The sequence below is a fragment of the Pyrgilauda ruficollis genome, unplaced genomic scaffold (assembly GCF_017590135.1).
Source record: "Pyrgilauda ruficollis isolate IOZ18807 unplaced genomic scaffold, ASM1759013v1 scaffold30, whole genome shotgun sequence".
NCBI lineage: Eukaryota > Metazoa > Chordata > Aves > Passeriformes > Passeridae > Pyrgilauda > Pyrgilauda ruficollis.
Genome location: NW_024524378.1, coordinates 1,605,192 through 1,677,280, shown reverse-complemented (window position 1 = coordinate 1,677,280; position 72,089 = coordinate 1,605,192). Strand labels below are relative to the sequence as shown.

General features: G+C 38.8%; 2 protein-coding genes and 1 long non-coding RNA gene across 4 annotated transcripts; 1 reads left to right on the top strand and 2 right to left on the bottom strand.

Moving 5' to 3' along the window:
* Positions 1–27,312: 27,312 nt before the first annotated feature.
* GGH (gamma-glutamyl hydrolase) lies at positions 27,313–41,991 on the bottom strand. Its single transcript, XM_041473760.1, has 9 exons — positions 41,715–41,991; positions 40,801–40,915; positions 39,343–39,393; positions 36,188–36,272; positions 33,720–33,858; positions 32,774–32,880; positions 32,563–32,653; positions 31,197–31,334; positions 27,313–29,115 (listed from the first exon to the last, which is right to left on the bottom strand). The coding sequence occupies exons 1-9, from the start codon at positions 41,842–41,844 to the stop codon at positions 28,994–28,996; spliced, it is 978 nt and encodes a 325-aa protein (XP_041329694.1). The 5' UTR covers positions 41,845–41,991; the 3' UTR covers positions 27,313–28,993.
* A 134-nt stretch (positions 41,992–42,125) lies between these two features.
* On the bottom strand, positions 42,126–59,340 carry TTPA (alpha tocopherol transfer protein). Its single transcript, XM_041473761.1, has 5 exons — positions 58,196–59,340; positions 50,708–50,861; positions 49,249–49,442; positions 46,027–46,137; positions 42,126–44,595 (listed from the first exon to the last, which is right to left on the bottom strand). The coding sequence occupies exons 1-5, from the start codon at positions 58,388–58,390 to the stop codon at positions 44,425–44,427; spliced, it is 825 nt and encodes a 274-aa protein (XP_041329695.1). The 5' UTR covers positions 58,391–59,340; the 3' UTR covers positions 42,126–44,424.
* LOC121356885 lies at positions 45,074–58,051 on the top strand. Of its 2 annotated transcripts, XR_005955647.1 has the most exons (6): positions 45,074–45,216; positions 46,047–47,792; positions 50,757–50,890; positions 53,639–53,803; positions 57,396–57,443; positions 57,886–58,051. It is a non-coding gene; the product is annotated as an uncharacterized LOC121356885 (long non-coding RNA). The 2 variants fall into 2 exon arrangements; XR_005955646.1 differs by having other exon boundaries at positions 57,396–58,051.
* Positions 59,341–72,089: the final 12,749 nt, after the last annotated feature.

Genomic DNA, 72,089 nt, shown 5'->3' with positions numbered 1-72,089 from the left:
CATCTGCCAGTATTTTATAGAGACAGAGCAGCAATCAGAGTGCCACAAATGATAAGGGATGTCTCTTCTTCTCACTTTCTTAATTGTCCTGCACACATTTTCCTTCCTTTAATCCTCTACATAAGTGAAAAGCCATTCCTGTGATCCTGCAATGGAATGTGTGGTTCTTTTGCTACATGGCTTGAGACTTAGGTGCTCAGGCTTAGTATGAAGAGGGGAAAATGGGTAGTATTGGCTCCAGACAGATAGCTGGGTCAGTCTGGCTTGTGCAGTGAAGGGTGTAAGGACAGTGGATCTCTTGAGGAGGGAAGGTAACTGAAAAGGCAGTTTTTTCAGGAAAAAAACATGCTTATCTGGAAAGTTTATGTAACTACAAGCGCAAACATTGGAAAGTCTGAAGTTTGGACTTCATGCATGTAGCACTGACTTATCATCAATCCCCCAGTTTTGGTTCCTAATTGATTTTTGTTCTTTTCTGCTGGTTACACCCTCCTCAGTTGCATGCCTTTTCTTAATGCATGTAATTGCATTGATATATTGCCATTCAATAAAAAATCTCAGTACAAGGAAATACTTCAGTGCAAAATAGTATTTGGAACCCCAGAGGTTAAGAAAATCTTCTGTCCATGAAAACACAAGTTTGAACACCTGCTAGTCTGCCTCTCTCTTGGAAAGGGGACAGCTGGAGGTGCCAATTATTCGAGCCATCAGCTTTGGGGCTTACTCCCATTTATAAAATGGGGAGGCAAGCATGAATAGAATATAAGGTATTCCAGGCTGAGAGACTGCAGGATCTCCTAAGAATTGTCCTATTGCCATATTGCTGCTCAGTTCATGCCCTGCACCTCCAGACATGCTTAGAATTTTCCAACTTTGAAATAAGAAATTAGTAATATACCAATGAGCTGACATGCTCTGGCAGCTGTATGCACAGGACCTGCCAGCAGGTCAACGGGATATTGCCAGAGAAGCTGAATTCCAGATGAGAGGGTAGAAAAGGAGAAAGGATTGTTTTTTTCTGAGCTCTGATTCTTTTACGCTAACTTCAAAGGAAAGCAAATTTAAACTTGCATATGGGTGAATGCACTGGATAAATAGCAGTAAGGCAACCCGAAATGTCATCTGTCTAGAAAAGAATAACCCTCAAAATTACTGATGACAGTGGATGCACTTTCTTCAGCCAGCAGCATACTGCACTTTTCTCACTCAGGCAGATTATGACAAGCGCTGCTCTGATACGGGCAGTGAATGAATGAACATCACTTTAATGGACTGCCTGCGGTGGGCAGCCAGCACAGATTTGCACTTCCAAGCACAGCAGGTAGTGAACTCTAAAGGAACATTTCACACTGGCCATTAAGCATCCAGCATGACCACAAAACTGAGGTGACACAAGGAGAGAGCAGTTCCCTGGGAATAGGGATCATGTTTTGCAGCCAGCTGCAGCTAAAATAACCAGCTTCTGCTGTAACCTGCTCTTATCTCTGGGATGCTAAAAAATCCTCTCCCTAGGATTTTAAGTTTCTCTCTGTATGACTGTAGTTAATGACTGCACTACATGGGGTGTTTGTTATTTAGTGACTGAATATCTCTACTGCTGACAAGTTGTGGTTGTTTGTTTGGTTTGGGTTTGTTTTTTTTTTTAAATTTAAAGCATAGTACTATAGAACTGTATAGAACACATTTTTTAATTGAACTTTCTCCCAGGCTTATGCAACTTTCTGAAGCTATTTAATGTAGCCCTGTGAATCTATGGCAGAAATCATCCATAATCCATTAACCAGGCAGAAACAAACCTAATTATTTTATATCATCCCTAAACCAATATTTTCCTCTTGGAAAATCTACATAATTGTTGCTGCTATTTACTGTTAAACAGAGGTATGTATGCATCCAAAAGTTCATTCAGGATAAAGTTTTAAGATATTTGATCCCTGCTTACACTGAAATGTACATCATAATGTCTTTGCCTCCAATGAAAATAAAAATTCAATTTTCTATGTTTAATGGTCACTTGTGGTCTTAGTCCTGGAAGACTGCTAATTATAAGGGATGAAAATACCAGGTAAAATCAAAATTAATTTTTAAAATTAGAAGTAACTTATAATTCAAATAATTGATGACGACTCTTCATATTAAAGAGCTATAAGCCATAAAATAGAGTGCATAATGAAAAATGGCACTTTCCATTTCCTTGTGTGATGGAACAGCTTCTTGCCTTGAGAATGAACTTCACATGAATTTTAAGATGAACTTCAGCTTTAATACTGCAAAAGAGAAAGCCTCGGCTAAACAGGTTTGAGCAGCTCATCTCAACAATTGCTGGATGGTGCTATTAAATATGTTCTCCTTTTCAGAACAAAGACATATCTATATTATCAATCATTAATACATCTCAACTTCACTTCTTGCTCGAAAAGATTTGTTGGTAGAAAGGCTAGTTACTTTAAATTCTCTCCCTGCTTACAATTGCAGATAATGCTTGTGATTGCTGAGATGAATGATGTGTGGCTCTGAAGTGGTGAATTGCCACAAAAACATTTTTTAGCTCCTTGTGTTAACATGTGCTCAATTAAAAAAAAAAAAAAAAAAAAAACCAAAAAGAAACAAAAAAAAAAATAAAAAGAAAGAAACAAACAAACAAAAAAAACAAACAAAAAAAATCACTGTCGACGTGATTTATTTTAAAAAATTATTCAGTAAATATGTAATGTATTAGACATCTAACATTCACCTCTGAAGTTCCCACCAAACGAAGGAGATGGAGCTGTTAAAGTACATCCGGAGGAGGGATACCAAGTTGATTAGAGGGACGGAGCACCTCTCCTATAATGAAAGGCTGAGAGAATTGGGATTGTTCAGCCTGAACAAGGCTTCAGAGTGACCAAATTGTGGCCTCCCAGTACCTGAAGGGACCCTAAAAGAAAGACGGAGAGGAACTTTTTATAAGAGCATGTAGTGACAGGATGAGGAGGAATGGCTTCAGCCTGTAAGACAGCAGGTTTAGATTAGATTTTAGGAAGAAATTCATTATTGTGAAACTGAAAAGACACTGAAGCAGATTGCCCAGACAAGTTGGATGCCTCATCCCTGGAAGTGTTCATGGCCAGGTTGGATGAGTAGCCTGCTCTAGTGGAAGGTATCCATGTCTGTGGCAGGGGGATTGGAACTAGATGATCTTTAAGGTCTTTTCCAACCCAAACCATTCTGTGATTATGTGGTTTAAAAATCAACTTTTACAGCAGTTCCTCTGCAGCTATTTCCTCTGTCAGGATTTGATCCCACTAGTGCTGAAGTAAATTTTGATGCATGTTACAGTGTACAGCGACAACATTATGAAGGAGAGCTGCAACATGAAAGAAATACAGTGGAAAGAGGAGGTACAGATAGGCTGGGGCAAGCACTCGGGCTGGGCAAGCTCTTCAGAACATTATGTCCCACTCAGACAGTTTTAAGAGAACAGTCTTGGGGAAGCAGTGATGCTCTATGACTGAAGTTCAGTTCAGTATGATCAAGTTCAGTTTTCAGCCGTTTCTGGACTCAGGAGGAGAAGCAGACTGAAATCAACAGGAACATTTCCACAGATTTCAGTGGGTATTTCATTAGTCTGTCAATCTCTAAGCTTCATTTTCCCATCACCTCACCCTGGGTAAACACTCTGTTCATCTACCTAGTGCACACATTGACTGGGAAAGGACTGCTTTGTCATTCATTGCTCATTCAGCAATTAGCATGAGGAGTATCAAAATTCTGCTTAGGATTTTCATGCATGTGCCTATATATAACAAGTGAAGGAGGTTGTTTTCCATGTGACCAAAGAAATCTACTGTACTGTGGATTTGTCAGATCTAGACATGTCTGCAAAAAGCCCTTTGAAATCAATAGAATAGTCTTTTCCACAAACCTGCTTTTAAAGTTTCTAGGATAACATGAAATTGTGGCCTCTTGGAGCTGCTTAAAATCTTAACAAAATAACAAATACAAGACTCAGACTAAAATGTCTTTTTTTTAAATTCATTATCACCATAGAAGGAACTAAAACTTCTCAAGAGCACATTATTTCTGACATAAAAAATAGAAGGATTCTGAAAAGGTGTCCTGACCCCACAAGCTTATCCAGAGAAGATGCTGCTGCATTTTCATATTTAGTGATCACTTGTTTATTCTTAACTCAGCTCTCATGCCATTGGTATTTATTTGTGCTTTTCTACACAGTCCATTGAGCCTGAAGAGTTTAGGTGAAATTAGGTTCACAAGCTAAACTGTTTCCATTGCCTAAATTTCTAAACACTTATAAAGGAGTTTTAAGGGAATTATTAATTTTTAAATATACATATATACACACATATATATGTGTGTGTATATATATATATATATACGCACTGATATTTCCCTAAAGAGAATCTGCTATCTTTCCAGGCATGGGGCTAAACAGACCCCAAGGAAGACAGAGCATGGAACCTTCTGTAAGCAGTTTCCACAGCATCTTTATCTACTTGGTTTATTTCTTGTATGCAAACCTGTGCATGAACTTTTTTTTTTGGTTATTTTTTAAACATAATTTGTCCACATTTCTTTTTCAGTTGACTTATTTTCATTTCCATTTGTTCATTTCTGGAACTGTTGTATTTTCAGTTGATTTCATAGGTGGACTTGACACATACTCCTACCGACAGCCCCCCCAGGAACATGTTGAGTTAAAGCCTGTAAAGCCTGTAGGTAAGGTTCTGGTCCCACGGACCACATTAATCCTTCTAACTGAACTGAACTGAAAGCTAACCTTCTCCTAAAATAATTTGGGCATCAGATTACTGATAATTTAATTATATTTTAATTAGATCTTAATTAAAAATTAATCCACCTAACACATTTGAGTAAGGACACTTTGTCATTGATGGCATATCCGCTAAAGCGAGGATTAGGAGCTATCACCACGTCTGCCACGTCGTGCCTCATCTTAACACAAGGAGAGGCTCTTACTGAAGGATGGAATTGCTTCCTTGCTGAATTTTTCACAAGAAAAGAGCTGGTTTAGTGATTCTGTGGCTGCAGAAACCTTAATGAGATTAACCCGTTTATAGAAAAGCAGTAGTTTTTACATTTGTCACCTACTTAAAGAAAAAGTTTTGCTGAAAAACCACTTGTCAGCTTAAAATCTGTCTGTAGAAATTCACTGGAAGTTAATTATCTTTTTGTCATCACTTATTTGCTTGAACTATAAAAATCATTTTCACAGATTCTTCCTGCTTTGCTACCTTATGAATAAGGTTGAATGCATATCTATTCTTTTTATCTGGAAAATATTAGGATATGGGGTAACATTACTAGTACATGTATTTTGGCAGAAGCTCATATAACTTCAAGTAGATGGTGTTTCAAAGTATTATTGGTAAACCAGAAGTTGTTAATTTGGAAATTCTTTATGGGTGGAATTTGTTGTGATGTTGGTCTCTGTCTTTAAATTTACCTTTGGGCCTTTCATGCCTCTTAAATGCAGCATGAAATGCACACAGAGCTAATTGACTGAAACTGATTTAATGACTCTATTTTACTTATCAGTTAACAGAAGTAGAATGGGTTGAAGGTTTTTCCTGGTGTATACACATGTGTGCAAGTGCTAGGAGTTTTAATTTAAAATGGACAATTGCTAAAAATTGTTTGGGGTTGGAACTTGACACCTGAACTTCCTGACTTTATTAATTTTTGCAGGTTTTTATAATATATTTTATTCATGATGCAACTTTCAATATGTAGAAATAAACAGAGGCAAAAATTTACTAAAAATTTATCTAAATATTATAGAATATGAAGGCCCAAAATTATGGTGTATACTAGAACAGGAGCAAATAACACATCAAGAAAACTAAACAAAGTTATGAACCTTCTGACTTTTGACTAAGTACATGCTCTACATTGAAGTCTACATTTCTTTAGTAATATTTCATTAAATGTCTATTTTGCTGCATTTTCTGTGAGAAAGATGACTGCAAAATGGGGGTTTGAACCTTCTGAATAAGCTGCTAGACTGAAAAGTTAAATTGATGTTCAGGAGCAAGAAGGCCACACCTGCAACATTTACACCTCTCCATAAAAGATTTTAATCTCTAAACCTGCATTCAGACTAGCTTTAAGCATCTAGTGCATAAATGTTTAGTACTTTCTTAGCAAACCTACTATAATTAAAGAAGAGAATAAAAGAAATATCCATTAAATACTTACAAATACCTTCCTGCAAAATATATGCATTTGTTTTGCAGTAGAAGAGTCACAGCATCTCATAATTTGTTCTTGATAGGAGATTTTCAATAAATAGCTCAGGGGATTTGGAGGTTGTTGGTGATCTTACAATACTGGAGAATAACAGTTATCATTCCATTTCCTATGAATATGTATCTTTGTACTGCTGGGAGGGCCTCTCTGGCCTCTTTATTGCTTCAAGGAGTATAAAACTGGGACAGAAATTATATTGGGTTTCCTTTCTAATTGATGTTTTCATTGTATGTACTGAAAGATATAGGGACCTTTATCTAAGCTGGGAGGGAAATTATGTCAGTGATCAATGTCTGAGTTAAAAACCAAATTGCTGGAAATAATGTGATCAGGGGATTGTGCCAGAACTTTGTAGATGCTTATCTCTCTGCAGCACATTAGCCTTCTTGACTTTTTTTGATAAGTTAATTGCTATATGTATCAATTATATACAGTCTGAAAATTCTTACTATCTCTAAAAAGTGACTTCTGGTGTCTAGGCTGTGCAAAACTCCATTTCGGAGAGTTAGAATTCTCTTAGAAGTGAACATGAATAAGGCTTGCAAAAATACAAAAAAGCCTTTATAAATCTTACTTTATAGATGAAAGCTTGTCTGTATTTCCCTTTTTCTCATCCCTTTTATTTCCCTTATTTCATTCAAAAATTAACTAAACATAGCCCACTGAAAATACAGAGCTCTGTGGCCTCATCCAAGCTATGCAGAAGACAGTCTGCTTTTATCAAGTGCTCACATTCAGTATAATGCCTGCTTGGTGCTACCATAATTATTAATGATTAGCAAGACTAAGATTAGTTTTCCTTCTCACCTCTGAGAAGAAGTTAAATTTGAACTTGTTCTCATGGGGAACAATTTTTAATCCAAATACAAATGATCATGGCTTGCCCGTTTGCTCTTTGTTCTGCCTGTAACTCCATTAGGCTCTGGGACAAGGAGAAGCAGGATCTTTGCCCTCAGCCATGCAGTTTCAGTTAAGATGTGTGTAAGGCAGGAGACAACAGGGGGAGTGGAAAAAAATATCATGGTGTTGTGTCATTTGGGACTAAGCATATGGACTGTAAAGAAGACTGCTGTGCCTGTTTGAATCACGGTATCGACAGCCAGGTCGCTCAGTAATATTTAGAAATGCTTTGTGTACTGATATGTGGAAAAGAGAGGAGCATGGTGGCTAGCAGGAAAAAATAAGAAGCTACATTTTGGCTTGCATTAGAGATTATTATTATTAATAATAATTATATTATAATAGAGGTCAATAAGATTATATCATAAACATGCTGCAATAAGAACAACGTATTAATATAGTAACGAAACTTTTAATTATAATTGTAATAGTGGTAATAATAATAAAATAAAACTACTACAGCTTTGAGCAACTCTATCTGGACAGACACTGAATCCCTAATTCCTGTTAGAGATGTCCCTAGCCTTTTTAAGAACTATACTAATTTGTGCTTGTGGAGTTGATCCACTGTATGAGAAACTATGCCAGTGGAGAGGTCAGCACTCCATGATACATGTGTGTGATCCTGTCGTGTTTGTATCTTCTCCTGAGAGTTTATCCACCTTCAAATTGCTCCAAAAGATCAACATAGATTTTCCAAGATTACACAAGTGAAAATGGTTACAGGGAGTCATGTGAGAATACATAGATTCAGCAGGTATGTCACTGTGGTGAGGACTATAAAATAGTGTGAGTTCAGCTCAAATGCTCATGTTTGTGATCAGATCACATCAGAATTTTATAACTGGGTGCAAATATATCTCATGCTGTTGAAATATATTATGCTAAAATGAATAAGTGTGTATATATAGTATTATATGATATATATATCATGTATAATAGATATCAATATAATATCATCTATTGTATGAGCCTCAGATATGCTTTACCAGCTATGGGACTTATCCCAAATGTTTATTGCTTTTGTGGTATGCATAGTACAAAGCTACTGCTTTGTACCCAGCCATTCATTCTTGACCATATAGGTGAGTCTCACAGCTGATGAAATTATTGACCATGTGAAATTTATCCACTTGTTCACTAGTCGCTAACCTCTCAACTTGTATGAATTTACAGCTTATAAATTAGAAGTTAAACAAAATAAATTTTCATTTGTGAGTAATTCTTATATCCTGCTTTTTAGGTCGAAGTAAGTAATGAACATGGACTCAAGACTTCTGCTGCTGTAGCTGAAGAAACAGATTTTAGGAAAAAAAAAACCAACCTTGCGAATCATCGTTCTGGAAGAAACCCACCACATCTGTTCCTCACGGCATGTGGATTGTTCTTCCCACAGGCTCAGTGTCATTATCAACGTTGTTATTTCGTAGGTCCTTGTAGATGATCTTGAATTTTTAAATAATTTACTTATATGGACACTTGTAAATTGTAAATTTTTTTCTTTTTTATTTTCAGTATTTTTACAATGTTTAGTGTTGAGGCATGAAAACAAAACAATCTGTGAAAACTAGGAGGAGGGTGCGTCTTTCTCAAAAGTTCAGTATTTTTTGACTGAGAGTATCATACTGTGCCTGGTCAAGATTGTGTCAGTAAACAGTAATTTTGACTCCAAAATACACAGCAGGAGTCAATCCCTAACAGTGATCAAGAGATCATTTTGATGCTGTCTTTAGAATTCACAATGTCCACTCCTTGCATTTTTTGAGCTGCTGAATGCAGTAGGGATTGATGTATGACTCTTCTTACCCAGATGTTCAAGCACTAATGTACTCACCTGATTATTGCAGTTCATATATGACTTCTCCTTTCCTAATCTCTTTTGCTCCAAGTCCATCTCGAGTAGCTGTCTCTGATTTGAAGAGAAGTAGGATGACTGCTCAATGGATGTCCGACTCTAGGAACCCTTACACCCAGGGCTGTTTAGATGTCTGTGATTTGCACATTTTTAAACTCCTTTCCTCCCTTCTCCCAGGAACAAGCCAAGCATGAATGTACAGTACAAGGCACCAACCGAAGCCTTAGAAGCCTCCGGGGACTAATTTTTCTCTTAATTTAAAAGTAAACAAGCAAAACTGAAAAATGTGTGTAAAAATTTGTAAAGTTATTTGTAAATACTTCTAGACAAAGAACATGTATGTAACTGTGGTATTTTGTTTTCTATTCTGTCACCACTAGCATAAAGTGATACACAAAGCTGTATTCTCTGGAGAGCTGGCAGTCTTTTTAACAGAACACTTTGTTTCTTCCATCTTAATTACAGTATGAAGTGCTGTGTAGATTTGTATGCCCCAGAGAGCCTCATCTCTCTGCAGAGCCTTTGTGCCTCAACATTGAGCAGAAACATCATGAGGGTTTTGAGTCTGTGGTTTTGCACTTTCCTCACTTAAACATTTCATTGGTGGGACAGCCAGGAGGGCTGTTCCTTCTGATATGTATTTCTCTATCTCTGCACCAGAGGATGAACAGATGCCCACGAAGTTCCTCCATAGGTATCCTAAGAAATCTTCAACTCATCTAAACAACATTCAGGTCCTGAATTTTCAGTCTTCTCTTCTATCATGTATTTTCAAGTCTAAGCAGGTGAGAACTAGAAGAGAGCTTGTCTTGATTCTTTCCCTCCTAACATCTGTGTAATTTACCAATATGAACATATTGGGGACGCTAATAAATACAGTGGAAGTAGTCTAATATTTTCAGGTGACAAGGGTCTTGTGGTACATCCACCTGCTTTCCAGCTGGTTAACTTAAAGACCTCACTGACTTTGGAGAAAACACAACCTAAACTTTGGTTAACCTTCCCTGAAACTGGGTATGAACTAAGTATTAAGACAACGTCAACAAGAAATGGCAACTGGAGAAAAACCCTTCTTTAGTGTTTCTGGGGCTGGATATAGCTCAAATAAAAGCCTTCAGCTGAACCCAGTGCTGCCCTCAGAACCAGGTGGGAAGAGCAGGAATGAGTGCTACACCTCCATTGATGGCACAGGCTCAACACACAGTTCTGGCAGGGGTTTGGAAGCGTGTGTTTGATTTTCTGCCAAGGCATGTCTGCTGGACCATGCTTTACAGATTTGTCTGAATGTGTCTAAAACCTGTCTTTCTGTAGGTCCTTCAGAACTGTGTACATGTCACAAAAATTCTGCAAAGACAGGACCTGAGTTCTTTTCCACTTGAAATATCTATCATGTTTTAGCCAGGGAACACAAGCCAGTATATCCCAAATATACTTAAAATCTCAGAATCATTACCAATACAGTGAGTGTGCCATCTGTCTCACTTAACAAACAGAACAATCCTGATTGAGAAGAATTTGTCTTCATTAGGACCAGCCAAAATGCAGACTGAAATGCCAAAGGAAACTGTCATTCTTTTCTAAACGGAGACACCCAAAATAGTATCAATCAACCTGAACATGTTGGGGTAAAAAAATCTTGAGAATAATAAATGCATTTGACTGTTAATTGCTGCATCCTGTAATATAGTAGCACATATTGGTAAACATTTTTGTAGGAAGCCTTGAGTAGTTCCTTTATTTTTGTAAAACATGCTTTCAGTAAGGTGTTAGGTGAGTCCCAGATCAGCCAGCTATGTAGGAAATAAATGTTGACTCTCTAAAGAAACTTGGATAGTTTTCTTAAGCTTAACTGAACCATGCAATTTCAGGAAATTACTAGGTTTGTACTGCAAAACAGAATTTGCTGACAGTCTTAAAACCTCCGAGATTATCAGTTGCTACAAACTGTTCTGGTGGCATTAATAAGTCATACTGTTACACTTTAGGCAGCTGAAGATCTGTCCTTCAAACTTTTAGACTTTTTTTCCTTTTCCCAAGTTTCTGTTTAATTCCAGTTTTTTAGAGAAACAGATTTGCCACTGTGCTTTAGCTGACAGTAAAAGTGGATATGAGACCACAGAAATATGGCACTACATGTTCACTAAGGACGGAGCCAGGAAACTGAACCAGTTTCTTAAAAGAGTGGCTGATGTCTTGAGGATCTGAAAACAAAAACTGTAGCAAGAAATTAACAGAATTTTTGCCTGGTGCAGTGACAGACATACCATGATTATATATTACAAATTGTGAAATTATTGGTTGGACTCTTTCATATCCATAGAGAATTTTCTACATAAAATTTGAAGCTTTTTGAAATTCAATTTTGATGTGAAGGAACTCTCTAAAATGAAAGACTTTACTGCTTGGACTGACTTGAAGGGTGTTTTTTAGTGCTAAGGCATGATATTATAGAATATTTATATTATTATAAGATACAATAGTAACTATCATAGTAATTGTCAATAGAGCTCTCTCAATTAAACCCATGGGAATTGATGCCTGGTTTTATCCAATAACTGCTTTCAGTAGTGCAGGTGATATTGTCCAGAGAAGAGCAACAAAGCTGGTGAAGGGTCTGGAGCACAAGTCTTTGAGGGGCATCTGAGGGAGCTGGGGTTGTTTATGTTGAAGAAAAGGAGTCTCAGGGGTGATCTTCTGACCCTCTACAAGTCCCTGAAAGGAGGCTGTAGCCACATGGGGTTCAGCCTCTTCTTCCAGGCAGCCAGTGATAGGATGAAAGGATATTGTCTTAAACTGCACCAGAGAAGGTTTAGGCTGGACATTAGGAAAAATTTCTTTACAGAAAGAGGGATAAGGCATTGGAATGGGCTGCCCAGGGAGGTTGTGGAGTCACCATCCCTGGAAGTGTTTGAGGAAGGGCTGAATGTGGCAGTCAATGCCCTGCTCTAGTTCATGTGGTGGTGTTTGGTCACAGGTGGGACTCAATGATCTTGGAGGTCTGTTCCAATCTATTCTGTCATTCTATGATTAAGACAATGTTGTTTACTGTATATTATTAATTGGAATTTGAAGCTGGGGTATCTGGTTGCTGGTTAGCACAAGACAGTACTAACTTTTCTTATTTTATGACAACACATAGTTGGGTCACTAAAAAGCCTATAGTTCTGCACCAAAAAAATGGCAGATTTTAGCCCAAACAACTTCAAGTGCAGGCTTCTTCATTCACAGCTGCCATGCAGGACTCTTCTACATGTTTGGATCCTGAATTTCACCTCTTCCTCCAGCTGGCCACATTTTAGGCATTGCAACAGCATTGTCACCTCCAAGCACCATGTTGGCAGATGCAACCTTTTCCTCAACACGGACTGCAACGTGTTTCTCTGCACCCAGCTGCCTGCCTGTCATTCATGTGGGGAGTAGCAGGTTGAAAAGGCCAACACAGCAATCTATCAAGGTCCATTAACAAACTTTGACAGTGGAAAACAAAAATTTACATCCCAAACTAATTGGCTTGCCTCCTTCCAGTATCAGTCTCATCTGGTTTAATTATAACTAATTACAACCTGGCAGCTTTTAAACAAAAAAATTTCAGGTTGGGAAAATGTTCCTTCCATGTTAAAGCTTCAACATCAGCAGGAGGTTTTTTCACAAATCAGTTCATCTCCTGCCTGCTATGCTGGGCGTTTGGACAGAAACCTTCTTAGTGCCCAGCACAGCGATGGGGTTATATCGTTGCATGCCACAATAGCACTTTTACAGCAGAGTGGCCAGGTTGCATCCTGAGATCATACCAGATGGGTTAGGGTTGCACAAGGTGGAGGGTGCCCTCATCAATGCAGCCCTAAAGTGGTCTCTCTCCTAACTCTGCCCAGGGAGCTGACTATCCCTGAAGCCATAACTGGGGATCAGCCTGAAAGGTTTGTTAGTTTGCAGAGGCTTCTTGAGCAAACTAATACATGTGTTATAGATAATGGGGAATTCAGGTCGGTGAAATTTTTCCTGTAAAGAAGATATTTTATATCAAGACTACTGCTGCAGTGTTTGCCCCTTAGAGATTTGTCTGCATTGCATGCTGGCAGTGTGTTCCCAGCATGTCAGCTCTGATCACCCAGCATTACCAGCAGCACCCTGCTTCACTGTAAGGGGACACAAGGCAGTTCAGGACCCTAAATAATTATTTAGCAGCTAAGGACACAGATCTAGCCGGTACTGCTTGCTATTTGACAGCTACATATAAGTTGTGCCGTCTTCCCCAGGCTGACAAACATCTTTATTTATCTGCTGATAAATGATGGTTTCTTGACATAATTTCCACTTCCTTCATGGAAGTCACAGTTTGAATGATTCTCTTTGATTTTAAACAAATTAAACATCTGGATTTAATTCCTGCTTCCACATGAGTACCTGCTCATCAGTCACACAGCACAGTCCTGGATGTGACAGCTTTGTGGAATAGCTGCCCTTGCATGGCCTGTTGCCTCTCAGAACCAGCAACAGACTCTGAAGATAGTCTCACTAAGCAGCAGCCATGCATAAATAATCCCAGGAATGCAAGGAACATTCTCCTTGTTTTGCTTATTCCCCTAGGACACAATATCACTTCTTCAAGCTTTCTGTCCCAGTTTCCTATTTATTTCACACCACCCAAATGCAACCATGTTTTCAAAACACTCCTGTAAGTCAGTGCCAGGCAGACTTGCTAAAGCTTGAAGTTTAAGTTGGCTGCCTGTGATTCATGAGTAATCTAATTTCTCATTTTCCACAACATTGCGTACCTGCCCAATTAGTAAAGCATCATACACAAGGAGGGGTTGCATCCCCTAGGACGTGATGTGTTTGGAATGAGAGCTGTGCTACACATGAGCAAAGAAATCAGCTTCCTGTGTTGGACCATGCTACTCATAAAATGTCACTGGTATGTTCTTATACTGCTTTATCTGCATAGCCAGAACCAGGGTGACAAGCAGGCTGAGTCCCAAGTGCTGGGGCAAATGCAAGCCAACAGCATGTTTAAACAACCTTCATCTCTTATTTATAATCCACACTGCAATTTCTGGGTTTTCTCTTGGCAAGTAAAGCTGCCTGACTTGTAAACTGCAGCCAGACCTTGAGGTGTGTCTCACACACACACACACACACATACATATATTTTAATAGTCATGGTTTTGTTTCTAAACATTTCATAATTCAAATAAAACTTTTTTTCCTGAAGTTTAGAGGAGGATATGTCTGGGCTGCTGCAGGAAGTCCAAGCATTTGGAGGTTTGGAGAATAACACCAGTGGAGATCATTGCCCACCCATGGAAGCACCCCCAGGACCCATCCTGGTGCCACTGGCTGGCATCTCTGGGGAGACCCAAGTTGTGACTGTCACAGCAGGTCTCTGCACTCTGCAGCAGCCTCTTGAGGAATATCCCTGGGAAACCTCATGGGACACTTCTCCTGCTGTGCTCTGGGGCTGCATTTACCTGCCTTTAAGCCTTGGTCCTGGGCTGTGGTGCCCACTGATGCTGTGCTGTGGTTGTGTCTGTGCCTGGCCAGCGTCCCCACTGACCCAACAAAATACAAAAAGCTGATCTCAAGAAATGAGTCCTGATGTGCTTTTGATGATGAAATATTAAATTCATGCACTCTGACAAAGATATTATCTAAATTAGGACTTCATTTAGGGTAATCTGTGTGCTTGGGGAAATACTAAACCCAGGTATATATCTAACAGATGTATAATATGTGTCTGATTTAAAAGCCACTTCTATTAATCTGCCTAGCTAGTAAGAAATGAGGCTAGTGGCTAGTTTAATCTCATCAAACCTATTTCACATCACAATAATCTGAAAAGAAAAATCAAGCCTGGACAGGCAAGCACTGAAAAAGAGATTTGGGAAAAGAAAGAAAACAAACTTAGAAAAGGCAGCACACTAAAAACAGAACTCTGTAGTTGAAAGCAAACAAAACAAAACAAAACAAAAATTTAAAAAAAGTGAAAAGAACAGTGATCTTTATTTTTAACATCATCCTGTAGCAGAATGTTCAAAATTATTATTTATTAGAATGAAAAGCATCACAAAATACACGCACACAAATACATATCTCTGTCATTGCTTTTCTAATAGAGTACGGTTTATGAAAGCTCAACTAATTTTACAGCCTGCCTTTCCCCATTAAAACCTAATATGCCAGGCAATATGATGTACAAAGGAATATTAAAAGGAAGGTTTGGCTGCTGTTCTGCTGAGCACCTTGTGCCACCTCATGGTTACTGGAGGAAACACCACCACACTCAGTGCTGTGTCAGAAATACAGCAGAAGAAAAAAAGTAGCACATCTGAGTTATTGGTATATATTGCTGAAATGTCAGAAGTCCCACTGGGATCAATCATTGCAGAGTGCTAAATCAATCTTTAAATTATATATAAAGACAAAGCGCTGTAAAACACATCTCCTTTTAACAGTTGAATTTGTACCTTTACTGCAAATATACTGCTAACATAACATATAATTCAATATTGACCTGGTACCAGCCCATAAATGCCACCTCCTGTGGGTTTCTGTGTTTAGCTTGTTTCAGAAGGTTGCTGTTATCTGGAAGAACACACTGTTATCCACTCCAGGAAGTATCTCTTTGCCTCTTTAACAACAAGACATAATGTTTAGTTACAACTGGATAGCTAACATGAAATTGCAGTCTTGGATGTATATAGCATACATTTAATTACTGAATTTGGATTTTACCATGACCTTAAAGTGCTAAGATAAAAAACACCCAGAACCTCAGTAGAATATGATTTTCACTTGAGTCAAGAGTTCACATGCAAAGACCAGATTACATTTTTCCATTAGAATAAATTATACAAAATAGAAATGGAAGCTGAATTGATGTGACCTGGAGTGCACAGTCAGTTAGGTGATGGCCAGACTCTTAGTTACATTAAAGTTACTTTGGAGAAAATGTTTGTTAAAATCAATGTGTTAGACTCAGATAGCTCATGCATGAACAGAAATAATCCTACTTAAGCTTGGGCATTTCTTTCTACAAAATATTGAAGTTTAGCAGTCCAGGGGCCTAACATTAGCAAAGGAGCAGGAGGAAAGTAGCTGTGTCTCTCTTGCTCTCGTATGAGGTTTGTGATAATCAAGCTCTTAATTTGGGCATCTCAGTCCAACCCAAAGTCAGAGGAATGAGAAATAAATGTACTTCCCAATCCTCTGATTTAACTTCCTGATCTTTCAATGAAGAATGCTTGGCTGCAGAAAATTCAGAATACGGTCATTTTCTGAGCATCTCAGGAAATGGAGATAAAGTAAAAACATATTTTAAAAAAAATTTATTGATTAGGCACACACACATGGCATCATGAGAAGTGGAAATGAGGCATGAAAAGATAAGGTCTTCAGAGTTTTTTCTATGACTTGGTTAACTCACAAACAAGATGACCTATCCTGGACCCATGAGAAATGTCTGCACAGCTTAAAACTCCTCTTCAAGAGAGAACCACAGTCTTTCACCCCGACATGTGATAGAGAAACCTTACCTGGGTTATCTGTCAGCAAGAGATTTATAGGTTAAATTTCTGTAAAAGTTAATGTGAAAGTCTAGCACTGTTTGCATTTTTAATATTCAGATTCTCTTATTAATGTAACTGAAGACAGGTCTGTGCCCTGTTTTTGATGCACATTCAGAGATAATAAAATACTTTTGATTTATATGTCTAGAAAGACTATGGATGGATTCTATCCCTCTTGTCCAGGGAATGCACTTCTTGGAGCAGTATTCTGCAGCACAAAATTACTGATACATTTTGGGATTGTCCTCATTACTCTGTCTTGCCAGAAAGTCTGTATTCTTAAAGGATGACTTACTATGCAAATAAATTAAAATGCCAGCCTCATCAGAAAAAATACTAGTTATTTCCTGCTCACAAGCAATTGATAGCTACAGCAAAACAAAATACTTTGGTTTAATAACGTTTTTGAAGTAATAGAAATGTTTTTATTCAAAAATATTATAAACTTTTAAATGCAGAAATATCTAATCACCCTGAAACTTCTTTCCAGAAGTTGCTTAAGCAAGGAGATCATGCACAAAGCAAATGCGACACTGGAGTCAGAATTTTCGGATAGTAAAGAAAGCTATGAATATAATATATATAATATAAATTTTAAAAGCTATAATAAATAAATAAAAAGAAAGCTATAAATATAATATATATAAAATACAAATTTTAAAAAGCTAAAAGTCCCTTTTTCCCTTACTTGCAGCTTCTGGAGCTGATTTGGCCAGCCATGAATAATGTATTGTAGGACAGGTAGACCTACCTTTTGAGGTCTGTTCTGTTCATCTAATGTAGCTATTATGACTCTCAATCTGCTCTGCATGACACATAATTTTGCATAACATTAGGTAGCATGCAGGAAGTGGGGACTCCTTAATAAATACAATTTCTGCTTCCAAATTACATACAGATGATATCCTGGAGATGACTGGAATACACACTCCAAAAGCGATCTTCTGAAAGCACTCACATCCCCTATAATGACATTTAAAACAAATGATGAAAACTTACTTGGGCCATTGCATCAGTAATTAATGGTATGTACATCTGTCTTTGTCCTTCTGCAGAAGAATGAAGATTCAACTTCCTCTGTAGATGTGGCTATTTATTTGAACACAGCTATTACTCTGTGTTACCAGTTAGTCCAAGACTAACTGGAAAACCAAGAAGAAAATGCAGGCCTTTTCTCTTTGTGCTAGGAAAATGCAAGGTGTTCTGCTTGCCCATATCTGCCACAGACACTTTAAGGGAACAGCAGACACTGGGACTTCTCTGAAGCAGCGCCACTGCTGCTGAGACCTCAACCCCATGGCCCTCGTTGTATTGTGGCTGTGACGCCGTGGGACTTGCACTGTCATGTTTAATCACTTGGTATCACACACTGTGGAAAGAGAATAATAATAGCTATGTTGCACTTGCTCACAGAAACAGAATGTTACTGGAATTTGGCTTATTTCATTTAGCAGAGCTGCTGACTACCAAGCATGGAAGCCTCAGTAGTAGTTCCCAGGCCACCTTCTGGATTCAATTTCCATTGACTCCAGATGCTCATGTTGCTGCAAAGACAAAGGACCAAGGCTGTACCTCAATCCAAGAGCAAACTTGTGCTGTCATCAAATTCCTTCATTTTTTGTCTTTCCCCCCAAATCTAGTCTGGAGAGCGGTCCAGGGTCTGTCCACGGCTGTGCTTGGCAAAGATGAGGGCACAACAGCTGCTCAGGCTCTGCATCACCCAGAGCAGCGATGCAGGACAGGGCTTCAGGCACCAGCCCTCGCCCACCATGGCTGTGGCATTGCCACTGTCTCCTCAGAATGGTTTTCAGTCAGGCTGGCTCTGAGTCCTGGCAAGGCTGGCACAGGCCAGGGACAAGAATTTTGAAAAACGTTGGAGAAAAAGGCATAAGAAAGACATTCTATCTTCAGATGAAAGAGGCAGTTGAGAAAAAATATGCCAGTGCAGGCTGACAGTGAAGCTGCCTACTTACATAAAAAATATTTGTACTTTTTTGAGTGTGAGGATTATATGCAACAGATTGTGCTGTTTTCTCCACACAGAACTCTAATAGGTATTCTTTAGAGACAAATGAAGGGATTTAAGATATTAGGTGCTATACATGAGCACATATAGCTGTAGGGCATGGGGTTTTCTTTTTCATTTTCAGCTGCATAAACTAATTAAGCATAAACGAGTTCAGGAACTAAAAATAACTTGTCATTTACAGGACTAGGTTTTACCTATGTCTCTTTTTCCCTCAGGGGAAAAGTAAGAGATGTTAAAAATAAATCCAAACAAAAAGAAAAGAAAAACCACCAAAACAAACAAACAAACAAACAAAAACCACTACAAGTCACAAAACCACCCATGGAATAGGTTAAAAGATTCAAGTAGAAACATACTAGTCTTCATTGTAGTTAAGAGTGCTTTCAAACCCTTAAAGAAGATTGAAAACACTATAAGGAAATCTGACACAGTCCTCAGGCTCCCCAGCTTTGCATCCACTTCAGTGCTTAGACAAAAAAATGAGCACTAGTACTCCGTGTGCCTGCTGCAGTTACACCTCATGACGTCCTATTGCCCTCCCCAAAACTCAGTGCTATGTAGGTTTGCTGTTATTTTTGCAACATCAAACAAAACCCAGATGAATGTATTAAATGATTTTACAAAGCAGACAAAAAGACGTTGCCAAAAACCACACTGCAAATAAAAGGTGTAGGGGAAAAATGCAGTGTAAAGAGTATAGTATAGCGAAACTGAATTTAAATTATGGAGATCCTTTGTGTATGGCTACTTCATGGTCATTTCCCCCTGCCCAGAAATTGCACCTGCCTGGCACCACTTGGGTTCATTATTAATATTAATGCATTAGCTTCAATCCAGCTGAAAACAAACCCTTGATCAGTTCAGTATGAATATGCAGACTATTGGTGCAGTAAAATTAAGTCTGGTGCTACAATGCACCTGTACCTTGGACACAGCATGATTAATGCATGTGCTTATTTGGGCAACCCTGGACAGCTATAGGAAATTGTCTTTGAAACCAGCCCTAGTGACAGTAATAAAAATCAAGACCTGGACCCAGCAAGACATTTGGATAATCTCCACAGCTTTACACCTGTCAGCTTCTGTAACTCTCATCTGCCTCTTCAGATGAGTCTAGCTCACTCGGGCCCACACATCTGCATCAGGTCCTGGCTACTCCTGCAAGGTGAGTGGGAAGCCCTGGAGCAGCTGTCGGTAAAGACAAGCCAAAGTCATACAGGGTTTGATGTGAAAATTGATTTCATACTTCACAAATGAGAAGTTACATGCTCCAGTCTGACCTTTTTTTTTAGTGAAATAACATCTTTGCCGTGTGGCACCAATGACTTCCCCTCCATGGGCTAAGGGGGTTGACTGACGGAGCGGGGAAGCTGACCAGTGCACAGGAAGAGGGCCAATGCCTCAGAGAAAGACATTTCTGTGATGTGATGGGGTCTGGTATGGTGGAATTACTCATCAGAGTGGTACCTCCTCACCACCACTTTTTCCCTTATGGAGGCTTGAAGAACCCCACAGCATTGCTGCTACACAGCAGGCTCACTGCTGCAGAGTTAAGGAATTCTCCTGGAATTTTACTGGTGGAAGGAGATTTCTAACACTGAAGGTCAAATGATGAATAACTATTCCATCCCCATCCTCATCCACAAGGCTGGGATTTCCATCTTTCAGACACTGGCAGGCAGGCAGATGACTGAAAGCCACAGGTACATGTCCAAATCAACAACAAGGGTCAGCTGGAAAGTCCAGCACCTGAAGTAACGCAGTGTTCACCAGCTGCAGCTGCCATGTCTTGCTTCAGCTTCCATCCAGGAGCTAAGGGCCAGCTTCTTTCATGGTCCTGATGTATTCTTTCTCATTTCCATGTGTTTGCTGCATTACAGCAGCTGTCCCAGCGAAGCTCAGCATGCTCATGACTGTAGAAATGCACAGCAGCTTTCAGCAGGCAGAAGGCAAACGCAGTCAGGGGAGGGTGGCAGCTCACTGCCAGCTGCGTGGCAGGTCTGGATGAAGCTGACCCAGGCTGGGCTTCCTCCCACACCTGTGTGCAAGGATGCTTGTGCCCAGGAAGGGTTGTGGGCTTTCCTTGCCCTTGCAAGAGGGGAAGGGGCAGGGCTAAGGCATGGTTCAATTTACTGTAGTTGTGATAGGGGGTGTGTAGCTGGGAGCCAGCTGGGATGCTCACCTGAGTGATCCCTCCCTGGGCTGTTGTCAGACACCAACACCAGCAGACAGAGCATCCTCCTCCATCTGAAACTCCTCACAGGCTGACATGCTGTCCTGCCCATCCTGGCACTGTTAGACCATGATGCTCAACACACCATGATCCAGATTCCAGGCTGCTCTGCAGTCCTGTGGCTGAGCCAGGGCCCCATCTCCAGGTGGAAGATTCCACATTGAGCTGAGGAAATAACCAGGATAAGTAGCCCAAGGATGTTGGGAATGACCCAGTCTGGCTGCTGTTACTTTGCCAGTGTCATTCATCGCACCAAAGCAGCCTGCAGCTTAGCTGTAATGATCAGAATAAAGCTGTTGGGGACAAAAGAGGAAAGATTGGGCCATAATCAGAAATGTCTAGAAAGCATCAGCTTTTTCTACTGGAAATTTTCATTCTCAAATTTCTGTAGTTAATGGCATCAAATGAAAATGCTTTGCAGATGCATAATATACCAAGGCTCAGAGAATCTGAGAACAGCAGATGGCTTATACACATCTGAGGAGCTTTTTAATAATAAACAAATAAATAAAGATTGGAGAGGAGTGTCAGTCATGCATCTTGTTAGATGTTTAATCAGGCAGCTGAGACATCCCAATTTTTAATTGCCTTTATTTTTCAGAGCCACGGTCTAATTTCAAATTGCACAAATGAAGCTCTTTAATTTTTCTTGTCTGGTTTGAAGTCTTAGTATCTAGATGATAATTTATCAGGAAGTTCTGCAGGACACAGAGAACAAGATAAATACCAAAAATTCTGCTCCACATAAAAGTATGAGATCATGTTTCATTTTAATTACTTCTTGTACAATTAATCATCCATCTGTCTGCATTATATTCTTCAATATTATGGCCCTGAGTTAAAAAAAAAAAACTTTCACTGAAGTCATGGCAAGCTTAGCAGGAGATAGACTGTGCCAAAGAAATAAAAATGATGTGTGGTAGTGATTTAGGGGCTGAAGCAAAGTTGATAAGAAAAGCGTCAGTCTAGACCTTGATTTATCATATGGGGTCAATCTGTCTTGTAACTGAAAACTGAGCAGGACAATCAAGCTCTGCTCTGAAGACAGTTTTGTTTTGGTTTGTTTTTGTTTTATTTTGTTTTGTTTTTTTAACAGGATTTTTTTTCTTCCCACAGTAAACCCTAGCCCTAATGGCACTGTATAAACATGCTCCCACTCCCTAACCTGGGGACAACTGATCCCAGCAGACATCTGCTTCATGTCATCCAGAAACCTAATAGGTTGGGAATTCAAAATATACACAGGCTTTCTTAGCAATGACACTGCATGGAGGAGTATTCAGTTTCAGACAGTGCCCACGAGGTTTATCGTGGTCACCACCATCCTCCTTCAATACGATTTCTACATAGGAGTAATGTCATTGTGTTACATAGGTATTAATTTTGTCTTATGAAGAATGAATTTAAAAAGAGCATTATTTGACACCTAACAACCTTTCTGATTGTCACTTTAAGTCCTTTTGAACAGCAAAGACACATGGCATGGTTTGTGCACATGTCTGCACTCACTGGTGTGGCAGTGCAGGATATGAGCCTCAGGCTTGCTCTTCTCTTGAGAAATCGAAAGTCTCCCAATTTGTCTAAACATGAGTGAGACATGACAGAAATGTTGTTTAGTGAAACCCTGACTTGTCAAACCTCACCTGGCATGTGACTTGTATTCCTGTCCCACGCAGTTCTGTGGCCTGACTGCCACAGACAGCCAAGCCTCAGCGGGAGACTGAGTTTAGCACCGAAGTCCTAGAGTGACCATCACTATCCATGCTGAGTACTTGCAGGAATGGCTGACAAAAGGATAGTATATTATACAGTATCCTGGACCCTGCAGTCAAAATGTGCAAGTGTGAAATTTGGGAAAACAAGAGATGCCCAGCAAGCCCTGCTGTTCAAACAGATGTTAATTGTCTGGACTGGTATTCCGCATCCTGATGTTATGCAATACAGCTTCTCTTAAAATAAAATTAAGGCATAAAGATACATGCTTCATCTCAACTATAACTTTTCCCTACTCATTTTTAAGCATAGCTTAAAAGCTACAGTATATTGTCATCTCAAGTTTTACTTTCTGTTAAAAGAGGTGGAGATTAATCCAGAGGAATTCACTTCATGTGCCTGACTCCCTGGGTGTGGAAAACAAAGAGAAAACAGCTGACAGATTCTAAACAGATTTCTTAGGGAAACCTTGCAAACACAACTAAGGGAAGGCAAGAGTCTTGACAGTTAAGAATAAAAGGAAATGAAAGACATTTATGTTGAAGTATTATCTTGGGCTGTGATGGCTTGAGCTTCAGCTGACACAAATTGGCCAGGGAGCTACTGGGCTTGCTCAAACATCTAGTGTGTTCATGGAGCCAGTTCCCCCATTTGCAGGCATCTGAAGAAGAAGAGCCAGTAATTTGGGAAGACTATGGTAGCTGTTGCTGGAAGAAGTAGTAACTGCAGCCTCGACATTCTGGTACAGTAATTAAACTCCCTAAGGAGCCACAAGGTAGCACAGTCTGCAAGAACCTAAGTGGGAAAATTACAGGGATGGGAATAAACTCATCCTGAGTTTGATGAGAAACCCAAGTAAAGTTTAAGAGCCTCGGGACGAACAGTGAACTAACTTCTGTTTCTAGAAATAGGAAAATTTTGTTGTGTTCAGCTTAGTGGTATAAATAACACAGAAAACTGTTTTGGTTTTAAGTCCAGAAACAAAAGAATTATTGGTACTTTTTGTTGAAGTGGTAGACTGAGAGGCTTGTTGCAAATATTAATGAGAAACAATTAGTACAAATACCTCAAATTAAAGCAAAGCAGATAATAGATCCCTCAGGTTTCTCTCTTTCACTCAGGAAGCCCAAGACATTGTTTAGATCTGCTATTAGATCCTGCAAATGTCCTCCATCAGTGCTACTGTTGTAGTGTGTTTTGTATGCTCTAGCATTGTCAAATTGTAAATTGGTTTGTTCCATGTACCCCTTTGTTTGCAGTGGTTCTGCCATGGTTCTCTCTTCCCTCGCATGGTACAACAGTTTAAATTAATGAATTTAGAAATCTACAAAAATTGAAAGAATTAACTTCATCCAGGGTGAGAATGGGTTTGGCCAAAAACTTTGGAGTACTTCCACTCTGACATGGCTCCTTTGGACAAATCTCAGAAATTGTCTGTAGCCTCTTTACTTTACTTTGTGTCTCCTCCATAATGCTACCAACATTATTATTAATTAAATCTAATACTATATTAAAAATTGGTAATTAATACAATAATAATGGAGTAATTAATCAAAGCTGTATGTTCCATTGTCTTTTGAAAAAGCAGGTCCTTAGGCATTATTAGTACAAGACCTGCTGAGTAAATCCCGGTCAGGTACAGTAATATGAAGTTCAAACTTCCTCTTCTGCAGTTGAATTAAGGTCATTATAACCAGTTTATGTTGGTGCCTCAAGAAGTCACACAGAGCAACTAATTTCCTAATATGTTTCTAGTTAGAAAATTGCTGGTTTAGTCTTTCTGATCTTGCTGATCTATTCTTCAGAAAAATTGTAAGAAACTACACACATATAACATCAGGTCTTAAACCTGCATACACAGAGTGAAAGAGATCATCAAAGGCAGCTTGGGAGCTACACAGTCACAAGCTGCTGTGATTTAACCCCAAAACCCCACACAGCCACTCACTCCTCCCACAGAGGGGTGGGGGGGAGAATCAGAGGAGGAAAACTAAGAAAATTCATAGTTTGAGATAAAGACAGTAAAGCATCCCTGAATTATCAACCCTGTGTTCAGCACAAATACAAAAACAAGGTCCCATCCAAACTATGTGAAGAGAATTAACTCTACACCAAAAAGTAGCCCACAGTATTCAACCCAGTTATTTTGATGCTCAGAAGCAGCAACTGCTAGAATTTACCCGTTTTAACCTTTTGGGTTTTCTGCTTTTTCTGCTTTTCATCTACAGAAAGCTTAGTTGGGAGGGATGTTTGTTCACTACATCTCTGAAAATCAGATAATTGCAAGGTTTTTGCTTAAGTCTGGAGTGAATGCTTTGTGCAAGTGCTCCTCCAAATAGTGACAACTATTTTTAAATGGTCTAGGCTTTTTTTTGGATGAAATTGTCTTGGAAATTTTTTTGGTTATATAAGAACTAAAAGAAGAAGCTGACTCTTAAAGCATACTGCCTACTTTATGAAACAGATATAAACATAATGAGGAAGTGATGAAAGCTGGAACAGTTTCCTTATCAACAGGTGGCTCAGGGCAGGATAAACTGCACTATTTGCCCTATAAATAAGCAGTGGATTAGAGAAGAGGCCTGCCTTGGGGGAAGACACAAGGCTAACAAGGAAAGGTAATCAGTCACTTCACACTATCTGTCAATCTGTCTTCCACATAAGTACTCAAACCATAATAATTTGAAAAGGCACTTAGAAACCTTAGTGGACTTGGACCCTAGCCAATTGCCATAGCTTTTCTGGTAACACCATCACCAGGTACATTAATGGGAATTCCACAGTAGAAAAAAAAAAACCCAAAAGAACCCACACAACCCCAGATAAAACGTTATTTACTGCAATAAAAATGACAGAAACCTTGTGTACATCTTCCCACCTCAAAGCCAAACATTCTTGATTGAGCCCTGGCATGCAGACTTCAGCCACCTGACTACACACACGGCTATTCCTCTTTCAGGGCTCCTGGCTCATAAGGGAAATGCAGGATTAACACATAAATGGGAAATTATTCCTTATTGTTCTTCCTCATTGTTCAAGCCGTCCCCGTACTTTCCTCACTGTTCCAAGGACAGAACCATCATGCTCCTAAGAGGCCATTAATTTCTATAGAAATCTCCCCAGTACAGTCCAGCTTTCAAGATTGTTTTGCTGAGCAGCATCCACAGCAATGAGTATGGTGGCACTGATGCTAAAGGGGAAAAGGTTAAAAGTGAACCTAAAACTATGGTATTCAACATAAAAGTGCTTGGAAGTAATCTCTGCTTTGGATTCACTACCTTGCCAGGGAATTTTGCATATTTTGTCAGCCCAAAATTGGTGGGGGTTTGGGCGAGTCATTTACTAATTTGTTTTTCCCCACAATGAAGCTTGTGGGTCAAGTTCTTCCTCTTACTCTTTAACTCCATACTTACAGCACTTACTCAGGATGTTTCTTCCATTTAATTTCTTCCTTACCTGAAGGAATTCAAACTGGTCTTTCCTGCCTCCCAGGCAAAGGTTTTCTGAGAACAAGTTCTCATTTCTTCCCATCTAAGCTTTCTGTCCTGTTCTGCATGAGCTAGTTTCACATTTATAGAAAATAGAACCAAGACAGATTCTACAGCTAAAGGGGAGGAACAACCACCTGGAAAGACAGATGTAATTCCAGCCACCTCCAGCTAATGCTTGAATGCTTTAAATATTCACTGGAAACAAGATTTAATCCCAGCTGAATTAATTGAATGCTCACAGACTCTCTCATGGAATCCTGCCAATATGCTCAGTTCTGACAGTAAGATTCCAGTCCTATTGTCTCCTCCCTTCTTCTTCCCCCACATCCCAAACACCCCACTACATACCATAGTACAGTAAATATCTTACTCAACTTTAGAGACACACAACCACACCCAATTACAAAATAGCAGAAAATACTGGTTCTTGGAGGCCATCTAGTGGGAAGAGCAGAATACTCCAAGGAGGAAACTATTTCAAACTTTTCTTTCTTAGAGATGATTTAATATGGTCTGCAAGACACACATTAGGGTTACCTTGCTGATCAGTGGATGTTCTTCCCACACAGCAACCAGCAAGTTAGTTAGGCTCATACACCAGGCTCAATAAGCTGTGAGTATGGTCCCAGGCTCTTCTTCTCTCCCCAGCATTTCTAAAAACCGCGTTAGGATTTCTGTCTGTACAATGAAAAACCATATTGCACAACACAGAGCAGAGGGGAGGGCTTCCTAAAAACCAAGTTTTAAACTCGCTGTTAGGTGATGGCTAGAAAATTCTGGGTTTCTCCAGTTTGTTTCTGGCTGGAGAACATGATGGAAGATCTTGGGTATTGTAAGGAATAGACAGAAATTTCTTTGCCTACAGCTTTCAGAGTCCTGAGAGTGCTGCAGCCCCTTCCCACTTTCGTGGGGGTTTGGTTGCCTGTGTTGAGCACCTGGGGTGAGCCTGCTCTGTGAGAATGGGCTGTGGAAAGGCTCTGTGAGAACGATCTGTGGGCAGCCTTCTTGAAAGCTCCTGCCCCTGTCTCAGGAGCCACATTAAAGTGCACTCAAGCTCAAGCCCTGCAAGAACCTGCAGTCTGGGCATGGCTGTGCCATGGACCTCACTCATCCTGACCCTGACTTGCTGGCATGACCACAGAAGGTAGATACAGGTTGTAACCTCCTGATTCATGACTATCACAGATGGAAACAAGAAAACAATGACTGTGGTCAGTGCTTCATCAGTGGTATCTAAAAGATGACAAAAATACAAGTCTGCTTGAAAGGAAGTTTATTCCATGTATCATGGAAAAACCATGCATATCATCAAATAAGGCTTTACAAGAGAAAGGGTATAAAGGAAAGACACATACAAATTCATAATATATAAACTTCTCTCATCATATTACACATAATACTCTTTATAGTTACACATTTAGGAACTAATTACTATCATTGTAGACATTTCCCTTGTAAGAAAAGATAACCATTTACTAAGTTGGCTGATATGACAAATGTAAAAATATCTCATATTTAAGCTTGTAATTACCTAGAAGTGTTTTTCTGCTAGTCACAGTTAATGTATCTTCATAGTTTTGGGGTTTTTTAACTGATGCATTTCACATTCTGTTATGCAGTTGTTTCATGATAAAGAACAAGTTAGAGAGTGTTTTATTTGAAAAACCTGAGAAACTTACCAGACTTATTCAGATATGGTACCTGAGAGTATGAAGTTCTACAAAACACAGCTGAAGTTTATAAACCTGAATTCTTCATAAACTCCAAATCCTTGTTAATGCTAACAAGAGTTTGGAAGCTATGCTGGAGAGGATAATTACATTTGATTGTCTAATCTTAGTTCCTTTTTGGACAACACACAAAACCACTGAACAAAATTTTCACCAGGTCTGGAGCAAAGCAGAGAGAAAACAGTGTCAGTGTATTGCATGCAACTGCTATTATCACATTGTGTCACCTTTAACAGGTTTCTCATATACATTCATCTGCTGTTTAAATTCTAGCTGCACAGAACTATTAAACAAGACAGAAAGAAACTACCTTGTTTATTAATACAGTGGCAAACTACCTCTTGACTTCAAGTGAAAATTCTGCCCAGCTATGGGAAAAGTCAGACACTTTAGAGAAAAAATTAAGCTTACATTCTTTTAAATACAAAGGAATGACTGTCTGCATCTCATATCTGGCTGCTGACTCCAGTTACTCCAAGACAAATTCTTGGAGGATGTATAAAACTTGAACTGAAAATTGAAAAGAACTGAAAGTGGAATCAGCACTGAACTATGCCCTCCAAACTTACTTATTTTATGTGCTATTTGTGATACGAAAGGCTCACAAGGTATAAAGACTCTAAATAATGCTCAATGTACAAGAGAAACAGTTTCACAAATGGGACATAATGCGCTTCTTAGGCAAAAAAAAATCTGTTTGCTATCATGCCTTACTATTTTGGTCAGTTTTTGAAATGACAAAGGAGTCCCTGTCAAGAACTTGGCTGCATACACATATCTATGACAAATCCAAGAGTCTCTTTCGCTAAATCATTTGAAAAGGACAGGATTTTACTACACAATGTATCTAAGACTCTAGGGCTATCATAGTCCACAACATTTTACAAAGGTCTCATATTTTAAAATATATGAAAACTTTTCCTTGTACTAAAGGTGATTACTTAGAAGTTTATAAGCACAGTCAAGTCCTCTTTCCTGGAAGAAAAATACATTTTTCTGTAGTTTGCCTTAAAGTATGATCCACGATGATTATTATGTTATTGAATGTAAATTTATATATTAATGTTTCAATAGTCCAGAAGATACACAGAATAAATCACTGTAAAGGAAAACTGTTCTAGCTTTCTGTCACTGTACCAGCTTAATTACACAATGCTGGCAAATAATTCCATTTATAAATAACAACACTGCACCTTTGACAAGATACTCAATCAAAAAAATAGGTTTGCTGAAATGCAGAAAATGTTCCTGTATAAACTGGATTATAATTATAGATCAATTCTTTTGTTTCCTCTTCTTCACTGGAGAAATGGTGCATGCTCTTCCTGGCTGTAAAACATTGTAAAAGTACAGATCATTTTAATGTTATCCTCCTCAACAATATTTATCTTGGTAAAGTTATTTTGTGTAGCACAACAACAAATGGAATTACAGCAGCTTGTACATGAAGAACTGTGAAGATGCATCTTCAGAAAGCTGGTTACAGCATATTTTATAACTGGAGAGGGACAATTTAAAGCCAAGATGTAAAAGATAGTTATCCATGAGACACTGGCAAAAAAAAACCTTTAACTCTGAAAGAAATGCATCAGAGTATCAGCCTACTGAAAGCTGCATGGACTGTGCTGATGAGGACAATAAAATTGAATTCTCACCTGGTTTATCAAGTTGGCAACTCTACAGAAGTTAAAATTAATGATGGATGGATACAAAAATGGTATTTCAGTAGAATGGTTTAGTTACTAAGTGATCACACATGAGTATATTTTTACCAGCTGAAAACAATTTACATTTTTCATCTTGTGGTTTATTTTCAAAGTTAGGGAAGATATTCTGCCTTATATTAGCTAAAAATGTCAATTACTCATTGCAAAGTTATGATATGAAGTACTCAGTAGGAGCAGCTAATGATTCAGTACCTCCCAAAAGACTGGGGAGGCCATGAAGAGTAATTTAGGATTTGGTAGAAGAGATGGGGGTGGACAAATCTGGCTGAAGAAAGTTTGCTTTACTGGAATCTTAGTATCCAAAAGCTAGTGTCACATCAGTGTGGCACTCTGCACCAGCTCCTTGGATGTGCACACATGTGTAACAGAACTTACATGCAGTGTGCCTCAACTGCATTTACAAGCAGAGCTGGCACGTGTTTTGCCCCACTTAACCTGGATAATGGCCTGAGCAAGCTTACTTCTGTTGGGAGTACAGTCTGCAGACAGACACTTGAGAAAGTAGCAAACAAAGCCAGAGAACACACCACATTCTAGTATTAGACTACAAAGTTAAACCAGACTTATACTGTATTTTCTCCTATTCCCCCCCTTGTTGTTATCATAGTCTGCCATCTCATAAAATGGCCTGGGTTGGAAGGGACCTTAAAGATCCCCTTGTTCCAATCCCCCTGCCATGGACAGGGACACATTCCACTAGACCAGGCTGCTCAGAGGCCCAGTTCTGCCTGGCCCTAAGTTCCCTATGAAAATGGTTTTGTACATTTTCACAAAGAGGAACAGGACTACTTCATGCAAAAAAGCACCTTGAATTTGTAAGAAATGCAAATTTTATTTCTACACTCTCACTGACCAGGTCACCACAAATTGCATTTTTTTACATCACTGTCTAGTTTCTTCATTAAACTGACTCTTTTGATTTGAGACCAAGTCTAGAGACCAAACCCAACCAGCTTAATTATTATGTTCTTCACAGTCCCCATCAAGGAGGTAAGACAATTTCATAAAATAGTCCAGCAGAATGATTTAGTAGGGATAAATTAAGGAATGAAGTTTGATTACTTCAAATACACCTCTATTTATATCCTGCTTATTTATAACAAACAGATGGGAAGTGTCATAAACTATCAAAATTTTATGCAATAGTTACTTCCAGATTCTTAAGACTATAAACAAAAAAAAAAAAATTAGCAGCTCTGTAAAATTCAAAAGCTCCTTGTGCTGTCTATAATATATAACCATCGGGCACATATTGCACCCCTCTGACACATCCATACTGCCCAAGCCCGATTTATAGTCCTGGTGTATGCATTTTGCAAGCAAAACTGAGAACATATTGAATGACTGCAAGCCACTTTGGAACTGAAGAAGCCCCTGGAATTATGAATGGAGTACTTTTTTGTTTTATTGCCTTTGTGCAAGAGAGGCCAAAATGTTACAGGGATATTTTGAAATGGTAGAAAGTCATAGAACAATGTTTTAGAGCCAGCCTAGTGAAAAGAGTTTGTGGAATGCTTGGCCTTTGGATGTTACTTTCACTAAGCCATTCTATTTCTAGTATCATTTGGTGTTTTGGTACGAGGAACTGAACTTTGACAGCTGAAAAAGAAGTCCGTCGTCTTCAAAGTTTTTCAGTAATGCTTCGCTCTAACCCCCAAAGTTTATAGATAATAAGCTTTTTACCTTCATTAACAAAGAAATCAGCCATGTAATATGCTGCTCTTACAGCAGATGGTGAATGTGGAATGCCTGGAGAATCCTTCCACTCAAAAGGGTTTTTCTCTGGATGCCACTGCATGCCATAAATTGGATATTTGTATGCTACAACAAAACACAGAGCGTGTAAAGGTGTGTGCCTTAAGAATCATGTAATTAATCTTACTGCAAAGCAAACTTAGAGGATAAGCTACAAATATACCTCACTTATTAACAGCTTCACAAAAGCTTAAACAGCAAGTTGAAACACTGTTAAAGTCATAGTAGAACTATGAAGGAAAAGAAATATACTGTAAAAGAAGGGTCTCATTCCACACAAGAAAATATTTGCACATATTTTTTTTTGATTATTCATTTCAGAAATAATGTATATACAACTAAAAAATAATGTTTGAAGTATATCAGTCTCAAAGCTTCCCATCTTCTTGCCAGCATCACACAGCATTCACAGCCGTGGATGCCAGTTCCATGGGAAAGATCCAAGTCCTAGTATGTCCTTGAAGGCCCTGCCAATCCAGGGCAGCTCCCATCTGCTGTGGCCAGGCCTGATACATTTTGGGCTAGTCAGTCCTCAGCTCTCTTCCAGGGAATAGCGGCACAGCAGCTGCTGACTGCTCTGTGATAAACCCCTCACAGGCTGATGCCTGTCATTAGCCTAATCAGGTTTGCTGATGAAAGAGCTATTCCTCTCTTTTGGAGGCCAGCCAGGATGCCACACAGAAGAATCCCACTGGTGACAGCTGGGTCCTAGGCAGGGCTGCTAGTGGTGCGCTCATGAAGATAAAACACTCCCTGAAGAGCTAACTTGTTTCCAGAGCTGAGCAAGCCCAGCACAAAACAGACAAAACAAGTCATGCAAAAGGTTTTGGAGGAGGACAATTACCAGCATTGCTGCTAAATTAATGAGGGATATTGCTGCTCCCTCAGCAGCCTGGAGTGCTTTTCCTATACAGCAAACAGAGAGCACCAGGGAAACGCCAGCCTAAGCAGGCAGCTGGCAAGCACAGCTTGACAGAGGCACTGTGCAGGGATTCAACTACTGCAGCACAAGAGCTATGCAGTTCACACCACAGCACTCAAATATCCCAGTGCTAACCTGCAACAGAAGATCTGCAAGGGGAACAACGGGTGGGAGGAGTAATAAGGCTCACAGTACTCAAAAGATAAAATATCCCTGCAAACAGAAATGCTCCACACGGGCAGAGTGCCGACAGGGCTGATGCTCACCCTGCTATTTGAACAACTTGCTGTACGAATTCACATCCATGCCACAACAGCCCTAAAGAACTAGGCTGTTACAGTCACAGTTTCCAAAGGAAATTAATTTCCTTACCTTCCATGGTAGATATAAACTCCACTTCATCATCAGCGTTAGTGGTCAGAACTTTATAGAAATTACGAAGCTTTTCATTATTGGTGAAATTCTGTGATAGGGAGAGGGGGAAGAGGGAAAAGGGGAGAAGGTGTTATTTGCTTATTTATTTCTAGTTACAACAACAACAAAAAAAAAGTGCTTGTATGCAGGAAATAAAAATATCAAATACCTCCATGGAGAGGCTCCATACATGAAAGTTTGACGTCAATGGCTCAGTAGCAAGTGCATATAATACATCATCAGGGAAATTCCTGAACATTTTACTGTCTTTTGCAGCTATTACAGAAAAAAATGTATTTTCCATTACTGAAACTGGTCTCAGATGGACTTACATTGACAGAAGACAATTAATAAAATGCTGTATTAAACTTTTTCAGCAGTAAATCTTTATTATTTTAGAATATTCTGCAAGAAATATCAGTGAAATAGCTACAACAGATTTCCAATACGCTGTTACCACTATCTACCAGTCTTGACCCAGAGAGGATCCAAAGTTCTCACCAAGACAGAGAAAAAAATAAGCATCATTCTTTGACACTCATTTCAGTGGCCTTTCCACTCACAATGAGCACAAGTGACAGAATTTTTGAATGCTACATTTTTTTTTGATTACTCACAAAGGGTAAAGTATCAACAGAGGCCACACTTTACCAGTGCTGCCAAATGCCACAGCTCTATCTCAAGGGATCTCCGTGATTTCAATACTGTTCAAATGGGACAGTAATGCTTCTATTCATCATGAGGAAAGATGTGCTTTCAAAAATTTAAAATCACCTGCTCTCCAAGCTTAATAGGTTTTGAACCTGTGAATTTTGTGAACTTGGTAACAAAAAGCAGACATTATTTTGTAGGTCTGAATTTTCAAATGACTCAAAGAGCCACAAGTTTGGTTTTTGCTGACTGCTGTTGGTTTCAAATGGCTTGTGCTCACTCCTCTGTTTAAGAAGTGACAGTTGCACTGACTTTACACAAACAGTCAATGCAACTTAATATCAAAGAACTTAACAGAAGATAATCAGCAGGAACCTTACAAACATTCACCCATAATATTTATCATGAACAAAACACAACACCTCTTACCAAAGCTCACACATGAGAAGTAATGAATTTTTCACCTGAGGTGAAGTTCAGAGGGAGTGAAAAACCATTTGTCTTGGTATGAACAAGTAAAATTTCACCACTGGTGAGATATGTAAGCTCTTCGTGTCCAAGACATGTTCCCCATATTGGGAAATAATCTCCTTTATCATTAGCCTACAAAATAAAAGCAATGACATAAGGAAACAGTAACGAAAATCTACAGAAAAGAGACCAACAAGAACTTCCTACTCTTTTTATTTGCTTTTGTGTAGGTGAGAATATATGAAGGCTAAAGGATATATATGAGTTCTGCAGCAGCAAACTGAGCCTAATGTGGATACTGATTTGACTGTTCTGTTCTACAAGTGATTTTGAGAGCAGCCTAAACAGAAACCACAAAATGGCAACATTTCCCTAAAAAAAAGCTATCATTAGGAGGGACACAGAAGAGTCTGTCACCATTTTGAGGGAAAGAGTGCTCATTACAATTCAAACTTTTCTATAAAGCACACTATGATCACATAGTAAGGGACCTTTGCAACGTCTGTGCCCACCCAACTGTATTAAAAAAACATGAATTCTACTACTAACATGGCTGTGGTCTTACATGACATACCTACAGGATTATTTAGCTAGCAGGTTTAGACCTGTGTTCCAAAAAGACAAAATGTACATTTAAGCAATATTAAAAAGTGGCAATCATTTTCAAAAGAATTAAAATTGGCAGGTCAGCGTGAAAACAATACGGAAAAAAAGCAAAAAGAAGAAAAAGAAAGCAAAAAACCAAGAACACAATTACTTTCTTGTGATCTAATTAAGCATGGTGCATACGTGCAGTGAAAATCTGCATTTTTACATGGTTTACACCTGATAGTAAGCATATGTTGGAGACTGGGATGTTTCAGAACTCCTGTTTTTGTGAAATCTGACTAGTTCTTCTTAACTTGTTTCTAAACATTTTTAAGTTATGCATACCAGAGCGCACACACCACCCCCGAAGAGCTGCTGCTCAAAGCCATTTTTGAGAAAGCTAAAACGACAGGCTCAGAATAATAATGCTCCCCTACTCTATTACTGACAGTATGGTAATAAAAGCTCACAGAGCTACTTCTTCTCACAGCAAAACAAGGAAGATGTACAGAAAGAAGGATGATAGGGCTGTAGAGTCTTCACAACCACCCTTAATGTATAATGAGACATAGAACTTACATGAAAGACAGACAGTGGAGTCGCAAGTGAGGACTAAAACTACTGAAGGCAAAAAATAAACTACAGTTTAAAACCAATTACAACTGAAACATAAAGATTTTGTACCTCTTCTACAGCTTTATTTTTTAAAATAAACTAGGGCCTGGAGGCTAAGTATGTATTAAACAACACTCAAGACATCACATATTAAAAACTAATTTAAGAGCTGAAAAACAGTATTTCATTTAGATTTTTGTCTAAATAGAAAAATTTTATGGACTTGAATGGGGATTAGCATTTCACATCCTCTATTCATATTAAAGCAGAGCCAGATCAAAGTAATTTCTCATTGTGAACATTTGCAAACGAAAAGGACCCCTCATGTTTTAGAAAAAGATAAAATTCAGTCATTCTGTACTGGCAAAGATACTCTTGACTATTGTAGCTTTCCTGACATAAGTAAAACTAGAAATATTTTATAGTAATTGAGATTTGAAAGATGAATACCAAAACAAAAAATTATCACAAACAGCAAGGAAAAACCATCCTTTGTTATAAAGGGTTACCTAGGATGAACTGAATATTTTCTGCCTTTCAGTCACTAGTAGTACACATACCAGCTAATAAACCTGTCTCTCTGATCATAAAGTGATCATAAAGTGAATTCAGTTCATCATTGTGAAATGTCAACATAATCTCACAATTGTACAACAAACCACAAGAAACCCTTGCCCCACTGCTGCATACCAAGGCACAGACTGGAGTTCACACAGTGAGCAGTTCCAGAAAGACAAATGAAATTGTCTCACATAAAAGTGAGACAGTCTTTGCAAGACTCACCACAAATAAAGACAGACAAAAGAATAAAAACATTAGTGCCACAGGGACTGAAGAGCAAAGGGAGCTCAATTACAGAATTGCAGCAGCTGACTGGTCCTGTGAATGCCACTGCCTGCACTTTCCTTGCCTGCTGTTGGAAAGTCAGCAGCAAAGGTGGAAGAGCAATTCCTCATGTCCAAGTTCACACAAAGCCGTAAAGCCTCAGGTACAATGAACAAACAATACTGTTCTTACCTGAAGAACTTAGGAGTTTAAGACCATAAAAGAACACAAAACAGGAGTGGGTGTCACAAGTCTGACTCTTAAGCTATTAATGCAGAAGTTTTATGCAGAAGCAAGAAATAAGCTACGTACCTACTGTCAGGCCTACAGTTAAACCACTGAATGACAGTGCAAAACTATGAAAAATATGAACCTGTCATTTCGATCTCTGAACAGTGATAATAACAAGAACCAACTGTTCCTTAGTAATTACCTCCAAGGCCTTGTGGTAAAATATCTTAGCAACCCTTGAATACTCTGAAGTCCTAAGATCCACACCACCTCCTGGAAGAAGTACCCTAAAAGGCAACATCCAAGAATATCATTAGCAACAGTGATCAACCTAAAACTTGGACAATGTATACAGAAATGTCTGGTAGCAGTTTTAAGGGTACTAATTAGGTCTAGGTTTCAGAAATCTAGAGACAGGCATCTATGCTCCCATTATGGACAGGAGGGATCTAGTCAGGAGAGTCAGCAGAGATTCAAATAGGTTTTCCAGAGCAGACCCCTGAGTGCTGGGTAGGTTGAACAGCCCTGTCAGCTCCACTGGCTGCACTGGCTAGCATTCCATTAATTACGTGAGTTTGGACAGCAAGAGCACAGGCAGACAGCTAAATTTAGGCATTTCAGTCTTTAACTTAATCATAGTTTTCTTAGTGTCCTCCCACCAAAGAATGGTTACTCTATCACAAAGTATAGATCAAGCCTAATGCAACATATTGAAGAAGAAAGTAAACAGAAAATACATAAAACACACAGATTTCAGCTGGTATACAAAAGGGTTGCAAGCCATGACTGTTATTTCCTATCCTGACTCTCAGCTGGCTCTCACTACCACTTTAAAATTCCAGCCCAAATCTCAATTCATTCTGTCCAGTTTCAGAAAAATAGAATTGTGGCCCTGGCATAGTGACCTTTTTATTGGCGACAACAAAGAGCAAAAAGTTCCTATCAAAAAGGAAGAAAAGTATATTTGACCATAACCTTTGGTCACACAGAGCTAAGGAAGACAATTTCAGGGACAATTTCATAAAAAAAGTGCACAAGCTTTTTCCACCACAAAATATAATCAGGAATGGCAATGCCCTGTGTGGCTCCCCAAAACCCCAAAAAACATCACAGAAGAAAAGCTTTCAGCACAGTCTAGCAGAGAATTCACATGGATACATGATGACATGGAAAATAATCAAGTATCATCAGAAACAGTAGCATGAAATAAAGGAAGCCTCTCCTGGCTGTAACTGGAACAGTGCCTGCAGAACCAACAAAACTGGATGTGTGAGCATTTCTTAATCCACTGCTGCAGAACCTCAATTGGATTTACTCAAGTCATATCCATGAATTGTTGATTTTCTACTGAAACAGGTGTAGGATTTTCTCTACATATCTGTGCTCTGAAATGATCCCAAGCATTTGCAGAGCAAATATGCATTTAAACCCTTGTGACCGTGGCTTTTTTTTTCAAGTGATTCATGCACAGGTTCCTGTAAAAGCCATCAAGTATTTGGTGGAAAAGTAGTATTCACAAAAATACAAAAAAACTTTACTTCCCAGTGTCAACTGAAAATTAATACAACTGAAGGTAATTTCAAAACAGGCCAGATTATAGATTTCTTCAGAGATCTAATTATACAAATAAGGTGATCTTTACCTAGAAGTGGTAGGAAATTCACTCCACCTGTTCAAACCAAAAACTGGACTATACCAATTAGTAAAACTGATCATCATTTTTGCTAATGCAAAAAGGAAGTAACCCATTAAGTAGCAATGATAATGGCATGACATTGTCATAAGCAGATTGAAATGCAACTACGTGTATTCCAGTATTACTGCCTGGTTAGAGCTGATGATTTCCACTGGGCATTTCAATTCCTACCTCAGGAGTACATTCATAAAATTATGTTTTTAATATAGTAAATTTCATGATTTTAAGAAGGTAGCGTTTAACAGTAAGTAATTTCCAACTTCAAAGAACAATGCGAAAGATCAATGTATCTCCTCCTTATTCTGAATTTCCACAGAACATAAGTCATTCCCTCCAGAGCTCCTTTTTGTTATTTACACACAGTTTCAACATGGAAGCCAACAGGTGACAGTGGAGGGCCACAGAAGGACATATAGACCATCCTCACTCACCTACATAACACAAACTCAATTGACTTCTGACTGCAAGGACAGAAGGATAAAGAATGTGAATCTGCTTTCCAAACACTTTCTTCTGCATTGATGCAGGTGGTGAGGCAGAAACAATGAGAGACCCCATTGGTGGAAAGCCCTTTTGGCAACTGAAGTGAAGCTGGTAGCCATGAGACAGGGAGGAAATTATTCATTTTGTCCCCAACAGAACACAGCATAGAAAAGCATCACTGTCTTAGACTCACTTATAGCACAAGACTGCAAAGACCCAAGTCTTAGTGTCTAAGGCATGTTGATGTAGGAGGACAATGCACTTCTCAGACAGCCAAAGGTCTAAATCTGCAAGGTCTATGCATGCTGATTAACATTCTAGTTAAATGCACAAGCTTAGCAAATGTATTAATGGTTTAAGATGCTCATCCCATGACTACAAGTAGCCCAATCACATGCTCTGGCCTCACACACCGCCACGGCTGTGAAGTGTAGCATCAGCTGATTTCGTTCTTCTGAAGTGCACTTTCAGCACAAGGCTAAAAAAATATAAAAGGTTTTGACTCTGTTTAGTCCACAATAAAATCTGTTAGGCAAGATCACATTATCCCACATTTTAAAAGGAGGAACAGAGGGGTGGCCAGTTTCCACAGATCCCCTGAAAACCAGGAAGTTTTTCCCACAAAGACCTAAGACACAGGATCACAACAGGCAAGACAGACCATTCAAGTAGCAAGAGAGAGAGCACACATGGAGACAAGAGTAGAAGAGACTGGAAATCAGAAACTTTTATAATAGAAAAGACATGAAAAGGACTGAAAGAGGGAAGAAAGGGTAGGAACAGGGGTGAAATACTAAACAAGTGTTATTAAAGATCAAAATGAAGGTGACAGGTCAAATGAGGAAGACAGAAAAATTAACAAAGAGGAAGTTGAGTATCTCACTTGCAAAATTGCTCATAACTATAACGCCACTTCTCCCTGTCTGCAGACAAGCACGAGGGAATGCCAAGATGAGCCTTGGCACTACTGCAGATTATCTGATGTGTTCCTCAAGGAAGGAAAGGCAGCACAGCAATACTGGATGAAAGAATGCATTCAGTGTCTTAGAATATATTTTCATGTCTGCAGTGCCCAGTACAACCTCTCAAGAGAGCAAGACATTGTTCTTGAGAACACAGCAGAGCTCAAAAACAGAACCATCATCCCTTTCAACAGAAAACCAGTGCTCAAGACTTACCCATTAATAGAGTGGAAGATTTTATCATATTCTTCATCTGTAAGATTTAATCTGAAACACCAAAAAATAATTATAGAATACATCATATATATGGTGTACATATACTTGACCATGAAAATATAATCTCTTTTGAACAGAAATATCTGACATAGAAAATATGCAGAAGGCATGCTTTAAACAGAGTAAAATGGACACAAATCAAATGAAACATTTCACTTGAAACAGCTCAGTCCACAAGATTGAAAACAGGGCCCTGTCAAGTAGAGTTGCTGATGAGGTACTCCGAGACCCTTTTGCAAGACACTTGAAAAATGTACTATTTACAGGAATGGCATGGTTATTATTTCCTGCAGACCGGCCACTCCGGTTTCCAGCTGATTCCCAAGAAGGGCAGAGCTGCAAACAGTGGGTCACACCCATGCACCCCCAGTCTCCTTGCCAGCATGGCAGCACGAAAAGCGCAAAAGGCCTTGGCTCTGTTGTAAGCCCTGCTCAGCAATAACAGAAACACCTCTATATTATCAACCCTGTGTTCAGCACAAATCCAAAACACACCCCCACACCAGCTACTGTGAAGAAAATTAACTCTACCCCAGCCAAAACCAGCACAGATGGCCACACTTCTGCAGAGGTGCGATAAGCTGGGTGTAAGTGAAAGTGTTCAGCTTTTATACAGGTAACTTAATTGCCAGAATTAGAAGCAGCCATTCATTGGTGAAGCTTCTGGTCAGCAATGATTCTGAAAGCTCCAGCAGCTACATGAGGAATGCTGGCTTCTAATTCAGGCACTTAAGTGGTGCTCTCATTGGACTGTGTAGATACATGCTATTTTGTTTTTCTGCAGCTGTATTAGTATTGCTTTTAAGTACAGAAATTTATAATTTCACCATCTGGTTTCAGTGTATTTAATATTTTATAGCTCAGGGTTGGTATGAAGTACTGTCAGCTGTTACTTACTCTGGTACTTTTCACCAAACAACCAAAATACAAGAAGATAGTGACCCATAGTAGAACTCGACTTCGTTTTCTGAAAGGAGTACTGATAGCCTTCCTTGATTCCCTGAATACCAGGGCAACAAAATGTGAAAAAAAAAATAGATATCTATGTAACTAGGTATTTATGTGTTTGTGGGGCACTACACTATACACTGAATACAGCTAACTTCAAAAACCATGCATGCAAACTACAGAAGGCAATTTTACTGGTAAAAGAAAAAAAAATTAGAACTTTTCAAAGAGAGACTAGCAACATAAGTAGAAGTATTAAAAAGTATATGTTCCACTCTGCTTTTATTCCGATTTCTGGAACTCTGAGAATTGTGGCATCTTCAAATCGTCTTTGAGGAGCAATAAACACTCAGAAAAACAGCAGAACTACTTTCTGTGCCTCTAAAAAGGTATCATACATAGCTTACATAATGCAATTATTATCCACTCCTAAGGATAAAAAAAATGTACCTTATAGGCACAGCTCGAGCACCAGCAGATTCCACAAATTTCACATATGAAGCTGCAATATAAGATCTTCCAAATCGCTCGTACGCATCAAAGTGACACTCCTGTGACAATATCCCTGAAGGCCCCAAGGAAGAAAATTAGCACCACACAAATGGCAAATGCTACACACTGAAAGAAAAGTCACAAAATCACTGAATCAATTCGCTTGGAAAAGACCTCTGAGATCATCAAATCCAACCTACAAATAAACACCGCCATGTCAACCAGACCATGAAACAAGTACCATGTCCAGTTTTTCCTTAAAAGCCTCCAAGGACAGTGACTCCACCACCTCCCAGGACAGTCCATTACAGTATCTATTCACCCTTCTGCGAGGAAATTCTTCCTAATGTCTAACCTAAACCTCCCCTAGGTAGCTCAAAACTTTCCCCTTGTCCTATTGCTAGTTACCGAGAAGAGCCCGACCCCCACCTGGCTCCAGCCTCCTCTGAGGCAATGGTAAAGACCGAGAAGGTCACACCGGAGCCTGGTCTTCTCCGGCTCAAACCTCCCCAGGTTCCTCAGCCGCTCCTCCCAAGACCCTATTAATTAATTAATTAATAATTAATTGCTCCTATTAATTAAGCTCCCATCTCCTATATGCCAGCTAGCAAGATACATTTACTGCCCACAGGAACTGCAGGCACCGAGACAACCAACGGGGCATCAATTCCGGCGCCCGGTCACAAGGTACCACACAAACACACATTACCTGACTAAGACTCGGCTTCCCTGCCATGACTGCCCAGCACTGTAACTTCTCTCAAGCAAGCCCGACTCGCAGAGAAAGCCCGTACAGCATAACGCTGCTCACACCAGCTCTAGCCAAACCCCGGCTCCGGGAGACGCTTTCCTTACGGCCCCTCGGCCCTTACCGATGATGGGTCTGTCATTGCGCCCCGCCGGCCGGCCGCGCCGCGCCAGGGAGGCGGCGGAGCCGCCGCGCAGCAGCGCCAGGAGCAGCGCGGCGGCCGCCACGCCACCGAGCCCGGCCAGGCGCCCCATGGCACCGCCGGGAACGACCAACGGCTGCGGGCACGGCTCCCGGCACGGCTGGGCTCGGAGCACGGCTCGCCTCGCCTCGCCTCCGGGCACGGCTGCCGGCCGGGCTGGGCTGGGCTGGGCTGGGCGCCCGCAGTGCGGCACGCAGCTGCCGGCCCGCCCGCAGCGCGGCTCGCTGGGAAATGCAGTCCCGGCCCGCTGCCGGCAGCCCCCGCGGCCGCCTCCTTCTCTTCGCGCTCGAACCCGTGACAGACGAGGCTGGTTCAACCAGAAAGGGTTTATTAATTAAAATATATGTTAATACATTTAAAAAGAGGAAAAAAATTGTTCATTACATCGTGCTGGCAGTCAGTAGTAAATTTGTACCGTTTAACAGGAACTTTATTTTTTTTAGAGGCACTCCTGCTGTTTACAAAGAATAAAGCATTTAGGGACTTTTGTTTTGTTGGCTGCTGCTCAAAGCTGCGACACCACCGCACATCATACCAATATCTTCACTATTCATTATGTAAATGTTCAAATTATATTGTGTCCTTATTATTAACAGCAATGGCAATTAAAGAGTTCCCACCTCCTATATAATATGTAAACATTAAAAATAATTAACAGTTCAGGAAAAAATAACTGTGCTCAGTGCTCTAACTGCTGAGTTATGCAAACACACTACCACTTAATAACAGGATCAGGGTATTTTTGAAGACATTTAGGACTTTATATTCATAGAGCGGATGAAGTCCAAATAAAGATTAAAAAGCCTCAGCTAAATATGCATATATATGTGCAATCAAATGAGGTTTCTACTACATAAACCAGTAGCAATCAGAGATTGGTTTCATAGGAAAAGTTTAAATTTTCTTGTTCACTGAAACATGGTTCATTTCTTAGTGCAGTTTACATTCACAGATTAAAATTGAAGGACTGTAATATTAAGACAATAGCTTTGGGTCTCCAGCTGGTAAATTACTTGGAACTTGAGTTACACAGTTGAACAATTGCCAGATACCTGACTACTTAGTCTATTTTTCTTATAAAGAAGAATTTGCAGTTCATTGAACTTGTCTATTTAAGGATCTTTTGTATCACAAAACAGTGTATCACAAAATCTGAGAAAAAAATATATATTAAATACATTTTCATATAATCATATATCTGAATAAGGTTTCTTTAAATTTAAGCCCCATATCAAAAATATTTTGAAAGAGAAAAATTAAAAAGGCACTTCAGGAAATTCAGAAATTGGAAAAAAAAAAAAAAAAAAAAAAAAAAAAGTTGCTGTCAGTTTTGAAAGCATTTCAGGCATTGATCTTACCACAGCAGAAGAAAATACAATCAACAAGTACTCTAAGGGGTCTTTCATAGATGTTCCTCTTGCTAATAAAGAATCGTTTCCAATGACTCTTGCAATAATGCCTTACCAGTCATAATCTAAAGTAAGGCATTACTAATATAATAGGATAGTTTAATTTCTGTTCCCTATGTCTAGATACTATTCCAATGTCCTAAAGTGTACTAAATAAGAGAAGTTATAATTTCTAGCTACCTGAGATAAAAGGATTTTTTATGGATTTATTAATAGGAAAATTCATAGGGAATGCTTAAACATATAGTGCTTATGCAAAAACAAAACAGAGTTAAGAACAGTTACTGTACTGAAAATAAAATGACGATACCAAGCATCTCCTATGCTAAGGTCCAAAGTGACCTCACAACACCCTTAAAACATACAACAGATATTTCTAAAGTTCAGATCCACAAAGGATAACCTACTTTACCCTCTGAAACAAACAGATAATGCAAACAGCTGAAAACTTTTGACCTCTGTTGTCCTCTACACTAGGGATTAAAGGATAATAATCTGAGTTGTTTATAGTTGTCCATAGTATCAATTTTAAGTAAGAAAATAAGAATTTTCAAGGTTGTTATGACTCCTTTACCAGTTCCTCTCCGATTCACACTGTTCTTTGAATAGGTACGTGGTGTTTTTCTACAAAACTTGAAGATTACTCTGTTAATTAGGACAAAAAGGGAAGCTGCACAAGCAGCACAAAGAGTAACACAAATGTCTCACTATTGCTGACTAATTTTCAATTTGATACAAACTAACAAAACAGCATTTTTTCCCTGAGAATCAATCCAAAAAGCAGCCTCTTCACTCCTTGTAAATTAGCCCTGCAGTCTTATTTCTGCAACAAACTACCCTATTCACAGTCTATTCTTTGTTTTGTATTGTCTTGACAAGCCAAGATACAAGAGCTGAGTGTAAGGTTCTGGACTACATTATTACAGATGAGTTGTCTCCAAAGACATAACACAGCAGTATCAATCTGATTTCCAATGCACTCTTCAGCTTTCTGACATACAAGTTACTCAATAACAAACAGTGAGACAAACATGTAAAACTCATTAATCTCTTCAGACATACAAACTGATAGCCTCCAGTTAGTATAAAAGTGCAGCCAAAATAACATTCAATGAGTGCCCTGCAAAGACATACTGGTTTCATTCACAATGGAAATTTGCATATTAAATTTGTTTCCAATTCCAGTGTTCAAGAATTGATAAAATACTGTATTAAGGTTATTCCTAGGCCAGAGAAATGCTCTGAAGATAATCTGATGATGCCATTATGAAGTCAGTCCATTCCTTGGCCAGCTCTTCAATGGAGACTTCCTCCCCCCCATATTCCTGTGGGAGAATGCTGATGGGGAAGTGTTCGGTCAGACTCTGCAAGTAGTTATTTCCGTGCATGTACACCTAAACCAAAATATTAAAAGCATTTACTTGGGTATGAACGCTAGACTATTGAGTGAGAACAGGCAGCAAAGCATCTCAGTGCAAGAGCTGAACCTACCAGTTTGGTTTAACTAAATAAATGTATTTGTTCATAATTAATTCCTTAAATGGAGGAACTACGCTTGTGAGTTTACCCTAGGTACTCAAACTCTGTCCTCCTCTGAATATGAAGGCTGGTGAAGGATGGACTACAACCTGAGAACTGCATTTTATGTAGCTGTGAGCACAGGACCAAAACTATCTATACACTTGTTCCAGACTGGTTTAGCAACACTGGTGAGAGTAGACACTACATCCAAAATGCTAAACTTAACTAAACCATGGGAATACTGGTGATTTGTTTTGTCATGATATCTTGTACTTGCCCTTCAGTCATTTCCAAGAAAAGAGCCGTGTCTGGCTCATGGCCATTACTATCTGGTCCTGCCACATGTGTTTAAAAACAAGATTATGTAGTATGTATGTAGGTTCAGACAGGTGTCAAGGAAGATACTCAACAGAATCTATACATCAGTCCTTATCTTTCAGCTCCAACTGAAATTGGATTCTGGACTACTTCCCCACTTCAACCCTCTCAATACTGTAGGTTTGGTTCTTCTCTTGCTTTATTGTAGCTATTTTGAAACCTTGTTCATTACTTCCAGTCTGATACTTTTCTAGGATTGACTGTCCTGGCATGCAGTGGCTATTGCAAATGCCCAAGATCCATGTGCTGAGAAAAGGAGGCTTCAGAACTGGAATAACAATACAGGGCTGCTTATTTTGTACCTTAGTCCTGCTGTTACCACTTCACTTTTGTGCCAGCTGAAAACTCCAATATTTTTCCTGTGCTGCGACAAACCATAGTCCTTGGCATGCTTTCGCATCCAAATACAAATCTATTTGCAGATCTCTAACTGCAAAACTATTTAAAGCAACTAAGGAGCTATTTGGAAAAAGAAAACTTAGAAATTAAGTCTGATCAATTTTTGATGCATAAATGCCTCTGGAGATCTGTCAGAGCTAAACGGTTGTCTTCTACTAATGCTGCACAGCTTGGACTATAAAACACTGCTCAGTGATAATTTTTCTCTCTAATTTACAGGCAGAGCACTGGGAAATGCAGGACCTATTTCTAATTCTGCAGAATTGTTATGTGACCTCAAGCAAATTATTTAACCTCTTTGTGTTACTGTTTTTTCTCTTCAGAGGAGTGATAACAGCACCACTTGCTACTCTCATGTTAATAATAACTGCAAATGCTTTACTGTTAGATTCTGGAGGTCTGTATGGCACTAACCAACAAAAATTATTTATGCTTTTCAGTACTCAGGAGGAACAGAGCCTAAGGAAAGTGCTGCAGATTGTCATACAAGGGTTTTGTGGCAGAAAGAAATATTTGTGTGCACTCACCCGTTGCTTTATTTTTTCAGTGAGAAAAGGCTTAATTAGAGCGAAGACTGGGTGGAAGAATAAAGGCTCATTAATCAAGTGGATACCTCGAACTTTCAGTGGAAAGGAATCCTGTCAGCATACATGGAAAACAGAAGAAAAAGAAAACATTATTGAAACACCTCTATTACTAAGCACAGGCCTGTAAAAACTGTCTAGTCCGTAGGTTAAAGTATTTCTTCTGACCTTGCCAATTCCTGCATTTTCTAGCAGTGTAAATTAAGAACAACATTTAGAAAAATCATATCTTGTGCCTCCCATTAGAGGAAAAAGATCTCATAATATTTTCACCTCAGTAGGAGGTGAGATTGAATATTAAAAACAAACAGAAAAACAAAAAAGAAAACTATCACCAAATTGCACATAAAAATTGTACACAAACTTTGTGCTCAGCCTTTCTTCTAATGTGCAATTTTTCACAAGATTCTGCTACTAATTTACAAAATGCTATCTAGATATGTGCTTTTATTGGCAATTTACAGCCATAAATATATATAAACTATTGAAAATACTAACTTTAAGTTAAGTAAGTTTTATTTATAATTTAGTGGTAAGCCTTGAAATTACTAGGAATTTGGCCAAGACAGAAGTTCAGCTTTACAACAAGATTACTGTTTTAATGAAAATTTTAAAATATCTGCTATACAGCCTTTATAATATAAAACAGCTTGGATTTTACTTGCATTCATTTAAAAGTTCCAGATCTTTGAAATTTAAAAGAAAATATGGCAGTGCTCAAAACAAGCTTTGTGCAATGGGGAAAGTACAGCTTCCCTTCATATCCCACCTGATACTACCTCTGAGAGGTTTCCTGCTTATAAAAATGGCAGTTCTCACAAACATATCTCCTCACTAGTTCAATAGTTCTAAGGAAGAAAAAACCCAAAGCTAAAACATTTCTTTAGTGCCACGCCTGGATTTTAATGTATGATAAAGACCTTAAAATTATCAGCTTGTATGTTCACTTAATGTTATTATGGGTTACCATATACTTAAAGTCTGCTATCATTTTCACAAAACAATTTTCTGCCTGGGATAACAGATTTTTCAAGATAATGTCACTTATTATCCATACTATGCTTTCCATTCCTTAGTACATATTTCCTTTCTATTAACTTCTGTTTCTTGATACAGGATAGTAATTTGCAAGACACATTTCCTGAGTTAAGTACAGGGTTAAAAGTAAGGTTTTACTTATAAGCATATTCTGGAGCGCTTTAAGCATGTCCTGGGGTGCATCAGGCACAGCATCTCCAGCTGGGCAAAGGAGGGCATTGTCCTGCTCTCCTCTGCACTGGGGCAGTCTCACCTTGAACACTGTGTGCAGTTTTGGGCACCAAAATATGAAAGACATTAAGCTATTAGAGAGCTTCAAATGAGGGTCAGGAGGATGGTGAAGAGCCTGGAGGGGAAGTTGTGTGACGAGTGGCTGAGGCCACTTGGTCTGTTCAGCCTGGAGAAGAGGAGACTGAGGAGAAACCTCATCACAGTCTGCAATTTCCTTGTGAGGGGAAGAGGAAGGGAAGATTTCTTCACTCTCCTGACCAGAGACAGGACCTAAGGGAATGGCTTGAAGTTGTGTCAGAGGAGGCTTATACTGGATATGAGGAAAAAGTTCTTAACCCGGAGGGTGGTTGAGCACTGGAACAGGTTCCCCAGGGAAGTGGTCACAGCTCCAAGCCTGACAAGAGTTCAAGAAGTGTTTGGACAATGCTCTCAGCCACATGGTATGTCTCTTGGGGTGTCCTGCATAGGGTCAGGAGTTGATCTTGATGATTCTGATGAGTACCTTCCAACTTAATATATTCTATGATTATATAATATTGAACAACACTAATATAATCTTTGGATAAAATTTACAGACCCAGTTAAAAGTGAGGAAAGGAATCAGGGGACAAAAAAAAAATTAAAATTCTTTTTCTTCTTAGAAAAGAACACTCAAAACACACAATTTTTAATTTTGCTTTTCCATAGCTAGAATAAGCATTTAGAAGTTTGAAAAAATCAGAAATAGGTCAAGATGGAAACAAAGTCAAAGAATTTCCTGCTTTGAGATAATGGATTGAAACCTTTAGATGTTCTTGCAAATCCTATTCTGCCTCCTTTCTGCTCTATTTCAAGGTTAAAAAAATTACCAGCAATATGTCTACTACCTTAGAAATCAACTGAAACACTCTCACTAGTCCTGTTTCCATGAGATCTGACCCAAGACTGCATAACACCAGGAGTTCTTATTCTAGATGTACAAAGTTGGGAATACCTAATGGTTTCAATAAAGTTTTATAGTAGATATCAGAAAGGAAGGACATCTGAAGTTCTGATGATATTAATTCAATGACTAAGCTTTGATTGAATCTCAGATATGAACCTTAGCAAATCAGAGCAAGAGATTATCTCCCTGGCTCATTTCCACATCACAGGCTAACAGTTTTATTATTACTGACTTTCAACATAACTTCTGAAGGAAAATAAGATTATAGGACTGCACTGTAGCTTGGCTGTCAATTCTCTGTCCCCTTTTTTCTTTAATTTTTTTTTCTCTCAAATCCAGTGGCAAAGTTAAACTGAATTTGGCAGAAATGAATAAGCCTCAAAGACAGTAAAGTCCTGAGATTTTATGAAAAACAGGAGGAGAGGTAACAATGATTTGCACCAAACAATGCTCATGTTGTGGGGAAGAAAGCAAGCAGAACATAAACGTTATACATTTTGTTGTTAGCAGATGGAAGATCACATAAGCATCATCCATACTGGTAACAAGTTAAGAGTGTCTTGCTCTTAATTGCTTACAGTGCATACTATTTTTAATATTCTCTGAGACAGGAATAAATGCTTTAAATATGAGATAATACACAAAATAATGGAAGAGAAGATATGAAACAGGATAAAAAACAGAGATCCTTTGAAAACTGGGCTTCATCTGCTCCTCCACTCATGATGTACTTGTGTTGTAAGAGGTTGGTGGAGTTCTTATAAAATAGCAGAAGCTAGAGGGCATTTACTGGTGTAGAAGAATAAAATTTAGGTAAAATCAAGCACAACTTGTTATTGATTTAGGATTTTGTTCTTCTAAGTTGCATAGTCTGAGAATGCCTACAGAAGAAAAATTTACTATAGCTTGGAAGAGATGAAAAATTTGAAGTCATAGCAATGAAGCTGCATAAAGCATTATGTCATACTTACTGTGAGAACAGCAGCAATTTTCTTGGCCACTGCTGGACTGATTTGAAAAGCATGAGCAAATCTCCACCCCTGAAGGTCAAAGATGGCCTTGACTCCATTTCGCTGAGTCTCGATCTCCTTTACAATGAGTTCAGATGTGATGAGACTTACACGGAACACATCATATGCTGTAAATAAACTGGGATCCCATTGTCCTGAAGAGAAGATAGATTACTCTGCATTACCATGAGAAAACCCCATACACCTGCACTTTTTATTCCTATGGCTTCTAATGTGCTTCTCAGGAAGAAGAATTAATCAGCAAGAACAAAGTTCCTGAAATAAACTGTTTTGCCAGTGCATAGGTTAATTTGTGTGCCTGCTCTCTCATTCATCTTTGATGCTCTTTTAGTAGATAGTACCATGCACGTTCTAACTACAGCCACAGACCCAGTACAAGGTACAATTCAGTAACACTCATGCTAGCAGAAGCTGCAGATCATCAGTCCAATCAATTAATATAATTGCTTTTCAGCATCATAATTTTCTGGCACAACTCAGTGAATCTCACTTATTTTTTTTCTGAGGCCTGAGAAAAAAAATTGCATGGGATGAGCCTTAACCCTAAATGAAAGCTTTAGAGGGCACTACCGCTTACTAGACCTACAGATTATAATAACACAGTTCTTTGAAAGTTGACAAAAATAAAGCTTTAGTCCAAAACAAGCATAAAGAGATATAACAGAAAACAAGCATGAAGAGATTTAACTATGTACTTTTTGAAAATATTTTTGGGAGATGCATCAAGCATTTTCTAAGTGTTGTTTGCTAGGACTCTTTGGCTACAAGTAAACAATGAAAGCCTGGTGAACTGCTCATCCCAGCCTAAACTGAATGTTGATATATGACAAGGTGTACACCTTTGTTTGTGTTCTCCCTACTCTGTGCTGCATCTGCATCAGTACCACAGTCTTAGCCCAAATGACTTTGACAATTTACATAAAGTCAAATGATTTTTGGGATACTCAGAGCCAAAAAAACCCTACATAATCTTACAAGTTTTAACCTTCAATATTCTTTTGATGCAATAAGAATTTCACTAAAAAGAAAATTAGGTTATTCCTAAGGGATTGTACAGCTTTATCTATACCAATATATAAGTAAAATTATTTAACTCTTATAGCTCAGTAAGTTCACCTTTATATTAATGTAAATGCATTTCTAGCAAGGAACATAAATATATTAAATTTCTAGTTAAGATGTTCTGATATGATCTAGTTTTATCAACCCCTGCAGTTATATCCATAAAATATTTTTGGTTTGCACCTGAAATGGTGATAATTAAAATAATAAACAAACCACAATAAAAAACCAAACCAAACAAACAAACAAAAGCAAAAAACAAAGCAAACAAAAATCCCCTAAAAACGTCAGTGTCAGAATCAGGTGTAAAACCGTTCCAAGCAATTTTGTCACTCACCAATTCTGTATATTAGAACTTTGCTTCCATGTGGGTCTCTTGACCTTAGGACTCCGTGATAGCCAGCTTGCAAAAGACCAAGAACAGAAGATGGTTGTAAATCTGCACTTATTTCTGGGCATTCGATTCTCCACTTCTGATAATTCTTCAATAACTGGAAAAAGAAAATAATGTGGATGTCAGGTAAGCATCAGCTATTATAGGAAGAGCACAGTTAAAAATGTGTTTTCCAAATGTGGTCACAGCCAGGTTTAATTCATTAAATTAGCTATAATTGAATTGTATATTTTAATCAAATCACCCCTAGAAACAGAAGGTTGCTATACTGGATCAAGTAAATGAGTAAATTGCCATGATGAATTTAGAACCCAGTCAAATCATTAATGGACCAAAGTTATCATTTTGTATCAGAAAGAAAAGTGAATATACAATAAGCCTGTTGTTTCTACGTAAAATGCAACAAAACCCCATTTTTTTTCTGCTCAGGTTACCTTTAGGATTGTTCATTTTGCTACTTCATGAGACTCATTCAGGATTTTTTTTCATTTAGACGTGCAAAATTTTATGGAGGAACATTCTCCTTCACTCACTCACTCACTCTCTCCCTTCCTCCCTATTTTTTACACAGTCATCAATAATTCCAATTTACTATTTGAAACAGGTATGCTCATCAGCATACCCAAAAACATTTTTGAGGTCTCTTCTACCCCTCTGAAATGAGAGAATACAACACAGTAGTGGGTCCATTACACATTTGACAATTTCCCTCCCACAGAGTGGAAATAATGACAACCTGTCTGGTTAAATAAAGCAGAGATCCCATCTGCTGTCAGGGACTTGGTCAGCCTGATTCTCAAGGCTGGGAGGCAGCACCACAGCCAGCATTTCTAAGGCACAGGAGGAGCTGTGTGTTGAAAGGCCATGGACTAATGCTAAGGAAGAGGCAATTAAAGGTGTTCCTTTGTGAGGTAACATCTGTGTTGAGGAATTACAGGCAGCACTGTGAAAGGTCATCTTAGAGACAGATTGTGAAAAATTAAGTTGGTGATGCAGTAGTTCTAACTCCAAGTCTAATTACTGTGTCTCCTTTAATATTAAGTGGTTGTGGGGAAAATGAACTATGCCCTGAAATTAAAATTTATTTAAGACATTGTGCATAAGTAGGAAGCTATGCAAGACTGTCTTCTAAAATGCTTCCTCTCTGCTCATTAACTAAAATTTGCCTCTGCTGTATCACCTCTGCTAAGATTATCACTAAGTTTGGAAAGTAGAGAGATAGCTATTACAAGTAATTAATATTTTGTTTTAATTTCCTCAATGGCTATGACTTAGAGGTCTAACCCAAGACCTTCAAAGTAGCTAAGAGAACCAGACTTTTCAGTATCTTGTTTCACAGCAAACCAAAATGTAGCTTTAAATCTTAAAGGTGGTATGCACAGCCTAGCTTTCAAAAGCTAGGCTTATATTGTTTCTACATTTCATCAAACAGGAAAACCCAAGCTGATCCTTAGCACAGGATCCTTAATTCACAAATTAAATGTGTTCACTGCACTGAAAGCATCAACCGAAAGTCTTTTATTTCCTTTAATTTGTATTAACAGAAATTATATTTCTATATTTCATCAAACAGGAAAACCCAGGCTGATCCTTAGCACAGTTTCACAAATTAAATGTGTTCACTGCACTGAAAGCATCAACCGAAAGTCTTTTATTTCCTTTAATTTGTATTAACAGAAATTATTTTTTTCCTTTATTAATTACTCTATATTTTGTAACAGAAGTACTAAAGTTAAAAGAGCTGTCAGGTCCAACTAATAGAACATAACTGTAAAAAAATTTAAATTTCTTGTATCTATGTAAGTATCATTTTCTTCAGTATTTTTATTGGAAGAATGATCAGAAGGAACTTCAGTAAAACTGAATTCATCCTTACAGACTCTTAGAGGGAGACCTGGAACTCAGCATCCTGTAGCTCACAGCATGCTCATGTCAGATAATTAGTCTTATCTCCTACTCTTCCCTCTACTTTTAAGCTTCTTGTATCATTTTACATAAAACACACCTTTTCTTCAGCTTAATGTTTTTCTGCTCAGATTAAGGTTGAATGATTTTGAAGGTCTCTCAAAGGAATTGCCATGAGGAAACTATTTATAAAACATTATTGTTTATCATCAAAATTTGCATAAAAATACATGGTACACTGATTAGAAATTAGCTATATTTTTTAAGGAAATAGATCCTATAAATACATATATAGATCAAAAAAAAAAAAAATTATATACCATGCTAGATTCCCACTTGATTTGGCAGCGGAAAAAAAAAAAAAACAACAGATAAAAGCCTCATCCTAAACCATCACCATAGAAAGAAACATTTCACCATTAGGAGAATTTTATTAGAAGTCTCTTGACTGCATTCAATCAGATTTAGCCTAGGTTAGTTTTAAAACTAACAAACAAACCTGGTGAAGGAAAGAGGGAAGACGAAGGGAAAGTAAGTTAATTTGTGGAACAGAAGTCCACTACAATTGCAAAAATAGGTCTGTTGAGGTACTCTGATTATCTCACTCTGTCAGTACTTGACTGTCTAACAAAGGGCACTGTTTGAGCAATCCCAAGTGCTTTGTGCCAGACAGCAATGTCAACATGTTTTTTCCTTGGTCTTTCCAAAACAAACTCTGAAATAGCAGCAAAATACAAAACCACCCTGAAAAAAACTATGCAAACATTTGTCGCTTTGTAATTTGTCACTTTTCTTCTAAAATCTGTGGTACAACGACATCATGAAGATATATATTTTAAACACCTCTTTGAAGATCTCCCTGCCAAAACTAGGATGAGAATAAAAATGACACATTAATTCAATACCCTAAATAATCCTGTCTAGTCAATACAGATAGTTTCTCATTTTCATGATATTTGCATTTTCCAGGTTGCAAAAAAAGGATTTAAGTTCTTGAACTTTGGAATAAAGAGAGTGGTGTTTTCAGCTTGTGATGCACTCAAGATCCTTACAGAAGGCATAGTTAACCTACCTGCACACCCATTAAGGAGTAAATATATGGTTGGAATACTTCTGACACTTTCCATGACACAAGTAAGTGGTGCACCTTTCAGACACGTAACTTGGCTAAGCCTAAAACATACTTCCCTTGGCAAGAAAATCACAAAGTGCTGAAGAGTTCTCAGATTTTAAACACCTAATCTAATTACCTAAAATTATTTAGATCTGAAATAAAGGTCAGCATTACAGAACCTTCCACAGAATCTACAGCTGGTTTTGGCAGATATTCTGTAAATTTTTATTTATGTAAGCAACCCCTTTCTTACAGCTGGACATAGTCAAGTCTCACATGGCCACTTAAAAGAGTAATCCTTAAACACAGAAAGAAATTCAAACACTAGCAGTGGTTTAGAGGTTTTCTAGTTTAAAACTGTTTAAGCACAGAAATTGATGTAAAATTTTTTTCAAATAAGATTCTTTTTCAGCAGGATAAAACATAAATGTTGCATATAACAATCAGTTTGGATATAGACGAAACAACCTAATCTCAGGAAAAAGGGACACATTCATTACCCAGCATAAAAAATGGCTCACACACTTAATGACACAAGAAAAACATCTCAGTGTATAATTATCTGTGTTTACAAATGGAATAACCTACTTAGCATCTGCTCAGCATCTGAAAATAGATGCAAGATAACTTGATAAATAGGGGGAAAAACTGGATGAAAAACTCCAGTGTCTGTAGTTCAGCATTAATTAAGAGGGTTTTTTCCCTGATGTCTGTTGGGGATAGTTCCAGATTTCTGAACATTAGAGATTACAAAGTTACCAATTAAACCAAGATTCCGGTCCTACAAACCAAAGTGAACTTAGTACTTTACTTAGAAGAAAAAGAACTAAAAAACATTGTGCTTGTTAGAGAAACTAATGTGTATGTAAATTAATTATATTTTTCTTGATTAACAACTATTTAGTTATATTAACGTGGATGATAGGCAGAATTAGGCCTCTGTTGTGTCAGAAGTCATACCAGTGTACACAATGCTTGGGAAAAAAAGTATTTTCTACTGGCATTCTTTGCAGGAGAAACCACAGCTCAAATTTCAGAATATAAACCTTTGTGTGCATATGCATTTTATACTTCTTTTTATATATGCATGTACAAATCTACCCAGAATTTAAACATACGACTGTATGTTTAAATTTATACTACTCAGACAAAGAACTAAAAATATTTTATAGAGATACAGAACTTTCCTAATTCTTCATGCATTACTTCCTTGTCACTGGAAAAAGACTGGCACGTGCTGGCTTAGCACAAAGAGAAGCCTGGCTGACTGATTTGTTTCCTCCAGAGTCAGCTCAGAGAGCTAATTAGGGCTCTTCCATCCTTTTTAAGGAATTCCTCGGTATTGATGGAAGAAAAGCCGCCAAGTGACTGATTTTAACTTAGCATTTATGTTTGAATGATGTGAAGATCCTCAGAGATAATGTCTGAGATTCAGCGGTGTGTTTGACACTACAGAAAACAACACTGCTTGTACAGCACAGTCATCCTAGGTGACTTCCTTGCAGCAGAACACACTAGGAAATCCTCATTCCTCTGTAAGTCGAATGAAAAACAAAAGTCTGGCTATATACCTTGGTATCAACCAGAACTCCTCAAAGGATCCTAGATATTTAGAGAGTTTTCAGTGCCACAAAGTGATGCTTATATATTTATGTTATGAAAACCCTTTGCATAGAGTTTCAATGCCAAACATTTTTCTTCTGTTCCCCAGAATATAATCTATTTCAGGTACAAAAAGACAGCATTCCAAAGTCACTGAGTCTCAGTCCTATACAAGAGTTATAGGATGTGATGCATAATAAAACAGGAAGAAACATTCACGTCCAAAAGGAGATGCTTGTTGTCCAGATTTCACATATCACTAGTGAATCCAAGTGACTGTTTTCAGTGATAACAGCGAAGTCAAACATACACACATAGCTGGTACACTCAAAAAGGGGCAGACACTGATCTCTGTGGTGACCAGTGACAAAACATGAGGAAATGGCCTGAAGTTGTGTCCTGACAGGGTGCCTGTGCAGGGCCCAGACCTGAACTTGAATGATTCCTGTGGGTACCTTCCAACTCAATGTATTCTGTGATTCTGTGAGAATAGTCTGTTACTGAGCTTAACTGAATGATCACTCTTCAGGAAATTAAGGCAGTTTTATCTCTTCTTCAAGTCCTTCAATTCCAGATACCTGTTTCAGTGCTGGATTTTCTTCTAGCATGAGAGATATCAATATATCATTAAAAGCAAGTCTGGAATTGCCACTGGAAAAATGGAAAAAATTGCTGTTATGAGTCACCATAAAGGATTTAGAAATGGAATGTCTTGACACAATCTACCTGATCATTCTTTTCTGAAGCATTTCCAAATGTTGGTAACTGACATCAGATAAATGTGTGTCAATTATTAACCAGAAATGCATCAATAAAATGGTCTGATCAGGTGCCAGACTCTTGATTCATAGTTAAGGCTAAGTATAAGCCCATACTAAGATGCTGGACAACCGTTGCTTATATGCACTGACAGGGCCATTAACTTTGATTATCCCTTAGCTGCTCTACAAATACTATGCAGTAGTACATGGAAGCCCAGTGGGCCTGAACTCAAGAGAGGCAACATCAAATCAGGACAAGAGGGAAGAGCCACTCTCTGGACTGATGGCAGGAGGGCTCTGTCTAGGATGAAGTACTAACATAACTTCTGCGTGTAGTCACACTTGGGTTAGATGAATGTACAACTTAGGACCACTAGAGATTTTTGCCCAATAATTCTCTTTGGCCTTAATACACCAATTGCAATAAGCACATTCCTGTGGTGGGGGGCAAGTGCTTCTGTTATTCTTCCATTACTGTAAGAGAAGTGTTCTAGAAAATGGTGTCAGCTGGTATATAGAAGATTAAGTGCAAGTGGCTACAGCACTTGGAGAACTGAAATTCTAAACAGAAACATTAAACACAGGTTGGTTTTGAACATTAGAATTTCTTAATTCAAAGGCAGGTTTGAAATTCAGAAACTTAGCAGCCTGTGGAGACCCAGAAAATCTAAAGAGGTTTTAAAAAGACAACTTTTTCAAAGGAGGTCCCCAGTGTTGATGGCTGATTCTCAAAAGAAGCATAGGAAATTTGCTACTTCATAGACTCCCATCTCTAAACCTAGTCTAGATTCCACACTCCCAAAGATTAGTCCCACCGACCTAACACATTCACATCCCATCAAAGTGCAAAAACATACAGGCCAAATTCAGAGGAGCCACCATCCTGTCTGTAGGATTACCAGTAACAACCAATTACAATGCAATTCAGGAATCCCTATGTCCTCATTAAGCCCTTTAAGCATTTGGGAACCAAGAAATACAGGAAAATAAAATGGATTTTGTTTGGAAAGAAAAAAAAAAGGCATGGTCCTACAATGGTTAGTGTACAGCTTTGATATAAACAATCTCATGAACTTCAAGATACATAAAACCCAAAGGAATCTGACTTGACTCGTTGGTTCTTCTATTAAGGAGGAAAGGTTTAAAGCCATGATGCAAATGTAATGAGTCAAATGAAAAGAACAAAATATAAATTTTAAAGCTACTTATGATTAAGGGCTTAATTCAATTTCTCAATTTCCTTTTTTAGCTACCTTGATCCTGCAGTACATCCATATGCAAACAATGATCTCTTATGGTGAGTAAACTTGGAAAATCTACAGTCCAGAGAAGTCAGAAACTAATAGGTGAAGTCTGTTGGGCAATGCAGTGTAAACAACACAAAATTCCATGGAAACACAGCTTTCAGTTGGCACATGTGAATCAATGCTTTTGCCCTGGGAGGATTTGGAAATACTTTCTGTTCCAAAGGTTTAATGGCTGTCAATCTTTCATTTAAAAAAATAACAAACTCATAACAATCTGTGCCTTTGGATATTGAAAATATGTGTGCTCTGTGGCAAAAAGGCATACAAAGAGCTGGGGAAAAAAAGAGCCTGCAAGGAGTGATGTAAAAGACTAAACTCCGAGTAAAAAGAAGGGTTTACTCATGGTTTTAGAGTAATTATAAGTCTGTAGTGAAACTAGTACGCCTGCTAGTAACCTGAGCCTGATAATCATGACAGGGGTGTCCTTTGAAGGATACTGTTTCCCAATCGGAGCTGTGACCTTACCGCTCTTACTGTACGGGCGAGTGACTGTACGGCGCTTACCACAGCCTCGGTGTTACCCCACGGACACGGCGCCGAGCCAGCCGCCACGCCGCGCACTGCTGCGGTGCCGCGCCGAAGACACGCGTGACGAGCAAACACCCACACCCCGAAACCCCGCTCGGCCTCGCCCGACCCGGGCAGCGCAGGGCACGGACCCACCCCACAGCCCGTCCCGCAGCCGCAGCCCGAGCCCTGCTGCGCTCCCCAGGCACCGGGACCTGCCGCCGCCGCTCCTCACCCTCCAGGCCAGCTCCAGGTGGAAGTCTCGGGCGCGCAGGAACCGCACCAGGAAGGCATCGGAGAGGGGCTGCGGCCAGCGCTGGCCGGGCTCTGCCTCCGCCAGCCGCCGCAGCTCGGACACGGCGCCGCGCACCCGCGGAGAGTGGTCGGGCAGGTCATTGAGGAGCTCCGCGCCCGGCGGAGCCTGCGACATCCCCGCACACGGCCGAGCTCAGCGCCGGCCCCGGCCCATTGAGAGGAGCCGCGGCGGCGGGGCCCGGGCGGGCTGCCCCCGCCCCCGCGGGCCTTAACCCCTGAGCGCCCTCCCGGGCCTCAGGCGAGGGAGCGGGCAGGTGTGCACCGTTCTGCCTCTCCTGGGCTTGTTTTTTTCCACTTTTGCGGACTTGACAGGTTTTTAGAATTTTAACGCTTTAAGCCCATCTCCTGTTTGTCTCTTCCAGCCCCAAAAGTGAGCCGTACCTGCTCCCTCTGGAGGGGAGGCCCCCGCCGCTGCTACCCGCGGTGCCCACCGCAGGAGGGTCACCCGGGACCCCCGGAACGCGCCAAGGGTCGTGGCCTCCCCTTTTGGCGAAAATAATCCATCTTTAGATACTAAATCGCAAAACGCTGCAACTTCATTGCAGCTGGGAAATGAAATGCAAAGTGGGGAGCCCTGCTGGTGCAAAACGGCCTTGGAGCGCCTCATCCTTAACGTGGATATGCAGTAATGAAAATATATTCACTCTGCCAGGAGAAAGGTTGAATTCACTTTCACCACCCATAGTCCAACTTTGCTGCACAGCAGTGAGTTCGATTATGAAAAGTAAAGAGTGCATTGCTGTTATTTTATTTTGCATTTTTAGTATAACCTTTTCCTTTGAGATCTCTCTGGCCTACTTACGCTAAAAGCCTTATTTCATTTAATATACAATTACTAAGGCATGCTTAGGCCTAGTAAAAGGTTTACAAAACTTTGTTCCATATTACTTTCCCCTTTCCTGGCTTTCTACAGTTAATACTTACTTTTTGATCATCATTTTTCCATATCTGACCATGTTGGACTCTTATACACTACTGAAATGTCTACAGGTATCTCCCTCAGCTTTCCAAATATGAAAAAACATCTGCCTAGGTAAAAGCAGATAGGTAAAGAGTCAGAGGAGGGTTTGGGAATACAAGCTTGCAGGGACAAAGTATTGGAGGAAAGGATGAAAACTGGGAAATGGGTGTGCAGTCAAGAGTACTTAGATGTGGCTATCAGGGCAAGGAGGTGTAAGGAAGTGTGGGCTTACCCTGGAACAAGAAGAAAAAGCAAGCTGGAAATACAGCAAGAAAGAGAGAGAACAGAATATGAAAGACATGCTAACAATAGGTTTTTAAAAACCACTCCTTTTGTTTCTGGGCAGAGCTTCCATGGGAAAGATTTGCATACAAATGTGTAACCCAACCATGGGTGGTAGGAGACAAACAAAGCTAAACCACAGAAAGTTCATACAGTGATTTTAAACACCACTTCATAATTTTTGCCATTTTTTTTTTTTTTTTTTTTTTTTTTTGCCATCTCAGAATTCTCCTAACTTAGTGCTTCAACTGTGAAAACAAAAAGGGCAAGAGAATACAGATACTTTTTATCAGACGAATCACCTGAGCAACTCATAGCTTCTAACTCTTTTCTACAAAATTCATATTATGATTTAGGCTTCATAGATGAACAAAGTTAGTTATACAAGCAGTTTCAGTGATTTCCCTCAGGACTGAGTTACAAAAATATCTGTAAATTTGAGGATTTTGTTAAAAATTCTGCAAATGAGGCCGTATTTGTAAGACTAATGAGAACTCTCTCTGACAATGAAGATGTGATATCATCAAGGCTTCCTTCAGAGGTGCCAACATGTTGTATACTTGACCCTTCACCAGAGCAATTAAGATCTGTTGCAAGATGAAGCTTGTAAGTTTTTGTTTTGTTTAATTACATCTGGAAAAGAGCTCAGGTGTCTGATAGCTCTGTCTAAATAAATTATGCCTGTTGGTAAACTTTGCCTTGTTTGTGTCCTTGGACCAGGATGATTACTCTTATAAAAAAAGACCTGAAAATGTGACAGCAGCTCTTTGATGTTTCCTTTTGGCATATTACTGTGACAAACAGACTTTTAATGGATAGCTGGAATTTGCAGTCCTGCAAGAGAATATTTACATCTGAGTAAAATCCAGAAAATACTTTAACAGGTCTGTGACAAATGTTCAAGAGGTGTGGAGGCAACTATCTTAGATTGACTGTAAAATACACATGCACTTGTGCTTCTTTCTTTTACAAGATTCTATAAAAACTGTAAAAGGTTTTTGAGTTTCAATTCTACAGTAGTAGTTTTGTGTTTTTTCTGTGAATTATATGGATAAATACAAAGACCTTGTCTTTCATGCACATGCACTTAACATTAATATACAAGTTTCATTAGGATCAAGATTAAGAGTTTAACTTGCATAAATGCTGAATACTTAATTCCAGACACTGATGTTTGCAGGAGGTTAGCATCTCTATAAATTAAGTTCTAGTTAACTTGCTCAAACTTGTGCAGAGAACATGGAACACCATGGAATGTTTAATTTTCAGGTCTGATTTTTCTATTAAGAATTCACATATTTGAAACACATATATGCAGACTTGTGAGTCAGGAAATCAAAATAAATATTAGGAGAGTTGATTTATGGTGCCAAACAGATTGCTCTTTCCTCTTGCCTATCTAGTCAAAGAAGTGCACACCAGCTAAAGCAAAGTAACCCTACACTCCCAATAGAATACAAGTATTAATTCTTCAAGATTATCACATATTCCAGGGTGAACAGGCATTTGGTATGAATTGCAATAATATTTATTAACTAGAGAGACATGACATTCCGTGCACATGAAAAAAAAATATTGCCTATCACTCTGGTATTTATTATGTACAGGTAAAAAAATCCAAAATCCCTCCAAACCAATAGTCCTGTACAAGCAAGCTCCTGAAGAAATGCAAATTTCCAGCAAAATCCAGAGCAGACAGCCATATCACTTCAAGCTTGTCACAGGAGTCTGTTCATGTAAAGTACTTTGGAACTGGAATATTATTGTTAAATCTTTCAAGCTAAGCAAAATTGAATTGAGAGCTCATGACTGTATCTGAAGGGTGACCATTTTGTACAGCAAAAAGGAGTTTAAATCATTGTCACCCTTTTCTGAATCCATTCTGTAAGAATACTTCAGCATAATAGTGAAGCCTTTCACTGAAACCCTAAAGTATAGCAGGTCTGGCTGCAGTGTATACTTTCTGATTTTCTATCTGAATTTCTCCATGACCCATCCTCCTGTTTTCTGTCTACTCACTGGTGCTGATAGCATTGTTTGAAACTATGTCAAACCTTTTTCTATTGTACTGGACCAAAAGCTTATAACATACTGCGTAGTGAGCTTGGTTGGTGACTCAGCAACTTAGTAACAGCCTTTGAAAGTCTTACTCTGTAGTGTAATTCAGCAGTCTCAGCTGGTAGGTACATGGCAGAGAATTTGTCTTTCATTTTACATCACAACAGACTATTTGCAAAACCATCTTTGGTGTAAAAATAATTTTTTAAAAATGTGTAATATAAGCACAGCCCTACTCAAGCTTCTACTTAAATTAAACCTACTTTGCTCTGTAAGACACTGCAATCCTCAGTGGGTGATGAGATAATGAAAAACATTGAAGGCCAGGAACTGGCAGGGCACTCAAGGACTGACTGAGCTACGATGTCTTTGATCCTGCTGTCTTGCTGTAGCAAGAGTATGAATCATCTGTACCAAACTGCAATCAGAAGTGATGCTTATTCACTGCCAGGTTTATGGACATCCCCTCGAAGTCTGAGCATGTTCTGAAAGCAGTAAGGACTCAATAGACCCAGCCCTGTCACATGGCTTTGAGAATATGTATCACACTATATACAAGGGGAGAAAAGACTTGCGTAGGTTCCTTAAATCTCATCTCTTCCTCCTACTCTGCTATCATAATTTTCCTTTCACATACTGAATTAAAAATGGGCCTATGCTGCCTGCAATTTGTATTGTGTTAACACACAGAAAACTTTACAATGAGTCATTGACAACTTAATTCCATTTAACACCAGCTTCTCTGTTTCCAGCTGAAGGCAAATCATCTCCACTGAATTTCTTAATGTACTTTTATTAGCAGGTAAAAGCACTGTCCACTGCCTTGATGGCATAAAGCTTCACAGGCTTGGACATCAATATTTTATTTACAAAAGAGCCTAAGTGTGAGAAGCCACGTTAGAATGCTAGACTATGGATAGATTCCTGTTCTTCCTGAAATGGTACCCATCCTCTTTGCTGATCACAGGGGATCATGATGAGGTAAACCTAAGGGATTGGAAATACTACCCAGTGTGAACTAAAATTGGATTATTATGTGTCTGGAGCTGGTGGCATGTCATAGAATCAGTCTAGACTGGAAAATTTTCTGCAGGGTAGGCACCAATGTCAGCTCTTCAGTATGGCTGCTGTCACTGGGATATGTCCAAATTTTTTGCCCTTTGCAAGACAGCAAAGTTGTGGAGGTCCAGGGAACAGCTAATTTTAAATAAAGTCTGTTGATATAATTTCAGAGGAATTGTGTGGTTTTCAGGAGTGTTTTTCCAGAAGCTGTGTTGAGAAGTGACTGTCCATTGTTGGCTGTTGCAAGTGAGCAATTGACAGGTTTTAGATGATGAAGTCAATGTAGCCTAGTTTCCAGCTGACCAGTGTTTCCAGTTCCTTCAGCATCCTTGGCAGATGGTGGAGGCCTGCTGCCTTCTCTGTGCGGGTTGCTCCTGGAGCCGAGGTAAGATCCTCTGTCTGACAGGGACAGTGGGGCTGTGCTGGCTGTGACCCACACACAGGCTGACCCGTGAGCCTGTGTGGACAGGAGAGAGGTGAGGGCAGTGGACCTCATGCTGCAGATCGCCTTTCTCCAAGCATTATACTTGGTAAGGACTAAATACATTTGGGCCCTTGCCTTTCTGTCTGTAGTCAGCATTAGCTCTTGGGTTCAAAAGTTATGAGAGAGAGAGAGAGAGGGAGAGAGGTAGAGAGACAGGTCAGAGTCTGACTGACAGAGGGCCAGGCAATGTGATCCCATTTATTTCCTTGAGAATAAATTAAATCATACGCAAAACTGTAGATTGTATGTTGGAGGGTGGGATTTACCAAAGCTCCTAGATCCAACATGGTAACTTTATTTATGCACCTCATCTTAACTCAGATTAAAGGAGAATTAGGAACCTAAGTAACAGTTAAAGTCTAACCTAAATGACTCTAATAGGATTTGCTGTATCAATTGATTAACCTTAACCCCACTTGCTGTATTTAAAAGGGTAGACAATAGGAGTTTTAGCACTGATTTTGAAGAGTCTACCATTTTATAAAGCTTGTATAAAAGCAATGATGATGCCTGAAAACCTTGAAAAATGTACAATCACAACATTAGGTGTCCTAATTCACACCGTGGTAAAAATGTCACTGGGGAAACAAAGGTTTAGATTGCTGACAAACAGTCAGTAATGATGAAGCAATGTTGGTACAAGCTTTTGCAGCGATAAAATTAAATAAAATAAATATTGGGTAAGAGATCCCTCATTTTCTATAGACAGTTAAAACATACAGTGTGCCAGAGAAATGTTGCAAAGGCACAATCAAGGCAGGCCTTCATTTGGTTTTCATTACTTTTACGTGCAGGGTGTGCAGCAAAGAGCCATATGTTGTGGTAGATAAGGTGCACTGACACTGTCAGGACCTGTGAGCAAATTCTGGCTGATAACTATTTGCAGCAAGGATTGCAGATGAAAGTAAGCAGAGTGACGAGAAGTAGAGATGTAATACCTTTGTCTGCTGGGCGTTGTAAAACTAAGACTGGTATGCCTTCACTATCAAAATTAATTTCTCCTAGTCAAATAGAAAGCAGATTTCATCAGTGGGACCAATATTTTACTCTCAGATTTTTTTTTTTTTCCCACAGGAAAGTTGATTTTAAAGAGAAAGACTAATTAGCTTTAAAATGCTATTTCTTTAAACTGTGAACAAGAACTTCTCTGTATGTTTTTCAAATAACAAGTTTTTTATAATGAATGCAAATAAATCTGTCCAGAGGAAAACCATCCATTTACTGCATTCCAAGATTAGAAAATTTGCTTTCATTTTGTATTGTAAACCCCAAAATCTATGAGAGCATTCTGTATCAAAATATTTGTATTTGAATTTAAAATGTCGGATATTTAGACACTGTAGTTACACTGACTAATCGTCAACATTGGACATTTCAGGACAGAAAATCAAACCAAACTGGCAGATCTCTCTACATGCAGATTGGTAATCCTCTGTGAAATCTTTGAGTTTAAATGAGGAATATCTTCTTCAAAGAAATTACTCTGAGTAGTTTTATTGCAAAACCCAGATGAACAGCTTGATTTTCAAAAGTGCTTAAACTTGCACAAAGTATCAAAGGAGGATATAGGGCTTCTCAAAATTATGTCTATCGAGAAGCTTATCTCTAGGAACTTATAAAGAAGTTGGCCAGAATCTAGGCAGTGCATAGCTTGACCCATGTAAATTCTAAGCATTAGGGTATTATTTGCCCATCTCCCTGACAGTAAAACCAAAGCTAATAAATAACCACATTGCATCATAATTCCTTGCTACTTCAGGGAAATCCTGTTTACTTAGACCCCTGCCTGCCAAATGAACAATATTTGAGTACTTCAGTGAGATATAAACTTCAATCCAAGTGGGCAATCACTGCATATTAGCTGACTCAGATGAGTTAATAAATGAATTAGGCATTTTTATTCTTGAATTTCTTCACTTTCTTCAGTAAATTTAACTAGAAAAGAATGCTTTCTTGTTACCATGATATTTTATGAAAATCCTTTGCTAGGATTTTTCTTCTATTTCTGCTGAGCAGCCTCAGAAAAGAAATGTAAACAATTAACTATCTGATGGCTGTGGAATGTGGTCTGGACATTGTTTACCAACAGGTGCATTTTTGATTGGTCCATGTGGATTGTGTCTACTTAATAACCAATCAAAGATCCAGCTGTGTTGGACTCTGAGAGCTGCAAGCTTTTGTTATCATTCCATTCCTTTCCTTTCTAGCATTCTGATGGATCTTTTTTCTCTATTCTTTTTAGCATAGTTTTAGTATAGCAATATGATATGATATGATTAATATAATATAATATAATTTATATAATATATCAGCCTTCTGAAGCATGGAGTCAAGATTCTCATCTCTTCCCTCATCCTGGGACCCTCAAACACAACCACACTTTCTATATTGCTGATAATAATAATATTCATAATCTCAATGCAGCACCATTGAAGGAAGCATGCATGAGCCATATCTATCTTCTGTCAATGTTCTCCTTTCTTTTAGTGCATGAAGGTAGCCAGAGGACAGACCTGTTCCTAGGCAATGAAATAGGTCTTCCCTGTGATGTCCTTTCAGCTGTCCAGGCAAAGGAACCCAGTATTGTAGCAGTGAAATTCAATAAAAGGCGTGAGCATGGAAAGATTTAAAAGGTAGTTCCATGATGTGGTTAACCTGAAAAGATATCTGTGATTCCAAAAAAAAGCATGCAAAAACGTGAATAATATGCATTGATGGTACTACTACTACGGTTGATGTTGCTCTGTTCTCATAGGTTCTGTGCAGATGTGTTTGTCTCCGGCCTTGGGCAGCCTCTATCTACATATAAGAAAGACACAAAAAGACAGAATTAGACAGGAAAACAGTGGTTTTCCTGGTCAAAATAAGAGGCCTAAATTATTGCATGCCTGCAGCCCAGTTCTAGAGAAGCCTAGAAATGGCCTAGATGAGAGCTTCAAGGAGGGGCTGAAAGCAGCAGACTGCTTTTGAAGAGCTTTTCCCAACCTGAGGCAGAAGCTGGCCTGCACCAAATTCTAACTCATTGCTAGAGAAAGGCTGATACCATAGGTTAAATGGCCACAGTAAAAAGTGTTTTGGTTTGAGGATAAGTGTCTAAGGTTTGATGTCACAGATAAATTGGAGTATACAGAAACACACAGAGAGCTAACACTTTCAGATGTGCACAGTATATCAGCCACGTGGGTGGGTGTGAGCAAGGCAAGACTAAATTTGACAAAACCAGAACAAGGTCTCAATAAATCAGATAACCATAACATGAATGAGAAAATGAGAAATTCAATTTATGAGCAGACAAAGAGAATTCAATCCTGGACACTTTTTTTTCTTTTTTTTTTAAATAATTCACTCTGTGAATTACTAACAAAAATAAAGGTATGATCTAGCAATGAAGACACAGAAGAGCTTGATGTTCAGGTATAGCCAAAATGACAGGCAGAAAAATGACATCTGCACAGCAGCAAGGGTTATGCTGTGAGGATGAGGCTGTTGGCTAATCATCCATCAGAGGTAGCCTGGAAGCCATACGAATATGTTAGTTGCCAGATAAATGTTTTGGAAGTGAGAAATGGATGTGATAACCCTAAAATGCACAACCAATTGCAGAGAAATAAATGGTATTTGATATATATCTGATGGAAATACAAGAACAAAACAGATCACATAGTGTAGTCTATCTCAGAACTGTTATTAATCATCTCTGTTCTGTAGCAAAGCAGTAAGCTATCTCATCTTTGATTTCTAACAGTTATTTCCATTTCATATTAAACTATTTTTAGACTGAGTGGGTAAAAAGTTTTGCTTCCAAACAAAAGTAATACGGTCTTAATGCATATATCTAGTATGGCCTGTTACTAACCTCCTTTTATCTGGAGAAACAGTGATTCACTCCAGCTTTTTGTTTGCTTGTTTGTTTGTTTTCCTTTCATAGTCAATGTTTAATTAATCACAAACACCTTGATTATTCATCCTCTTTAATCATCTTCATTCTGTGAGAGAGCCTGGTGAAAAAGTACAGAAATTATGCTTTTAGGACATCTTTACCTGCTATTTCTCTAGCTTTTAAAAAGCTAAGAAACTTATTTTCTCCCCTTTGCAAAGGCTGTGTGGCCTGGCTTTCTGCCGTCCTGTCTTCAGACTGACTTCTTTGTAAACTTACCATTTTCTGTCTTACAGATCACCCCAGAAATGTTTTTAAAACACTAACACCAGACAGTTATGTAGATTTACACCGAAAAGGTAAATCATCAGAGTATGCTCCCTCTTCATCTTAATTTGAAGATGGTCTATCCTGAGACTGGCACAGGGAGTAGCTCCCTCCCTGAGGACTCACAGAACCAAGAGCTTCTTTCTTGGCTCTCTGCTGAGATGACAAACACCTGTTTCTGGCCCTGACTAAGCAGCAGAATCACATTGCCATGAATAAAGACTTTATCAGCCCCCTCAGAAAAAAATGAAACAGAAGCGGTAAAATAAGAACTAAGTTGTTAAAACTCACCACAAACTTAGTAAATAAATAAGCTAAATAAAGAATAAAATCTACAACCTGATCTACCCGAATGTGACTTCCAGTTTAAAAGAAAGACTTTGATTTTTGGCAGTTTGGCGAATTGAGAAAAAGAGGCACTCAGGTACAAAACTAAAACTGGTGTTAAACTTTAGCAGCAACAACAAAATGAAGAAAGAAAATAGTGTCTTTATAAAACTTGTATATCCATTTCAGATCTACAATAACAAAGAAAATGAGGAGGAAGCTTTTGAACAGTCAACTTCATATTAATTAAGAGCTGCACTAACATTTTCTAATTTACATATTTCAGATTATGGATATCATCATTATTCCAAGATGCAATGCAGATAATTAGGCCTATTTTTTCATGTCCTATAAATTATTGGTCTACAAAATGCTGAGTTTCCAATTAATTTCTTCTCCATAGCTTTCCAGTGACCCAAATCCTTAATTTTCTTTAGGATCAATATCCTTAGGCTGTTTCTTCATAGACTACAATTTAAACTTGAAAAATACTTGACATGATGTGGACATGTAAAGGTGAAAGGTTAGCTTCCCATGTGCATCATCCTAGTTTGTACACCTTGCTCTGCTTCCCACTATCGTAGTGAAAAGGGTCTTTGCGCTTTGGCCATGAGCAAATCAGACTGCTACACCTAAATGACAGATGAAATCTCACTGCAGTGCACTTAGCAGTAATTAGGTCTGAATTCTTCAGGTTCACATGTGCACCCTTTAGAGACCTTAATAACAGGCTCTCTAGAATCTCTTCAAATTGGCAATTCACACATGTTTTTCCTTCATGTAGTAATTTTAAACAATTTTTCTATGAATAACAGAAGCTAGACTAACTCTAAATTTGTTCTGTGTCTCTTAAACTATTCCAGCTATGGTTAATTTGCTTTTCCTAATCATCAATAACTCCTAATGCAGAAACTCCAATTCCTGCCCCACCCCCAGTCTCACCCTGAGTTTCCCACTGGGCTCCTCCACTTCAGTTCTTCAGTTCCCTCACCCCAGACCTGAAGCCCTCCTAGACCTGCCTCATCAATCAGATCTCTCTCATGGTCTCACCTTGGCCAGCTTAGTCCTTGGGCAACATTTGAACAGGTGGTGTGAGTGTCCTCAGCCACCCTCCTGAGGTGCATAGGCAAGGAAAAAGGATAGGCACAAATTCAGTGTGTTTCCTCCCTCTCCTCCATCTACCCTCCCCCTACCATACAAATTAAAGGAGTTTATTCTCCTGGAGTCTGCAAGAAACAGAGAAATGCCTTTTGAAAGGCACTTCCCTCAAAACCACATGTCAAGGTAGGCCTGGATAACCAGAATTTCACCTTCAAGGCAGTAGAGGAAACTAGAGTGGCCTGAAGGCTACAGGTGTCACAGCTTCTCCTGGAAGCTGCAGGTACTTCAAGTTCCCACTGGGGAACTGGACAGCAGTTTGACAGGGAAGCAGTGTTAGGAACAAATAATTTTGCCAGAAGCTTTTATTGTCAGATTGCAAAGTAGGAGAATTATTGGGCAACTGACTGGTGCACAGCTAACCAAGAAGTCTGGGGCAGCTGTCCGTTTTTTACAGCTCCAAAAAAGCTGATTTACATTAAGATGAGTGATTGCACAGCACATGGTTAAAGAATAACTTGAGAAAACAAGCTTTGGTCTCCACAAGGAAATTGGAATAGTGTCCATAATTCATACCTGCATAACTGGCCATAGGGGCCTTCCTGCCCCTTCCCCTGGCCGTGTGCTGTAACATCACAACAGTCTTCCTGTGTTCCTTGCTGGAAGTTAAACTTCTCCTCTGAGTGATGAAGCGTTCACGCAATGCCAAGATTTGTCTTTATTTAATGTATTTAAAGAACTACTTATCCAAATCACTTTGAGTCTGGACATAAACTTTTGATTCAAATGCCAAAAACACTAATGGAAAACAGTCTATTCTGAGGGTACCAAAGGTGAAGAACCACTGAAATTTATTACAGAGAGCAGTACATCTCCATAATGGCAAACATCTAGTTTTACTTCTGAAACAGAACACTAAATTCTGGAAAAGGAGGAGCCCAAGCATTTGGATAGCAATCTTATTCCTGTTGCCAAGAATATTCCTGTTGGAGAGTTGACTAAGGATTTATACTAATATTTCTTAGTCACAATAATTTCCAGTTGCACCTGTATTTCAAGCACCACCTAGTGGATCTATTTAAAAAGCTACCAAAACAAAAGCAAGGAGCAAAATATTTTTTCTTTTCAAGGTATGAATGCCAGCTGTCAGCCTCCCCTCTTTAAAACTTGCTATTTGACTGCTTGTTCATTGCTTGCAAGTCACAACAGCTTTGCAAAACACTAAGTTAATACAGGTGAACAAGTATTGCTTAGTATGCACAAAATTTGGCTCTTACTGAGCCTCAGTGTAGGACATTCCCTTCCCAATTCATTATGACCAGGACATTAAGATGATATGTCCTTTAATTTTCAGAATTTCCTGAGTAAAGAAAAATAAAATTCTTCTTCCTCTAAACGGAAACAAGCTCAAAAGACTGAGTAGTCATTATTTTAATACTGGAAAATAACTAACCAAAGAAAGAAGGTACTTCTAATCGTGGTCACCAGGCAGTCAAATGTGGCCATATAATTATGTAAGCATATAATTTTTAAAGTGTAGTATATTACACTTGATAGATGCCCTATCTGAGCAATTACCTACAACAAATATAACATTAATCAATACACTGTTAAAATTTTTATTCTTCTTGCTGATTTAATTTAATTATGGAGGGATGATTACTTATTTAAAATTCTGTATTTGATCTGAGTAGAACATCTTAATGTATATAATTCATGCATTACATATTACCCATGAAAAGCATTTTTTGGCAAGACCTCAGAATTATTGTTGCAAGAAACTGAGATTTGATTAAAATTAATAAATACTGGGATCTTTAAAGTGATGGTGATCAGCCTAAAGTAAACTAAGTTTACCTTGACACAGGACTGGAACCAAACCTTGAGTGCCTTGTCTAATTAGGGGGCTTAATTCCAGACCTTGCAGGTAAGATCAGATAATAGAAATGGCCGTGACTAGGCAACTAAAATAGAAAGAATACTGTGAAGTGTCACAGTAAGAGAAAGCCTGTCATGCCAGAATCAGCATGAGCGTTTATAAGATGCAGGTACTGATCTGAAAGATCAAAACAGCTGAAAACAGAAATCAGTGAAGTAACTGAAAGCAAAAACCACTGCTTAGAAAAAAAATAATCCTGATCTCTCTTCCCTGTAAACACTTTTGAGTGAACCAGAATTAATGGTGTTGATCCAGCACCTGATCAGATGTTTGGTTACATAAGTTAATGAAAAGCTTTAAAATATGGACAGCCTCTATGGCTGGAATGAAATATAGCAAGGATTGTATATCTCTCTTTGATGAGGCTGTTAAAATGAAAATGGTTCACAATAGCCAATAGCTTATGGGTTCTGTCATCTAATTAGCTATTTCATCTGTATTTTATATTTATTCATTCAATTAATCTATACTTGAAAAAAAGAGGGTCTTAGTTCTAACTTTTGTATATTGAAAGTATTTTTATGCATTTTACACTGAACTCAGAGTCTAGATTTAACTTGCTATTTTACAGGAAGGCATGACAGGAAATAAATCCTTTCTTGTAAGTAACACAGAGCTACAAGCAGAGATAAAGAACAGACATTTGTAATTAATGAAGAAATGTAGTTACTATTGGTTGACTGAGGGCATATGATGAATGTACTATCTACCAATCAACACAATTTTATCTTTATTTTGAAATTACCTAAGTTGGTTTGGTCTGTATGTGGTACATTAAAGATATCTCTGCTTTAAAACAGAATTTAACTTGCACTCTTCCTACATATACTAATGGGGGAATTTCACTTTGGTGCCTATTTGTTCTGGTATTCTTTTGTAAATATCTGGATATTTAAATATAAATAAAACATATTTATTTTGTGCCCAAATAATGTGCTATAAATACCTTAATCCTGGGGATGCTGAGTGGCTGTGCTGACAAAGTAGGTGGAGAGCTTACATATTTTGGAGAAAAGAAAACTTCTTCCATTCCCAGATTTGTATTATTTTACAGTGGTGCAAACACAACATATCAAATGTTTTGATTCACAGGTCTCATTCTGACAACATTAACAGAGAACTCATCTTGCACAGACATCCGTTTATAGACAGCAGGCTCTAGACACAGGGTCTGGAGAGAGGGATTGCTTTAATTCTCTCCAGATCTTTCAGAGCAAGTGAGCTTGGAGCTAGTGCTGGAGATAACCTTCCAGTCCCTCTTCTGCTTAGCAGCCAACATCTACAGCACTGTGCTGTACAACTCTTAAATCTGACCAACACGCAAACCTCACAGCAAAAAACATCTAGGAAAAAAATGCAAGCACTGCTGAGAGAAGGATTTTAGAAAGTTCTGTAAGAT

What these genes read in the sequence shown, in the direction of transcription:
- GGH (XM_041473760.1), bottom strand. Translation starts at nt 41,844, where the DNA reads ATGGGGCGCCTGGCCGGGCTCGGTGGCGTGGCGGCCGCCGCGCTGCTC. An exon ending in GCTCGAGCTGTGCCTATAAG is followed by an intron (nt 39,394 to 40,800) that starts GTACATTTTTTT and finishes TTGGTGTTTCAG; the next exon opens with ATTAAATCTTACAGATGAAG. An exon ending in GTTTATATCTACCATGGAAG is followed by an intron (nt 31,335 to 32,562) that starts GTAAGGAAATTA and finishes GTTTTGTTGTAG; the next exon opens with CATACAAATATCCAATTTAT.
- TTPA (XM_041473761.1), bottom strand. Translation starts at nt 58,390, where the DNA reads ATGTCGCAGGCTCCGCCGGGCGCGGAGCTCCTCAATGACCTGCCCGAC. An exon ending in ACCTGGAGCTGGCCTGGAGG is followed by an intron (nt 50,862 to 58,195) that starts GTGAGGAGCGGC and finishes TTCTTTTTCCAG; the next exon opens with TTATTGAAGAATTATCAGAA. An exon ending in CTGAAAAAATAAAGCAACGG is followed by an intron (nt 44,596 to 46,026) that starts GTGAGTGCACAC and finishes ATTTTGGTTTAG; the next exon opens with GTGTACATGCACGGAAATAA.